This window comes from Nicotiana sylvestris, chromosome 5 (assembly GCF_000393655.2).
Source record: "Nicotiana sylvestris chromosome 5, ASM39365v2, whole genome shotgun sequence".
In the NCBI taxonomy this organism is placed as follows: Eukaryota; Viridiplantae; Streptophyta; class Magnoliopsida; order Solanales; family Solanaceae; genus Nicotiana; species Nicotiana sylvestris.
Genome location: NC_091061.1, coordinates 13,479,369 through 13,551,457, shown reverse-complemented (window position 1 = coordinate 13,551,457; position 72,089 = coordinate 13,479,369). Strand labels below are relative to the sequence as shown.

Here is a 72,089-nt window from a genome sequence, read left to right as displayed (position 1 = left end):
AAAAGAGGTGTTCTGTTTGGTCTGGCTGGCCTTGTCTTCACGAGAGGCGCCATCACGACCGGGTTCGGAAATTGGGTTGTGACACTTCTGCAAAAAATACAATTATGTCGAAAATACCAATTATGCTACAATTGAATGGGAATTGGGATATTAAAATTCAATATACCCAGTTTGTATTTATTTTGTCGATAAATTGTAGATTTGTATTATGTCAAAAATTCCCGATTATGCTACAATTTCTGTGATTCTCCTATATGCTCTTATTACTCCTTACGAAACTGCTATGTTAAATATGGAATCCAAAAAAACATGATGAAGGGATAGATCTTCCTAAGAAATTTTGTAGATAATTTGTAGAAACATTGAAATTCTGTATTTTCATATTAATTTTTCAATTGATATGTAGTTTTGTTGTAGATTAAATGTAGAAAACAAGCCATTGTGAGTCTTATTTGACTCATTCCTCACATTCAACCTATTCTACAAATTCACGCCTCTTTAAATATACTACAACCATACTTTCTTGAATTTAAAGGTATAGCAATATTTATAACTTAAAAACATCTTTTCTCTGCACAAGTTAGCTCCAAAACAGACGAAGTGGAATAACAAGCTCCCATCAAAACTTTTAACACAAAAACACAAAGCTCAAAAATAAATAAACAACAGTCTACAATTTTTCTACAATTTTTGCAATATAATGTATGTCATGTCTTCTTCTTCTTCTTCTTCGAGTTTCAATCTGAAATTTAGCCAAAATCAAGTCTAATCTTCACCAAAATCCCTCAAAATTGAGATATAAACTCCAAACCATATTCCCAATTATTTACAACAACACCCAATCCAAACAAATAATGATTTTGAAAACCCAAATTAGAATTCAAAACTTCAAAGCTTTTTACTGGCTCTCAATGGTGGAATTGCTGCTCTTTTTTCCTTTCATCTTATATTACTGAAATTTGGGATTGCGAGATAGAGAGAGACGTAGAGAGAATTCTCAATTCTTTGCAACAACATCCAATCCAAACAAACAATGTTTTTTGAAAACCCAAATTCGAATTCAAAGCCTTGGCTATGGAAGAAATAATTGGATTTTGATACATAAATCGTGGGTGTGGGAGGGGAACAAAGCCAGTTGGCACTCCACTTGAACTGAATCAATAACTGACATCTGAAGAGTATGGCAAACATATAGGCAGTGATAAGGACTGTATGGATGAACTCCTTATAGACCCATGGTGGTATCAAAGATTAGTAGGCAGACTCTTGTACCTAGCCATGACCATGTCAGACTTGGCATTTGTACTTCAAGCGTTAAGCCAATACATGCACTGTCCAAAAGTGTCTCACATGGAAGCAGCCCTTAGAGTAGTAAGGTACTTAAAAGAGGCTCCAAGGTTGGGACTGCTATTGCCTGCACATACCAATCAACTGAGTGCTTATTGTGACTCATACTGGGAGCTTGTTTGCAAATCAGGAGGTCTGTAACAGGCTATTTGGTCAAGTTTGGGGGTGCACTAATATCTTGGAAGTCAAAGAAACAGCAAACTGTATCTAGGAGTTCAACTGAAGCTGAATTCAGGAGTATGGCTTCATGCACAACTGAGATTACTTGGCTAATAGGATTGCTCAAAGAACTTGGAGTAGATGTGGAACTCCCAATAAAGCTGAGGTGTGATAGCAAGGCTGCAATCCAGATAGATAGGAGTCTATCCAATATTTCATGAGAGAACTAAACGTATAGACATCGATTGTCACTTTGTAAGGGAAAGAATCATGTAGGGAATACTGAGAACTGAACATGTTACAACCAAAGAGCAACTAGCAAATCTTCTCACAAAGAGCTTAGGAAAGGTTCAACATGACTAGCTGCTAAGCAGATTTGGAGTACAGAATCTACTCAAGCCAACAGCTTGAGGGGAAGTGTTAAGTATACTCAAGTCTATCTAACTATGGTTAAGTTTATTAGAATAGTTGAGAGTTGGTTAGTTAGTTAATATACACATGTGTATAAATAGAACATTGTAGCAACAAGTTAGCTTGTATAGTCATTTTCATTTTAATTACTCTCTCTCTCTCCCTACTGTTCTATCGAGTTCCTTTCTCTTCCTCTCCAGCTTAACCGCCATAACCATGGAAGTTAACGTTATGAGACATTACACTTATAAACTACTAAGTTGTCAAAAACTTAGTACTTCTCGTATTGATTGTTTGTCCACAAAAAAATTGTTAAAGTTGCTAGAGAAGGCTGACAGCTAACTCCATTAATGTCCTTATGCTCAGAATTTCTTTTGCTAATAGTGGTTAAGCCACCTTAAAAAGATAACCACTTTATACATTGTAACCTTCCACTTCCTTATCCGTATCGTAAATTAAACCGTCCTGTTTATATAATATTATAGCCTAATGGTCACCATTAGCCACCTAAAAAAAAAAAGAAGAAAAAAATAGTACCTTGCTTGCTTACAAATTAAGGCGAGAAATCCCCTCTATAAATTGCCTCTTCTATTGTTTTCTCAAACATCAAGCAATTAGCAGACACACATCAAACACTTAGCATTATTTCTATAAAATTCGTAATATGGCTTCCATGGGAGTAAACTACGCCCATCTTCACTTGCAGCAAAAATGCCTAAAAGAGAAGTCGAAGAGAATGGAAGAGGAAAAAGCTGGAAGTAGTAATAACGAGGGTGGCGCGGTGAAAAAATTAGTAGAGGATGGTAAACGTAGTAAGGGTAAGAAAATTTACCCTGGCGGCTTTGATTCTAATGAGAACTTAGGTGAAATTAAAGAGTAGTAATAATTTGGACTCTGCAAAATGTAGCAAGGGCATTTTAGAATGAGGGCATGTCAAATAATGTGCTAGAATTCACGTAGCTTGTGAACCTTTTTCATTTTTGTTCTTTTGGTTAGTCATATTTTTCTCTACTTTCTTGTAAAAAAGCTTCTCTTGTGCATGTAATATATTGTTTGAGACCTTGCATGGTGGGTTGTTTTACTGATTAAACAAAGTTCAAATCGTTGCAGTAACTTAAGTAAGTCTTATTTATATAAATTATTTAAGTTTCCATATAATGTTTGGTTTAGTTTGAATAGACTAATAGTGTAATTTATTCTATCGGGTCACTTTAAAAATAAATGAAGGTTAATAAATAAGATTAACAACGTGAGAGATAAAGCAAATAATGCCTTTTATTTAAAACTTTAACTTTTTAGAGGTAAAATACTTTGTTTATTTGCTTTAAGCAGGCATTAAAAGCCGTTAAATTAGCAATTTCAAAATCGATAAGTAGTGGTTAAAGAAGAAATCACCAATAATGAAAAAATCTGTCGAAACTAAAGCTCTTTACATCTATTGTCCGCTTTATCATACCACGCATCATGGATTTATTCCTTGGACTAACGCAACAACAAGCCCAAAAGGTACATGTATAGTGGTTACGGGTTCGAACATATATATGCCATGTCATTATTCTTTTTTTTTCCTATATGGCACGCTCTTCGGAAGCATGACATTTCTTGACTCGCACTCATCAGTCCATCATTCATTTTGCGGGTATTACGTGCCTACTAGCTTTTACTTGGTTCGTTCTTGATCTAACATCGAAGCAAGAGAGCCTAGCTCTGATACTATTTTGTTATAATCGTCTATGTCACATGTCTTCTCTGTTTTAACTGAATATATCGATGTATACATCATCTTAAGCATAAATTTATATTGCTTACAATAATAACACATAAATAATGCATCACGTCCCTCCTTTTCCAATATCGAACGCTTCAATAATTGTGCACCCTGCTTAGAAAGTGTGTCAACCGCTTATATGTATATGTATATTTCCATGATTTGTCGATATCACTCTGTCTTCCGATCATGTTACAGAATATATGTCCAAACAATCAAATGAAATAAATTCAAATCTTTCAACATTTAATGTTAAGAACTGTCAATAAGAACAGTACATCTTTGAAACCTGAGACATAAATACTATCCAACCACATTATTATTTTTAGATGGCAAATCGCAAGAAATTTGTCAAGTACTTTTTGCAAGAAATTCATGTACTTTTCGCGGCTCAAACAAATAGTTGTTGATAATTAAAAAAGGAAAACTGCAAATATATAGTTAAAATATAATTATTTGATAATAAAAATATAGATAACTTATATTAGTAGTATTTTTATTTTATTCTTATTTTTCATATTATTGTTTTGAGATGTGCTTAAATTTAGCAAAATGGTCATTGATAATTTATAGAACCGATATCGATAGTGCGTGTGTTAGTTTTGGCTGTGCACTTTGTAAATATAGCATTTTCTTAATTTTACAATGTTTAACAATCTAATTATAAATAGTTTGAAAAAGAGATACTTATTAGATTATTATTATTACTAGCTACAAACTCGATAGGTGGACTTTGAAAGAGTGCCCCATTCCATTGACAACCAAATTTCTCGTATTAAAAAATAAAAAATAAAAAAGAAAAAAAAAGTCAATCACGAGTGGTTTCCTAACATTTAGTAAGCTTTTTGTCTTTATCACTTGTGAGTTAGTATATACATTTTTCCTACCATAAACTGGCATTTTTTTTCAGTCGGTACCCACACTAAAGTCCGATTATATTCAAATTCGCGCAGCATAAGTCCTATTTAAAAGGAAACGCTCCCTAATAGAATTTTTTCATACTCAAAACTCGAACCCGAAACCTCTGATTAAGGGCATAGGAATACTATCCATCTCACCACAATCTATATTGGTTAATCTGGCCTTATTATCATAAGTAGAAAGAAATCACCCAAAAAGTCAGACAAAATAAGATCATTGGCTCTTAGAAGCTTAAAAGGCCAGTTTTAAATGAAGAGGCCATTTATTTAGTGTTACCAATATAATGTTGCTAGATATTACTTACATTATTAAACTACTTTTCAATTAAAACAACACAACTCCCAGCATTAAGAAAAGCTGAGTGCTACTATTAATGGGAAATGACTTAGGTTCTTTATCTTCCCTCATTTCATTTTTTGTTCTCAAATTAAGCAATAAATAGCCAGAATAGTTTTTTTTGAAAAAAAAAAAATTACAATCTTTTTTATAATAATAAGGACAAAATTGTACAAAAGGAATAGAAAAAGTCGGTACATGTTCAACACATATAATTAAATTTAAAAATGTGATATTATTTTCTTAAGGGAAATTACCAACTATGTCCATTTATAGGTAGCTCATTACAAAAATTGGTCAATTGATAAAATATTACTAATATTAGCCAATTAGCTATTTGTAGCAAAAAAAAATATCAAATTTTTGCTTTGTTTTGAGTGGGTATTATTAGAATAGATTGGGCACAACTTAAGAAGCTTGAATCTCAATTTTGCGATGATTTGGTGAAGTTTTGAGGTGGTTTGAATTGAAAATTCGGTAAAAACTGAACATGAAAAAAATGATATGTGTATCACATTGTGTATCATTTGTGTATCACATATGTAACATATTTGTATCTATTGTGTATCACATATATATATCCATGTATACCTGTATGAGAGATACATGTTTGATACATGTGTCGCAGAAGACTTTTTTGAACTCGATTTAATTACGAATTTTGATACAAAACCAGTCCAAATCACCTCCAATCTTCCTCAAATTTTGTATATTGACTTATCTATATATTTTCAATGAATTTCAACTATACCCATTGAAAAAGTTCCTTTTTTGTTTAGATTTTTGGAATATTGTATATATTTTTTGTATTTCATCACCTTATTTGCTACCTTATCCATAAAATTTCCTTTTCGTCTTGTATCTAGTATTGCTAATCACGCTTAAAAATATGGAATGTATTTTTTGCATGTGATTCTTTGAGAGAAAGAACCCTATTATTTGGTTTTTTAATTTTTGTTGGCTAGTTTTGGTAAGTCTATGATTAATGGCTAGAGGTTGGTAAGTTGAGATTTATTTGGGACATTTGTGTAAGTTTCCCTTTTCTTAATTATGTCTTCAATATGCCCTTTAATATGTGGGCCTGATTTTTTTTTTTTTCTAATTGTCAAGCACGTGAGTTTTTTTTTTTTTTTTGAGACAATTTCACTTGTAGCCGTTCGGCTAAAATTTTTGACAAACTCTAGCCCAAAAATCTATTATGCAGTTTGAAGCCAAAAATTAATTATCATAGCTAGTCAAAAACTTAAAGATCGGCACACCCTTTCCCTTTTTCAGCTCTTTTGCATGCAAATGAGTACACTACTAAAATTTCGATGGAAGAATTTATTGAAAAGAGATTAAAAAAAATCGACAACAAGCATTATATATTAGAGTTCAGTTCTTTTCATGAAGAAAAAGATCGCCACTAGAAAATTTTAACGACTTTTTCATTAACTTTTGGTTGATGAACTGGTTGGAGACTTTTGAATTTAATTTTCTGACAAGATGTTGTCAGGAAATTTTTTCTCATATTTTCGATAAAAAAAATTTCATCCATATGAATTGTCGTAGAATTATCATCGATTTCTTCGATTCTTAAGTAATAATGTCGCAAGGACCGTAACTGGCATGCTTAGCGACACTGGCATTTAGTGCTTTCCCATTGCTTATGCGGTGCTATCCAAACAATTATCATAACCCATCATAATTATCAGTCTTTAGTTTCTCACTTTGATAGTTTCTATAGTAAGATTGATATTACATGCACTTAATAGAATTTTATTTTTATTCAAGTTATGGTTATACAGGAAAAAAATTCGCTATACATATCGGATCGATTTACTATACATTACTCCATTGATAATGAAAATTTTTTAGTTGCCAAAAAAGAATAATCAATTTTCAGTTTTTGCTTGTTTTGCATCTTTCCTTTTAAGAATTGTGGAGTGTATTATATATATATATATATATATATATATATAATACAACTGAAATTTTTATTTATATAATACTATGTAAGTTCAAACATAGCATCCGTAGAGTATACTCCATTTGTTACAATTCCTAGACTAACAAATAATAAATAATTAAAAATCACAGTAAGATGCATCTCATCAATTACAAACGTGTAGTCATTCAATATACAAAAATGATTGTCACTATATACAAGATATACAAATAGACTGTCACTATACAAAAAAAATATAAAATAGACTATCATTATACAATTTATATACTAAATACACTATCATTATACAAAATAGATGTCACAATACAAAATATATACAAGAAAGACTATCACTACATAAAAAATGGTAGGGTACAACCGTACAAGGGAGAAAAGTAGTGGAAGGTACATAGAAAATAGGTTGTCACTATTCGTAAAATATACAAAATAGACTTTTATTGTACAATTTATATATAGTAGACTGTCACTATACAAAAAATATACAAAATAGACTGTCACTATACAAAAAATATACAAATAGACGGTCACTATACAAAAAATATATAAAATAAACTATCACTATACAAAAAATATACAAAATAGATGTAACTATACAAAATAGATGTAACTATACAAAATATATACAAAAAAGACTGTCACTATACAAAAATACATGATACACTTCAAATACACAGTGTGCACACATAAAATTGTATATAATTTATATACACTATGTTTACATATTAGAAAATACACATTATATACAATTTTGATACATTGTTCAGACATATTATACATTCACGATAAAAAATACATTTGGGGTACACAAATATATACACTTTAGATACACAAGCACACTCGAGATAGGCTCAATATACACCAAGGATACAACCTTCAGCAAAGGTCGAACCTACAACCTTCAGCTTAGGAAACAGGCGCTCTATCCACTAAGCTACAGGCGCTTATGTTGTCATACTCATTCCTTTCGGCTACTATATACAATACTTTTGGGCCAAAAGGTCATGTTTTGTAAGTAGGACAAAATATGGGCTATTAAAATTTTGAGGGGCTATAGAGGGTAGTTTTCCCTTAAATATTTGAACAAAATAAGTCATCTTAGCTTGAACGTTCTCCTTTTCGCCTACTTGGCGATATTATAATGACATATATTACCAATCAAAATAGATTTTCTACCCCTCTCCCCCCCCCCCCCGCTCCCTCCTTTCTTGAGAACACAACGAGATTCAATAGTCACAAATTCACATTTTCACAATAAGACCTGTTACATTAAGATTTAAAGCAAAGACAAGTATGAAAATTAAAAGAAAAAATAGTTAGTGTAAAAACTTCTGAAAATAGTCCAAGAAAAATCTGGCATTATTTATCTATCTATACCTATACTCTATATTATATTAAAAGCACGAAAGCCTTATCGAAATGTCGTTCGCCTTTTTTACCCCTCATAAATGCAATTTGTGTTGGATATAATTGTAATTGTAATCACTATTTTTTTTTTTTTGGGGAAAAAAATCAAAACTATTTATTCTCTTCAGTTATTTAGGTTCACCGTGCTTTAGGTTTTTCTTCGTTTAGAATTAGGATTTTTTAGTGTCGTAAGGCTTTTTCTTAGATTTAGTATTCTTTAGGTTTTGTTTAGGATTCTTTTACTCCTTTACGTTTAAGATTCTTTTTATACCAATGTTATTTTTGCTTAAAGATTCTTTAGGTTGGAGGTTTTCGTTTTTTTGTTGTTGTTAGAATTCACTTTAGGGTTTTTGGAATATGTATACCGTATACAGCAGTTTTTTTGGTGCATCAAATTATAGTAATGTATCAATCACTCCAATTTATTCTACAATTTTCAATTTGGTGTAGTACGTTCACACATCAGTATAATAAGCATTCTTCTATTATTTCTTTAGTTGTGTTCCCTTATTTCAGGATTAAACAATCATTGACGCAGGGAAGAGCGGTACCTATTTCTAAGGTAAATTTTTTTTCTCAAAAAATGAATTCTTTCTCAAAGATTAATTCCATGTGTCAATCTCAATGAAGGTTAGAGTTCAACATATTGTAAAATTTTGTATGCGAAAGTTATTACAACAATGATTCTCGTAGTCAAATTTTGGTTTTGAAAAAAAAAAAAGATTGGCTTGACAAAAATTTGAACCAACGTTTGAAGACTCTGGTCGTCACAAGTTGAATTTACAGTGGCTTTCACTAATTGAATGTCCTACCTTCAAATTGGAGAGCTCTTGTATTTTTTTTATTTTTTTATTTTTGATTTAGCATATAAATTAGTCTGAGATTGTCACTTTAACTCTTATCAAATTGATTTTTTTTTTTTAATGTGCAGATTAGAGATGATTCTCATCTTTATTTTTTTTGATGATTCTAAGGTGAATATTTCTATTTCAATAGCAGTCATTAAATTTTTTATTTTCTATGTCTTGCATATGACCACAAGATTCACGTATCTTGCATGTGTGCTTGAGTGTAGTTGTTATTCAATTCATTTGAATTAATCAAATATTTAAGCCCAGGCTACTTGATAAATTTGTTTTGTAGTATGTCTTATGTCTTTGTGAAATAAATATATAACTTAGTTCCCTTTGCAGGAGTGTCAACTTCATATAGTTCCATTGAAAATTGGTGTTTACAAAAATCACAAGGCTGTTGGTGACTCATGTATTAGTGTAAGTACCTATGTTCCTTGTATTATTTCTTGTCTTTGTATTGTTAAAGAGCAATTACGTTCTTAATCCCTTTGGTATACTTTTTCACAATCCGTGATGTTATTTTTAAAAGAAAATAGGAGTCAAAACATATAAAATAATTTTCTCTTTATGAATTATATATAGTATGTATTCTTTCAATATGTTTGTAATGTTTTTTAGATGATCAAAGAAGGATTATGAAGCGTATAGTTCTGTCATTGATATTTTTGACTTGAACTATATGTTTCTTTAAGAATTTTCCCTTTAGTATTTTTGAATTGAAAATAATTTGATCTTTCCTGAAAATGTGTTTCTTCTTTTTATTTATGTCAAAATTTAAAAATTGAAAACAATTTGATTCTCTTTTGAAAAAGAATTTTCCTCTTTTATTTATATTAGGAATTTCAGTATCTTTTTTGTTTTTTACTTTGTCCCAGATCATTTTTGCAATGATCTTAGATCTATTGAGATAAAATTATAAAACAATGTCAAAGATTCTATCTGATATTTATGATTTAAAGTTATTCTCTTGAAATAAATTAAGTGTTCCGTCAAATAATAATAAATGAGTAAATAATTTGAGTTGAGGCTATGAGGATTTGTGTGGAGCAATATTTTTTCTGTTATTGAGTAAAATCTACATTTATCATTGTTAGGAATTTATACTATTTCATTTTTTTATTTATAACTCAAGATACAATTTTTTGAATAATATTTATGTAATTTTTAATTTTTCTTACTCATCAAAACGTATTTAAATTATTAATATAGATTTTAAATATTACACAAATTTGACAAAGAAAATAATAGATTGTTCGAATAGGAAAAAAGATCGAAAATAATTTGTATCTTCTATTATTTGCACGTGTACCTATATCAATAAATATATAATTTTTAATAATTATGTAAATATTATTAAATGATGTGGTTGAGTTATTGAAAATATATTAAAAAATATAAGTTCCTAAAAATAATGAATATTAATCTCACTAAGCTAGCTCAATAAAATTACCGATAGAGCTAGCTTAGTGAGATTAACATTTATTATTTTTAGGAACTTATAATTTTTAATATTTATTCAATAAGTCAAACACAATATTTTTATAATATTTACGTAATTTTTAAAAATTAAATATAAATATTTATTGATATAGGTACACGCGCAAAGCGCGTACCCTAAGACTAGTATATATATAAAGTTGGGAAAATAGGAGATGAGTTGGCACTTCTCTTTGGCCAAGGATCCTATTTATCTAATTTTTCCTTTTTTGATTTTTTTTCTCCTTTTTATCTAATTTTATGCTCTTTTTATGCTTTCAAGTTGTATCCATTTCTATTTATTCTTTAATTAAATCCTCTTAATTATACCTCCCACTCTTTCATTTTTTCCCCTTCAATTTATGTCATATTACAAAGACTCCAAAAATTTCCTCATTAATTGTCCAAATAATTGCTCATGTTATTAAATTACTTTACGGTTACAAACGTTTTATATTCCGGCCTTGGCATGAAATTCTTATATTTTCCTTCTTTTGGGTTCTGTTGCAAATCTCTTCCTCTTTCAATCTGATTTCTTTTTTGGCTATCAATTCATATGTTCTACAAGAAGCAGCTGCTACTGTCAACTTACTTCCCTAGAAAAATTGCATTGATGAGGTCAAGAAGAAAAGCAAAGAATTTTAGCAATTGTTCAAATAATTCATGTGATATATACCTATCTTTCATCAAGAAAGGTATTTTTGTCAAAATTGTCTCATAGGTTTTTAGAAAAATAGATATTTGTTTCAGCATTTTCCTTCTTTATACGGGGATGAATATTTAGAGAATTTCTTTGTATACTCTAATATTCTTCTATCTTTTTCTTCCAGTTGAATTTCTGGTCAATTAATTTGTTGTTTAAGATTCATATTGTAGGCTCTATTGAAAATGTTGTGGATGATTAAGTTTACCAACGAATAGCACTCTATTGCAGACAAAGGATTATACTACAGACAATGAAGAGACTGTTGCATTCAACAAACCTCAGATCATTCAGCTTGAAGGAATTAGGAATGTAACAAAAGCATACAAATTATATTTAATGGCTTTTGATGCCGGTGAACAATAAGCATTTTAGCAATGGGCTAAGATATTGTATATATTGGTATATGTCTTAAATGTCTTAAAAATAAGAATATTTAAGAGAAGGTGCCAACAGAATAGACGAAGATTGAAATAAAATGTATTTCACAACTCTCATTGGCCTTTGAAGTAATTAACATCTTTAGGCTTTTGCTATCTATAAGTTGAAATAAGATTGAGTAGTGATTTTGTCCTTATAGAGTGGTAGCTTGCATGAGATTCTGATGTTCGTTTTATATATGTTTACAAGTTGTCGCATCGTGTTTTTCCTAATGTTATTGAATTGAGACTTTGATATGCATTACCATTCTTATAAAAAAAATATTTTTCTATATATTTTCTCTTTGCCTCCATCTCTTTTCTTCCATCCAATATTACACTATATGTTTTTTCTTTGTCTGATTTTTTTTTTTGTGGTCAACTTCTTTGTCTGAATTTACTTTTCTTCTATAGTCATAACTCTTTAAAAACGTTCATTCATAACAAGTCTATCTAAACACTCTAAATTCTTTCTTAAAATGTTAGTTGTTTTCATTTTGTTTCATAATACTCGAAGATTTATTTTTCTCTTTTAGTTTTAGTCTTTTAGAAAATTAAATAAAAGAAGAAAGCAAATAATATAGGAGAAAAGAAGAATGATTCCGAAGAGAAAAAGTATGGCAGTGACTTCCTTGAATAAATAAAGAATGACGGCCTACCACACCATTGTCTTAAAGCTTGACTTGCATAGTGAAGGTTGTGCCAAATTTTTTTAGAATTCTTATAAATACTCCCTGAACTTTCTTAACATATAAAAATTAAATAAGCTTTATTAGTAGACAAAAAGAAGAAAAAAGGAGAAAAAAAAGAGGAAAAATTAGATAAATAGGATCCTTAAGCAAAGAGAGGTGCCAAATGATGTCTCTCTCTCTCTCTCTCTCTCTCTCTCTCTCTCTCTCTCTCTCTCTATATATATATATATATATATATATATATATATATATATATATATATATATATATGCAGATAAATAAACCAAATTATGAATCTATCCAAATATATGTTATTTTACAAGTGTTTTTCTCATTAAAAAGAGAAATAATATATGATTCATTATTAGTTAGTCTGCTGATATTTCTATAAATCTATTGAAGCTTTTCAATACCGCACGAAGTGCGGGTAAATTCACTAGTTATTATATAATTTTAGTTACCTTCTTTAATCACATGACTTATTTTATTGAAGATAAAAAAGAAAAGAGTGTAAAGACCCAAAAATAAACCGAAGACACCTTTTGGAAGGCATTTTCTTTCTTTGATGTTTTATTGCTCATGTTTACGCTATTTAAAATAACAAGATAAAAAAGGAAGGGCTAGAAAGGCGTTACAACTTAGAAATATAAAAACATCACATATAAAATATAATTGAGTTTATTCTAGAAATAACATTTTCTTCAGATTAGAACAACTTAAGATTTGATCTTCTCCCTTCACTACTGCTGCATCTCGACATGAGGCACAAGGCCGATTGAGTGAACTCTTTTGCCTTTCTTATGTTGCTATCCTTCTCAATTTCTTGAACAAGTTCACCTTTCCTACTTCTTGATTTTTCTTCTACCACTTTTCCCTTTTGATTCTTTTGAAGCACTTGCAAATAAACATAACTTGCTCCTAGTGAAGACATACTTACTAATATTGATTTCTGGATCTTTTATGTAGAGATCTATATACAATATTGTAACCTTTACCAGGAAGAAACTACTGATTGCCATTCCTTTTTAAGTACATAGAGGTGGATCAAAACGATAAAACAGACCGACATCTGTAGATTCGTTGTCAGCCTCACTTTAAGTTTAACTTTCTTTTATTTTTTCAAGTGACAAATGTAACACAGGTCCAAATTCAGTTCTAAGCTTTGTCTAAAATTAATGAACCGGGAATCTATCATTAAATCTTTTTATCACAACTTAATCAATTCAATGGATTTGAATAGGACTTCGGCATTAGTTTGCAACTACTTCTTCTTCCACATAATCTAATTCTTACCATTTAAGATATATAATACTAATAATAGTAAGATGATCATGAGCAAAGTAGCTTGTTCAATATTATATTGAACTCTTTATCTACTAGTTGTACCAAATATTTGTAGAGTAAAATTTTGGTTTTATGAGGAAGAAAATAAAATTGACATGCGAGGCACGTGCAATGCACGTGATAATGAATTTCTGTAAGCTGTAGATTTATTGTCAACCTCATGTTGAGTTGATTCTTTTTCTTTGTTCTCGTGACAAATATAAAATAAGTCTAAATTCAGTTCTAAAAACGTATTATTTTTAGTAAAATACTTATTATAATTGACATGTGAGGCACATGCAATGCACGTGACAAGGAAATCTTATAATGTGTCTATGAGAAATATAACATGTTCAATATTAAATTTTGGTATGTAGAGATATGTAGAGAAATTGCAAATTATTTTTTCTTTTTAAGCACATAGATTTTTAAGACACTTTAAACTGACATCTATAGATTTCTTGTCAGTCTCCCATTGAGTTAATACATTTCTGAGCCTTGATAAAATCAATGAATCAGGAATCCATCGTCAAATATTTTCATCACAAGGTAAGCAATTCAACGGATTTGGGTAAACTTCAGCATTAATTTGTAATTATTACTTTTTCGATATAATTCTTATCATTTATAAAATAAATATATATAAATGATAAGCTGATCGTAAGAAAAGTAAATTGTTCAACGTTGACTCTAGATATGCTATGTAGATATTTATAAAGTAAAATTATAGTTCAGTAAGAAAGAAACTACATATTTATTTTTCTTTTTAAGAACATATAACTAGATCAAAGATTAAGACGTTTTCAAAAACTATTATCTACCAACTATTTCTTTGACATATTGTGGATGGTACTATGTATAGGTTTATTACTACTTTAGATGGAGTCTCACTTTGATGTTGGGAGATATTCAGATTCATGATTTAAAGTTAATGGGTTCCTACAACGATCTTAATTTAATATACAATATTTTATGGGTTCACAATATGATATTTATAAATATCTATATTATATTAAAAGAAGGGCAGTATGCATTGTGGTTAAGCCAAGTGGCAAGCTTAAATGAAATCACTTGGCAATTTTAAGACAACATTAACAATTAGAAATTATATATGGAAATATAATTAATGAAATTAGTTGAATGAGTCTTATACATAATCTAAATAGATCTTAGACAAATCTAATATCTCTCTCTCTCTCTCTCTCTCTCTCTCTCTCTCTCTCTCTCTCTATATATATATATATATATATATATATATATATAAGCAAAGTGTGCTAATAAAATATTATAATTATTAATATAATAATAATAATAAATAGATATTATAATAAAGCATAATAAAAAACAAAAAAAGTTATACGATGAATATTTATTTTTCTTTAATTTCATATAGGTTTAATTAATAACATAATGTATTAAGAAGTAGGATGACAGTTGTAACTATATTAATGTGATATTAATATATTAAAAGATAAATCATAATTCAAAATAATTAATATTCTTGAATACTGATCATGCTTGCGCGGGTTTTAACATTTATATTTATATTATGTTGAAAGGAGGATAGTCAGTATTGTGATTAAGTCAAGTGGTGATTTTAGAAAAAAATCATTTGGCACTTTTAGATTAAAAACCTAATAAGAATTAGGAAAAATCTAATGAAATCTATATAAAAATTTTGAATTAATAAGGGAAAGATAAAATATTTTTTTCAAAAAAAAACTAATCAATGAGATTTCTAAATGAATTTGAGCAAAATTACATAAATGAAGGTGACCATCTTATCTAAGATAGGTATTTTTAATAAATGAATAATTTGAGTTTTATTTTTCGTATGTTATGGAACTAAGAATCTTGGAAGGAAACTTTCCCAGTTAGTGGCACTAATTGAATCGAGAATATTAGTAATTTTATGATGAAATAGTAAACTAACGCATCTGCTTATATTTTGGATGAATCAAAATTATAATTTAATTTAAATATTACAGTGAGTGACAATTTAAATTTAAAAATTTCATTTGCTAATGGCAATGTAAATATGTAATATAATGTGACGACCCGGCCAGTCGTCTCATGAGTTACCGCTCCATTTCTCCCATTTCAGCTTCTTTACGCTTCGTTATCCGTGTTTTATGTGATCGAGTTTATTAGTTCGAGTTCGGAGAGGATTTGGTAAGAAATGAGACATTTAGTCTCTTTTAAGAAGGCTTAAGTTGGAAAAGTCAACCAGATGTTGACTTATGTGTTAGAAGGCTCGGAAGTGAGTTCCGAGGGTTCGGTTAGCTTCGGGAGGTGATTTATGACTTAGGAGCGCGATCGGAATGGGTTTTGGAGTTGTAGAGAAGATTTAGGCTTGAATTGGCGAAATTGATATTTTGGCAAATTCCGGTTGATAGGCGAGATTTTGATATAGGGGTCGGAATGGAATTCCGAGAGTTGCAGTAGCTTCATTGTGTCATTTGGGATGTGCGTGCAAAATTTCAGGTCATTCGGACGAAATTTGATAGACCTTTTGATCGAAAGCATAATTTAAGAGTTCTTGGAGTTCTTAGGCCTGAATCCTATGTTAAATTGGTGATTTGATGTTGTTGTGAGCGTTCCAAAGTTTTGATCAAGTTTGAATGATGTCATGAGATGTGTTGGTACAATTGGTTTGAAGTTCCGGGAGTTCCGGGAGTTCCGGGTAGGTTCCGTGATATTTTAGTGCAAAAATCATAGCTGTAGCAGGTCTACAGGGGTTGCAGGCCCCAGAACTCACCCATGCGGTCCGCACAAAAATAGGTGCGCCCGCGTTGAGTGCTGTGCATACCGCACAAAGTGGTGTGCGGCCGTGGTAGGTGTCATGCGGACCGCACAAAATAGTGTGCGGCCGCGGTGGGGAACGATCCGCTTGTCCTACTTCGGGAGCTCATATCTTTTAATCTATAAGGAATTTTGAGGTAATTCAAAAACAAAAGTTGTAGCCCTTCGTGTCTAGTTTCCAGAAGGGTAAAGATATCGCAATTTGGACAGTTGTAGCAAAGGTTATGGCCAAAATACTAAAGCTTGTCACTGCAGAGGGAGGCCTGTGCGGCCGCACGTTGCCTTTGCGCGGACCGCACTGGCTTGCACGGATCGCGTGAGTTTTGGTGTGGCCCGCGGTAGCTGATACCTGAGGGGTACCTATAAATACGAGGTTTTGGGTTTTATTTAATATTTTGACCTAGAGAGCTTGGATTTTGGCGATTTTTCGAAGGTTTTTCAAGAAATTCATCGGGGTAAGTGATTTTAACTCAGATTTGGCTAGAATACATGAATCTATCACTGAATTCATCATTTAATTCGTGATTTGAGATAGAATTTGGGAAGAAAATTGTGAAACCTTTCAAAAATGTAAAATGATGATTTGAAGGACCAAATGGTATCGGAATTGGATAATTTTGGTATGGTTAGACTCGTGAGGGTACGAGGATTCTGAAAATGTAAATTTTACCCGATTCCGAGATGTGGGCCCGGGGCTCGGGTTTTGCTAAATTCGAGATTTTGATATTTTTTCGAATGTTTTCGCTTGGGCTATGTTCCCTTAGCATATTGTGACCTATTCGTTCTGATTTTGGATAGATTCGACGCGCGTGAAGGCCAATTTGAGAGGCAAGGGCATAGCGAGCTAGAGTTTTGGCCAGTTTGAGGTGAGTAATGATTTTAAATGATGTCATGAGGGTTTGAAACTCCGAATTTGCACAACGTAGTGCTATACTAAGTTGAGATACACGCTGTGTGACGAGCGTGAGGTTCAATGCTATGGGGATTGGGACTTGGTCCATCCCGAATGATATTTTACTACATTTTTTATTGAGACATATACTTTATTGTTGTGAATTGGGCTTGTTGCCATGCTTGGGGCCTTGTGCCGAACTGTAGAACTCTTAGGGGATTTTTGACTGATTTTCCTCACTTACTTTGTTAAAGAATTTATATCCTCAGTCATGTTTCCAATTATTTAAGAATGATATGAACCAAACTTTTGAAATGTTAACCATAAATAGGAAGAGATATGAGGGCCGAGATCCCGACCGTACATTATGCCCGAGAGACTGTGATTTTTAAATGACTAAGAGGGGTCGAGGACCCAATATTGAGGATATTTTACATGATATGGATCGGGCTGCGCGCCGCAACATATATATATATACATTATGGATCGGGCTGCACGCCGCAGCAACTATTTATATGGATCGGACTGCACGCCGCATCAATTATAAAGCGCTTGGGCTGAAGGAGCCCCTCCGGAGTCTGCACACCCTCAGTGAGCGCAATCGACTATTATTATTATGGATCGGGCTGTACGCCACAACGATATATGGATCGGGCTGCACGCTGCAGCGGTATATATATTTATTGACTCGGTATCGTGAGAAGTATATGAATTGAGAACTGAGGATATGAACGAATAAATGAACTAAAATGCTTGAGGAACTGATTTATACTAATTATATCTGTTTTACCTGGTTAAAAGAATTTCACATGATTTCCTTATTCACTGATGTTTAAATGATTTTACTGTTTTGATATAAAACTGCTTAGTGCCTTTACGTGATTTCATACTGTCAGCCATTATTTATTGTTATTACTCACTGGGTCGGAGTACTCACATTACTCCCTGCACCACGTGTGCAGGTACAGGTATTTCTGAGGCATAGAGCGAGCTTTCCTACCGTTCTGTTTTCATTGGAGTTATCGAGGTAGCTGCATGGCGTTCGCAGACCCGATTTCTCCTTCTATCTTCACTTATTTTTCCGCATTTTAGGCATATTTTTGTATTAGATGGTTGAAACCTTGTATTAGAGGCTCAGACTTGTGACACCGGATCAGTGGACTATTTTACAGAGATTTTTCATGATTATGGTTTCTGCACATTTCATATGTTAAATTCATACTTCTATTTATATTAAATTGGTATTAAATATCGAAAATTGGTATTGAATTATAAAGAAAGAGATTGTGAGATGTTAGTTGGTCGGGTTTGCCTAGCATTGTGTTGGGCGCCAGCACGGCCGGGGTTGGGGTCATGACAAATAAAAATAACAATTATTAAGAATATCAATAGTTTTATGATAAATAGTAAAGTGACATATCTCTTTTATATTTAGGAAAAAATTATAATTAATTTAGTTTAAAATGTAAAATTATTTCGATTATATGTAAAATTCAAAATGAAAAAGTTAATTATAATATTAGAGTAGAGAAAGTTGTACCATGATGGGAATAGAGATAATATCAGAATATTTACCCGTTAAATTAATTTTAAAAATAAAATTAACTGAGCAAATAATATACAAGATATTATTGAAAAAATTGAAAAATTAAAAAATCATGAACAGTAGAATAATATTTTAATAGTAATTTTTAAGAAGTAAGAAATATTTATGCTATATTAAAGGGGTAGTGGACAATGATTTTAAGCAAAGTGACGTGTTAATAAAATATAATAATAATAATAATATAATACTAAATGATAGATAGTATAATAAAAAATAAGAAATACAAAGTTATAAGAAGACTATATGATTATTTTGCTTTAATTCAATATAGATTTAATTAATGAAATATTGTATTAAGAATTAAGATGCAATTTGAATTCTATTAACTAAATTACATTAAAAATGCAAATTATAATTTAAAATAATTAATTTTTTGTAATATTGACCGCGCATTGTGCGGGTACTAATACTTGTTTAATGAATTTCTTAGCACATATAAACAGAAGTTACTGGGTTCCGGTGAACCCAGTCTTTGTGCTCTAGATCCGCCCCTGTGTTGGGAGGTGTCGTTATCAAATGAGGTCAACACATGTCCTTATTTACCAACCAGGCATTAATAATGTGAAAATATGTGATAGTCAATTTTCGGACTGGTAATTAAAAAATAGCTAATGTTTGCAAAGTCATTGAAAAATAACTATTTTTACTGGTAATACGGAAAGTTCTAGCATAATATACTGGAGATTAGAGCACATGTATATGAACTTCCATCATATTATGCTTGAACTCCAGCACACAGAAAATTCCAGCATAATATACTGGAGATTGGAGCACGTGTGTATGAAGTTCCAGCATATTATGCTAGAACTCCAGTATATCATGCTGGAATATTTTTTGGATTTTGAATAGTGTTTTCGTCAGATTTATCTTTACATGAAAAGTGATTAAATTTCAATTACTTTTAAAACTATAACTATTTTTCAATTACCACTTGTAAATCTGATTATCTTTAAATTTCACCCATTAATAATTAGTCCTAATAAAAAATTCAAAAATATATAATTAGCATTTGGGATTGCCACGATGGCACAAATTTTTTACCAAGCCTTATTTTTTACCACCTTCACCTCCATCAAATGGGGAAAGGGAGTAACTACTTGTTGAACCATAAGAGAGAATGGGACTAAGACGAATGTACCGTACGATTGACCACTTTGTAAAGGCATCTAATAGCCTATATGACCAAGTTTATTTTTGGCCAAAAGTATTTTTTTTTTTTTTGCCAAAAGTACTTTTGACCAAAAACTGAGGCGTTTGACCAAGCTTATGGAAGGAAAAAAAGTGCTTTTAAGGAGAAGCAGAAGCAGTTTTGGAGAAGCAGAAAAAAAGTAACTTCTCTCCAAAAGCACTTTTTTGAGAAGCACTTTTGAGAAAAATACACTTAGAAACAGTTTTTTGAAGCTTGACCAAACACTAATTGCTGCTCAGAAGTGCTTTTCAAACTAATTAGCCAAATACAAATTGTTTCTCACCAAAAGTACTTTTGAGAAAAACACTTTTGAAAAAAAACACTTCTCAAAATAAGCTGATTTTTGCAGCTTGGCCAAACGGGCTATAATACTGTCTTCGTCTCAATTTATGTGAGTTTTTCTTAAGAATTAACCTAAATAGCCGTTCACCCTATCATTTAAATTAAAAATAGCCGGTAAATATATAATATATGTATATTTTATATATTATATGTGTATAATTATGTATAATCAATATATAATCTATGTATATGACCAGAAAAAGTAAACAATTAATATGACGGGCTATTTGTGTAAAGTCATATGTCTTTTAAATATTTAGAATTGTCAATTCTCGTAATTTATAGTACTTTTTACGTAATTTCCAAATATACAAATTTTATTCAAAAAGCTTAAAGATTTCTATATCCGAATTAACCCTTAAAGCTAAAGATTTGACGAAATCCGACCTCTACCACATTAATTGGGACAGAGCGAGTAACTGAAAATGACGAAAAGGATATGATGGGAAGATCAAGATTAGAAAAATTACACAATGAAACTAATTAAAGAAATTCTTAATTTTTTTTTTCTCAGTTTACAGCCAAAAAATTTCATCATCATAAAATTCTTCGCAAAAAGAGAATTATAAATGCTAGAAATTCCTAAATTTCTAAAATTTATACCCTTTCATTTGGTGCTTGATTTTTGAACCATAGGATGAATCTTCTTCTTCTTCTTCTCATTATTGTTGCCTTCGTTTCCTTTTGCTTTTTCGTTCTCCATTTTTGTCTGATTCTCCTTTAAACGCTTTTGCTGCACATAAAGATGGCCATAGTTTAATCCCATTGAAGACATAGCTACAAAATACACAAAAAAAAAAATGTACTCTCAATTGGTTTAATCTTCAAATCTGTCAAACCCAAGTTCAGAATTTATAGCCAAATAATTGAATATCCTATTCTTCTTTTTTCTTTTATTTTTTCCTAATTTAAAAATGGATCTCTGTGAACTAGATAAACCATAGGCTGTATAGCACATAGATAAGATTTTTTCCTTTTGTAGAGGTAGGGGTCGAGGGGCGGAATTAGCCTTGCGGTTGCGGGTTCGACAGAATTCACTAGTTTTGGTCCAAATTCTGCATTTACTTTAAAAAATATATTGCTTATATACAAATTATTAATTTAGAGTTCAGTAACTTAAAAAGACTAAAATTTCGAACACATAAACTTCAAATCTTGGCTCCGCTTATACGGGTGAGGGTAGGTTACATTACAAGATAATATATATTTTGAATATGAAATGTATAATTTAAACACAATTGGATTAGGTGTCTGCATTCTGTTAAGGCTGTGAGATCCATGAGTTGACTTATTTGGATCTGTGGGTCAGAAGCTAACAGAAATCTACAGTAAGAAATCCACAGAATCAACAGATTGATTAAGAATTCATTATAATCCTCTTGACTATAAAGGAATGCAGTGGATTAGTTTTTAAAGTTGATAGGTTGAACAAAATCAAGAAAGCTCTCGAAAATTATTTGCTGGCACTAGCTAGATACGTGTATCAAAGTAGTAAGTGCATGCAGAAGCTAATCCAGGATCTTAAATCCTATATATGAGTTCAATTTTAATGTTTTAATATTAAACCCATTATATTTTTAAAGTTATGGTTTCACATCTACTATTTTTGTAATTCTAATGAATATTTGTATACAAATTTTTACTCTATATCAAAAGTTATGGGTTTAGTTGAACTCGTAAGTAATACAGTTGCATGACATGTGCTTTTTATATGAGTTTAAGTATACTATCATTGTAGTTTAACTTGTGATAGCTTAGTAGGCCGTATATCATTTTTATTAGGTTATTAATTATTATTTCCTTCGTTCACTTTTAACTAACAAGTATTCTAAAAATAAATTTTTATTTTTACTTATCATTTTTTGCATATCAAGAGAAAAATAATTTATTTTTTCTGTTTTGCCTTATCATTAATTACTTATTCCAAATTATTTTTCAAACCCATTAAAACTATACACCAATTAATATGGGTATCATGGTAAATTATGCACTTAATTTATTATTTTTTAAGGGGTGTGCAAAATCAATAGTGGACAAGTAAAAGTAAAGAGGGAAAATAATATTTATTATCAAGATTTACTTGAAATTAACTTATAAATAATTTTATTATATAAATATATTTTTTGCTGTGAATACATAAAAGTTAAACTCTTATTATATCAAAGTAATTACGTAGTGGTGCTACTTGATTTATGGTTGATTAATATGTACTCTAACCTTGGTTTGTGCATAAACTGATTCGAGTAAATTCTTCCGTGACAAACTGACAATACCATCAAAGCCTTATCATTATTTTGGAGCCAAGCCCTTTTAGGTAGAAGTCACGAGAATGATTAACTACTTATAGTTTAATATCATTACTTTGAATAACAACAAAAAAAAGTGCTTGAAACTATGCGAAAATAGGTGTTAGAACCCTGTATTATATACATTCTGACCTCCTTGCAACAATATTCATATATAATAGTCATTTACTATAAAAATCAAATTTTACTCGAAATTAATTTTTATATTATGTTATAATATGTGTCTTCTATAACAGCACTTCAATATAGCAACCAAAACGTATCGAAACAAATGAGGTTGTTATAGGGAGGTTGGATTGTACTATATTTTCGAATATTTGGCAATTTGACTCTATATAGAAAAAGTTTTGTAACAAACAAAGCCGTGAAAACTTTCTTTTCAAAAAACTTTTCCAGGAAACGTTTATTTCTTTTAGAAGAAAAGTTCTTTGAGAAACTCTTGAAGAAACTTTATAGATCAATCATAAAAATTTATTAGAAACAATAAATGACCAAATAGTTTTTCTTTAAGAAACTTTTTGAAAATTTCGGATGCAAACTTTTAAAAGTTGTCCAAACAAGTTTCGGTGTTGCGTTTGTTTGTGGTTTAGTGAATTCTTTTTTTCTGAATAGGATGAGTCCAATTCATTTTAAAAGTTGTACAAACAAGTAATAATTTTACATTTTTTTCAGCAATAGGATTCGTCCAAATAACCAAACTTTACTGCTGCTAAAAACAAACATATACATTAAGAAGAACTAATAACCCAAACCATGGAAAGTATGAAAAGTAAAATATCTCAAGTGTTGACGCTCAATGTGAACTGTTGCTCCAAATAATTGCAAAGGATGCATAAACTACAAGTGAAGAAAAGCAGGTAATGAGTTATATGGGCCCTAAATTGACATGGACTTGTATTTGCATGGCACACTAAAAATTGTACGGGCGCCTTATTTGGTCGCCCCCATTTAACTTATACACATTTTTTTAAAATTTTTTAATTTGTACTCATTTTTAAAATAACTTCAGCCCCCTTTCTCCTCCTTCGTTTTCTTCATCTTTCTTCTGTTGCTGTTGGTGCAGATTATTTCTTCTTCGCTTTGTCTCAATTAATATTCTTTTACGTAAGCATAGTTATGGATTTAACTTAACTGTTTGTTCAGATTTTTCATGAAGTGGAACGAGTCATCTATTGAGCTCAAAAACGGCAACCTGTGATGAAGTAGAATGGAGTAACATATTTGAAGGGAAGATATACGTACACAAACACAACTATGACAAGTAGGCCAAGTAATTTGTAGTAACTTTTTACCTAAACAAAGAACCACCATAATTAAGGATAAATGACAGATTAACTACTCTCATTTTGACTACAAAAAGTACAAAGAGTTATCCATATGAAATCACCAGTGATTATAGTTGTCTTTGCTAAGTACAAGAAAAGCAGTCAAGTGATTAAAAAAATTTCGACTCCAGAAGAGGAGAGCCAAGTAAAATATTAATACAAACAAAAACCTCAGCTCTAGAGCTGAAGTTCGATAGTTACAAAACAAAAACTTCAGCTCTAGAGCTGAATCTTACAGTTACAAACAAAAACTTCAGCTCTAGAGCTGAAGTTTGACAGACTGTCAAAACAAAAATTTCAGCTCTAGAGCTGATGCTTACAAACAAAAAGCCAGTTACAAACAAAAACTTTAGCTCTAGAGCTGAAGTTTGACAGTTACAAAACAAAAACTTCAGCTCTAGAAAAGCTTACAAACAAAAACTTCAGCTCTAGAGCTGAAGTTCGCCAGTTACAAACAAAAACTTCAGCTCTAGAGCTGAAGTTCAACAGTTACAAAACAAAAACTTTAGCTCTAGAGCTGAACTTCAAGCCCGACTACTAGAATGCTGAAGTTTTGCGTGATTGTCTTTGCTACTTCAGCCCCGTATGCTGAAGTTATGCGAAAAACCGGGTATGCTTGCAAATTTTTTTTGCAAAGCGGGCACAAGTTAAAACATGACACAAAAAAAGGGTATAGATGCAAATGCCCCCATGGCACAAGCATACAAAGAGCCCAGTAAATAGTTTCAACACCTTTCTAAGCGTGTTACATGTCACACCTCCTTTTTACCTACCCCCAAAAGGGTATAAGGGAGTTTTTCCAATTAAAGGACAATCGAAACGGGATTATTTTTATTTAAAGATTCAGAGTCGCCACTTGGGAGATTTATGGTGTCCCAAGTCACCGGTTCAAATCCCAAATCGAGGAAAGAATGACTCTAAATTACAGTCCGCGAACCAGAAATCTGGGTAAGGAATTCTGTTAACCCGGGAGAAGGTGTTAGGCATTCCCGAGTTCCGTGGTTCTAGCACGGTCTCTCAACTGTAATATTTGGCTTAATTATCTGATTTTAAAAATATTTTAAATCTATGTGCAAATTTTAACTTTTAACTGTTTTTATTCACTTTTAGGAATATTGCAACGCTGCCAAAATACGTCTTGAACCACGTCACATAAATGCACCCGCGGTCTTCGACATATTTCGACATTGTTGAGATTTGGATTTGGGTCACATAAATGCGCACCCGAGTTTAGGAAGGTAATATTATTAAAACAATGCGCCTAAAGCAACTACGAGTTTTTAACTTTGCGAGGGCCATGTGAATTTGCTAAATGGCACGCCTCGAGTTCTAAGTATTTTAAAAGAAAGGATTAAATGAGGGCCGCGCATTTGAGATTTTATTTGGCGCTGCGTACCTCGATTCTATTTTAAAAGGATATTCAAACTAAAGCTCGGAGGCCATAGACAATGTCTTATCTAGTATAGCTCGCCTCCCAATTATTTAAAGGAATTCGATTCTTTACTACTAAATTAACCAAAGGTTTTATTCAGGTTAACGAGAAACTTACACGATGGAGAATTAATTATTAGAAAGGGGGGTATTCGGCTCAGCATAAACTAGTAACCCAACAAAAAGAGGTGGCCCAAGTCTCATTAGGAAGGGCCTGTCCTATTTTGGGCCCACTAGTGAGCCCCAAGCTCCTGAAAATATGCTATGCTGGGGAGAGGCTCGGTATCGAGTCTCCAAAGCACAAATGAGCACCTGAAGTGCCACAAATTCAGAAAGCCATCGCTGAGACCAATACATAACACGACTCGAGTTCGAGTCTTTGACAACGCAAGCCCTTTGGAGCATCATGGACTAATTAAAACCAAACGAAACCTTTTTTGAACCATTCTTGTTGACTATACCTTCGGATGCAAATTAAAGAAAACATGAAAAAACTTACAACTACGGAGAACCATGAAAGCTAAGAAATTATGCACCTTCCCTAAATGCCCCACATTTGAACATGCTAATCAACTTTCTACCATTTCAGCTTTTACACACACCTATTTTACTCCACGATGTGCATATTAATCATAATCCACTCATATTCAACGTACACATATCAATAACTTTCCCTCTATAACCATTTCCTTTGTTTTGAATCCTCATTCTAAATGATTTTAACACACAAAATGAAACCAGCGAAGTAACAGGGATGTTTAACTTAACACATCTTAATGCCAACAATGCTCAAAAAGAAAACTCTCAGAAATTATGCATTCACCAAATTTCTATCAGTAGCATATCACCAACAGTCCCAAGATTTAACTACAACATACAAATTTAGCTAATCGTACTAAGTGGCTAAACTACAATGAATTAACTGATTCAGCATATAAGCACCACGAAGAAAACTGAAACTAAACTAAACAGAGTCAGCTGCCATGTTCCAAAACTTTCACTTTCATCTCCATTATGACACATACATCCAGTAGAATTTCAAGAGAATGTACCTGACAACAACAAAGAGAATAAGAAGAAGGAGGAATCAGCAGCAGTAAACCAGTGTTAGTTGCAGCGTTAGCCCAGAAATAATCAAAAGGGGAACCATCTTTGAGGCAGGTTAAAATCAACAAAAATCCCAAACAATGTTCAGCAACCAAAAGACAACCAAAATCGAACCAAAAGCTCTTGAAAACCAACCAAAATCAAATCATTTTCATGCTCAGACAAACCAACAACTTTCAGTACTCAGAAATCAAAGTAAATCGAGAAAGTTTCAATGGAATAGTGGTTATTCGAACCACTCAGCCTTCTATTGTTATCTAGAAATTGAAGGAATCAAAAATACTCAAAGTCTACGAAACAGTAATTTTTTTGCAGTTTTTGCATTTTTCTGGATTTTCACCTCTTGATCTCTGCCTTGCAAGGCAAGAAAGAAATACCTTTATAGGCAAGCAAATAGGGCAAACCTGAGAGTTTAGTTTTGCACTTCTAGTCCCCCCTTAATTTTTACTTTTGCCAATTAATCCCTCATTTTCTGACTTGATACCCAAGCTAAAGTTTAAAATTCCATAGAAGACCCCTATTAGAAGCTTCTAAATCAGTTACCCAAGAGATTCCCTAGCTAGATTACCTATACTACCCTTTGGGGACCTTGAAATTACCCATCAGCCTCAGTTGGGTCATGGGTTAACCGGCCCAATGGTTACACAAACATGGGCCCAAAAAATCCATTCAAGCTCTAGGAATGGATTCTGAAATGATTCAAATCCCAAATGTCATGATGCCCCTAACCCAAATCAAATTAAGGCAAATGGCAAAGAAACAAATGAACAATTTTCTCACAATTTAAAACCCGAGCTAAAATACTAATTAACGCAAAATTGAACTAAATTAAACCCTCAGTCTAGTTAGATTAAACTAAATGATTAACTAACGAGGACAAACACAGAATTCATCAAGCAAGACCAAATGACATCAAGGGTAAAACCTGGAAAAGATCAAACTATATAAAAAAAACAGGTTTTATCTTGGCCAGAATTTTGCTTGTCTTTCAACTGAATTATTCGGAGAAATTTATCAAGAGCAGGCGACTAATATTATTTTGTAGAAATATTGGCAGCCTGATACTTCAATACTGGAGCCGGTAACCATGCAAGCCATAGAATCCAGGATTAGAACACTTTGAACTTTTGGGGCTTTAAACCCTATCCCTAGATTCAAGATTCGATGGAGCCGGGAAGGATTCGAAGGGTATGGGTTAAGGATTTGGAGAGAGGAGGTCATGGGGGCTTCAAGGTGTTAATTTGGGGTTGTTTGGTAGTGGTGCCGCCACCTTGAGGCGGTGGAAATGGAGGCGGCGGCGTTAGAGTTTGCAGGTTAGAGTCTTTGTGAAAGAGACGATGAGAGGGTAGGGGGTGCATTTGGACACTTTTATACGTGGGAGACCCGGCTTCCCAACCGTTAGATGAGGAAGACCTCGACGGTCCTGATCTCCCCTAAATGAAACGAGGTCGTTTTGATGGTGATGGGAGAAGGTGGATCGGGTCAAGGTGGTTTTGGGCCGGGTATTAGGGCAATTTGGACGGGTTTCAGGGATTTGGGCTTGGAGATGATTCAATTAATTTGGCCCAAGTTCCTTTTCTTCATTTCCATTAATTCTTTTTAGTGCCTTTTCCTTTTCTTTCTCTTTTTCTTTTTATTTTTTCTCAAATTAAACAAAATCTAAAATAATTCCTAGGACCTAATTAACCTAAAAATAATAATTAAACCTAATGATAATTATCACAATTAATAAATTAAAGAAGAACTAACTCAAAAATCACAAATTAAAATTAAAAGGTGCAAAATGACTACTTTTGTGATTTTCCCTTTTTAAAATAACCTAATTACTCAATTAATCCTAAAATGCTAAATTAAATCCTAAAAGCAAATGCACATATATTTTTGTATTTTTCATTAATTAAAATGCCCAGACAAAAATGCAAACAATTAACAGAAAATATCACAAAAATTCATAAAATTGCAAACACTGGAAGAAATTATTTTGTTTTGAATTTCTGGGAGTAATTCACATAGGGCAAAAATCACGTGCTCACAACACAAATGTCGCTGCCAGATTCAATGTTGCTTTTTCGTAAAAATAGCACGAGCTAGCCAGTTTTCGGACTGGTCATTAAAAAATAGTCAACGTTTGTAAAGCTGTTAAAAAATAGCCTCTATTTTACTGCAACACGGAAAGTTCTAGCATAATATACTGGAAATCGGTACACCTGTGTATGAACTTCCATCATATTATGCTGGAATCCAACACGCGAAAAGTTCTAGTATAATATACTAGACCGGTATATTATACTGGAACTCCAGTATATTAACCTGGAGTATTGTTTCGGATTTTGAACATTGTTTTCGTTCAAATTTATCTTTACATGAAAAAGTGGCTAAATTTTGATTACTTTTGAAACTGTAGTTATTTTTGAATGACCACTTGTAAATCTAGCTATTTTTGAATTTCTCCCAAATTTTTCTAGTTAGCATACACTAGGGGTGACAAACAGGCCGGTTGGATTGAATTTGGGCGGGTCAAGATGTGTTGAGTCATTAAATGAGTCATTGCCCAACCCAGCCCAAAATATACTTGGGTTAAGATGGGCTGGGTCAAGATGGGCTAAACAATGGGTCAAAGCTCAACCGCCCAACTTGACCCATGTTTTAGAACTATGCTCCATCTTATATAAACAAAGCCTTCTACCTTTTTATACACCTACGTATGTTCTCTACTTTCTTAGCTTCCTCATAATTTATTTATTCCATGCACGACGATAAATTGCTATATATTTAATTTTAAATTTTTAGCTGAGAAACACATGGATTAATCTTATACTCAACTATTTATGAGCTTTTACAACTTTTTAAAACTAAATAACTATTTAAAAGTGTAAAAGAAAGAAGAAGAAAAAACAAAGAAATAGTGGTTGAAAAAAAAAAAGACAATGTTTCAAAAACCTTTTGAAGAAAATTTTTGTGCAAGATAAAAGTTTGGCTATTTTTCCCCCTGATGTTGGAATTGTTCCATAAACAATTCATTTAGAAAAGAGCCTTCTGGCCACACAAAATTTTCAGAAAACTTTGTCGATTTCTTTTAGGAAAAACAACCCAGACAATTTCTCTACGAACTTTGATTTATATATATTTATGTAGTTATTATTTTTTCTTTATAATATAACACAAGAAAGCCATACTCCCCACTTACAACTTGTTTGGATGGTTGTTACCCATTGTATCGTATCGTATTGTTACTTTAAATACAATGTTTATTTTGATTGTTACTTAAATTTTATTGTATCGTATCGTTAAATCTGTCGTTACATAACGACGAAATGTGTCACTTTATGTAGCGACTAATTTGGTGTGGTCGCGTCGTTACCTTGTCTTTTTCTCTCAATCTCACCCTTTATTATTATTAAATTATTTTATTTTATCATTTACCCTACATATTTATATAGTAATTTTATACTATATCATAATTTTTCTTTATAATATTGCAAGTTTATTCTTCATATTGGTGCATGATATCATGAAACGATGGCAAACAACACAGTCTATCCAAACATTGTATTTTTCAAACAATACAGTACAATACAATACATTATGAAACGATGCGTAACAACCATCCAAACAAGCTGTTAAGAAGTACTCACTCCTATCCAAAAAAAATATTATTAGTATTTTGAGAATCAAAATATATTTTTTTTAAATAAGAAATTAGTATTTAAAATTTGTAAGTTAGAAAAATATCTTTTATGTTATTTCTAAATAAGTAAATTTCAGCACAACTCAGTTACAAAATTATTCATATTTATATCAAAACTTAAAAACCTTGATTCTTGTTGTTAAACTTAGATACATGACTAATGATGGGGCAACTAAGTAAATTTTTAGAAAAACTTTCAGTTGAGGTTGAGATCCCTTTGTTTTGGATGAGCTTCATGGGTTGTATTTGGTTTACTTCATGGGCCAGAATGGACTATAAAAATGATGAGCTAACTTGGACTCAACCGAAATAGGCCTATGAGCTAAAATATTTGCAGCCCAACTCATTTATCTCTAGGCGGGTTAGGCGGGGTGGATGGGTTTGGCTTCAAATTGCCACTCATTATACATGTATTATACATCATCAATTATTTTTAATTTAATTTAGATAGGCGACTATTTGTGTTAATTCTTCCTGCTATATAATTATAAACTATGATAATATTGTTACACATACCCGTTTTCTAAAAAATAAAGCAAGCTAAAAAAAGAAGAAGTGAAAAGTTAATTAAACATAGTCACATAATGGAAACTTTAAAACTATTAGGCACCAAGAAGTATTTTAGGTTGAATGTACTCTCATTATTTTTAATCACAAGTTTACTCTTTAACCAGAAATTTTGCAATTTAATCCTGGTAAAATGTGCTTTCTTTTTTAATAAAATTTTACATAATGTAAATTTCTTGTACCAAATAGTTATAAAAAAGAAATTCATAACTAAAGCTACCGAGAGGAAAAGAAAACTAAATTCAATGGCGGTGTTTCGGGTTCCAATCTGAAAAATGAAGTCAATGGCGCTATCTCGGGTTCGAATATGAAGTCACAAAAAGCGCTTTATCAAATGTGGAATGTTGAGCGCAAATCCGAGTTTAGAAGTTGTTTGGCTAAACTTATAAGTTGGTCAAACTGACTTATAAGCATTTTTTAATTTATATATGCGTTTGGTTAGGGGTGACAATTTGAGCTCAAACCCATCCAACCCGCCTAGAGAATAATGGATTTGAATATAAATATTTTAGCTCATGGGTCTATTTGGATTGAGCCCAAGTTAACCCACTATTTTTTATAACCTATTCTGACCCATGAAGTAGCCCAAATACAACCCATGAAGCTCACCCAAAACAAAAGAATCTCAATCCAACTTATCTAGAAATTTACTTAGTTGTCCCAATTTTTTATTTTTATTTTTTTGTATTTTTAATTTTCTATTTTTTCGTTTTTCTGCACACACCCCCCTATAAACCTAACCCCTCCCCCCCCCCCCCAAAAAAAAAAACCCTCAATTTTTTCTTTTTACATTTTTTTTGGAATTTCAATTTTTTGTTTTCCCTTTTTTTTTTTTCGTTTTTCTACACTACCCATCCATCCCAACAACCCACCAAGCCCCCTCAAATTTTATTTCTTTTACTTTTAGAAACAATCAATGACCAAATACTTTTTTTTTTTAAGAAACTTTTTGAAAATTTCGGATACATACTTTTAAAAGTTGTCCAAACAAGTTTCGGTGTTGCGTTTGTTTGTGTTTTTGCAAGAAAGTGTTTGTTTAGTGAATTCTTTTTTTCCGAGAAAAAGAAAATCAACAAACAAACACAGTTAACAAAATTGATAGAAAGTACAAGTTGAGATTTGATCAGGAAAAAAAAAATCATACCAACGACAATTACATTGCGAGGGATATTATTTATTATGGATTGGACATCTAACTATTGGTCTTTTTGGTAAAATGAACATTTTTATCTACAATAAAAATTAGAGCCGTCAATATGGGCTTAGTCCGCTGGACCGGTCCAATACGACCCGTAAGTTAATAAGAATGGGCTAAGATTTTTGGAGCACATTTAAAAACGAGACTTTAAAACCCGGCTCATGTGGTGCATGAGGCTTGACCGAGGATGGGCTCGGCCGGCCCGTGGGCTTAATAATATATTTAATTAAAAATATAAAAAATATATAAGGAACTAAATATAACAAGAAGAGTAGTTAGGCTGACCATTTTAAGGCTTATCAAAATATTGGGCCGGTCCAACCCAGCCCGTCAATTACTAAAGCCTGTGTGGGCTGGGTTAGGCCTGGCTGGTCAGCTCGTACTGAGAGCTCTAAATAGGATGAGTAAAAATAAGAAATTTTTACTTCCTATAGCAAAGGTTGATACCTTACTTATTTTAAATAAATACCCTTTAAAAAATTATTATTTCATAACTACATTTTGATTTTTATAGCCAAATATCTATTTATGGTCACCTCCTATCCTTAAGCCATAAAAAATGCTTTGTATTATTTCTCTCTCTCATTCTTTCATATTTTTCCCCACCCTCTCTTTCTCAACGACAAGTCTTTCTCCATGAATACAACCACAATTCTCTGCTGATTAATCTCCATTGTCTCACAAAATTTTCAACAGAAATAACTTCAAGTCCAATCCCATCGCCGGGGAGAAGAGTAATGTTGTAGCTTTTGCTGGGTGAGGCCGCGGAACAGCGGATAGTACCCCATTTAGCGGTGTGTTTGGGCAGCGTTTTTGAATGAAATTGGAGTTGGTTGAGAGGTGTTGCAGTGAATTGTAATAAAGCCGCCATTGTTGAGACTCTAAAGCAGAAAGCTTTCTAAGTGAGGATTTTGGGTGGAAGTTGAATCGGTCCAGTTATTTAGAGAAATTTTATCGCGGCCCTCTCGATGAGACGACATTAGGATTGTTCTTGAACAAAGACGACAGAGTTTGGGGCTGAGCAACTTAAAGATTTTGTTAATATATTTTCAATGTATCTCGATGTATTCTATGTATTTCATTGTATTCATTTTCTTCTTTTTTTCATTGTATTTCAATGTATCTCGTTGTATTCCATGTATTTTATTGTATTCACTGTCTCGCTATATTCCATCAATGTATTCATATATTTTTTTTAATTAATATAATTTATGTATTTTATGTATTCAGATTTATAATTGTGTTTGTTGAGTTATATTAGGAGTCTATTGTGTTAATTGATTCACTTTCCGTTTAAAAGCAGCTGAATAGACCATGAATTGCGCTATTTACATTATTGTATTCACAAATACATATCGTGAATACAGTCGAATATAGTTGAATACAATAATCTGTCTAGCTGTAATCCCCTGTTTCACGCCGTGAATACAGTTGAATACAGTCGAATACAATAATCTGTTTAATTGTAATCCCCTATTTCACGTCGAGAAATGTCACTGTATTCATGAATACAATAGCTTAAATACATCGAATACACTCTAAAAACCTGAAAACATTATTATAGGAAGTAATATAGTAAATAATAGCTACAACTAGTTAATAACCACTAAAACATAGTGGATTCTGAAAGTTTCTCTAAAAATAACCAAACTTTAGTCCTGCTAAAAACAAATATATATAATAAGAACTAACAATCCAAACCAGGGAAAGTATGAAAAGTAAAATATTTCAAGCGATCACGCTCAATGTGAAGTATTGCTCCAAATAATCGCAAAGGATGCATAAACTACAAGTAAAAAAAAAAGGGGGGAAGGTAATGAGTAATATGGGCCATAAAATGACATGGACTTGTATTTGCCATGGCCCAGGCAAACAGAGAGCCCAGTAAATAGTTTCAATACAATCTAAGCGTGTTATTATACAAATAGTCGGCCAAATTTAATGTTACTTTTCTAGTTGGTATACACAGATTATACGCAGTTATACAAATATTATACATCCATAATTATTTTTAATTTAATTTATGTGGGCGGCTATTTGTGTTAATTTTTCTTTCTATTTAATTAAAAACTATATCAATGTTGTTACACATACCCGTTTTCTAAAAAATAAAGTAAGCTAAAAAAAGAAGTGAAAAATTAATTAAACATGGTCACATAATGGAAACTTTAAAACTATTAGGCTTCAAGAAGTATTTTAGGTTGAATGCGATCTCATTATTTTTAATCACAAATTTACTCTTTAACCAAAAATTTTGCAATTTAATCCTGGTAAAGTGTGCTTTCTTTTTTAATAAAATTTTACGTAATTTAAATTTATTGTACCAAATAGTTATTAAAAAAAAAAATTCATAACTAAGGTAACCGAGAGGAAAAGAAAATAAATTCAATGACGGTATTTCAGGTTCCAACCTGAAAAATGAAGTCAATGGCGGTGTCTCGGGTTCGAACTTGACTATGAAGTCACAAAAAGAGCTTTATCAAATGTGGAATTTTGATTGCAAATCCGAGTTTAGAGGGTGTTTGGCTAAGCTTATAAGCTGATCAAACTGGCTTATAAGCATCTTTTAACTTACATATGCGTTTGGTAAACATTCAAAATGCTTATAAGCCAAATATTTATAAGCTAAAATAAGGCATAAGTCATAAGTTGGTCACCCTCAACTTATGACTTTTCAGCTAATAAGCACTTTTAGTTTGACCAAGATTTTTACTAGTTTATCCCTACTAATACTCCCTCCATTTCAATTTGAATGAGGTAGTTTTGATTCGACATGAAATTTAAGAGAAAAGAGGGAGATTTTTTAAACTTGTAGTCTTAAAAGTGTAAGAGGTAAAAAGTTTGTGGGGGCATAACATTTGTTTGATTATAAAAGTTTTTCATTAAGAGTAATATAAGTAAAATAAAAGGTTTAAAGTTGAATTATTTTCAATTATAGAAATATATCATTCGTTTTAGAACGAACTAATAAGAAAAATGTGGCATCTAAATTTAAGCGGAGAAAATATTTTTCAACTCGCGAAAATATTTTTTCCAAAACAAATTTCTACTTTTCTCTTACTATTATATTCGTTGTTCATTATTTTCTTTACAAAAAAACTTCTAAAATTTGAATCTTTTATAAAGTTTTTAGGGCATTTGATTATTTTAATAAAAGAACAACTTATTAATACTTTTTTTACCAATCACATCAACTGCTTATTATCAGTTTCAACACTTCTATCCAAACACTTTAAAACTTATCTAAAATATTAATTTCAGCACTTAAAAATACTTTTTAACACCTCAAGCTTATTAATTATTTACAATCAGCTAAATAATTTTTGGGATTAGCAGAGTAATTTTCTCATTCTTATTTATTTTATTGATGATATACAGCCTGAGTGGTAGTATATGTTAGTTTGCTTACCTAACGGGTTAAATTATGTATCATCACGACTTAGCAGGATTTTGAATCGGGACAAGTTAATATCAGAACTCTAGGTTCATACGTTTTACTAACCATACGCAGGTGTCCAATAGAGTCTTTCCAAATGCTCTTAATAGGACTGCAATGCAAGAACGGACATCGAGCCAAAAAACTAAAAAAATGCATATTATTAGCATCTTCAAGATTATGCTAATTTGTACCTGAATTTCATACTCAAGTTCAAACTCGAGACATTAATTAAAAACTAAAAAGAAAATATAAAATATTAATATGTTGAAGATTATGAGTATACAATAGAATCTAGCCAAAAAAACTTGTGATTTCGCCAGTAAAATTGGGTACCATTATGAGAAGAAAGTATCAAATATGATTAATCACGACTTTTTATCATTATGTTGTGACTTCAATTTACAAAAATAGCCTGGTGCACAAAGCATTTCACGTTTATGTAAAATTCGGAAAGATTCACACTCCAAAGGGATATGATGTAAGTAGCCTACTCTCAGAGGCGAATCTAGAAATTCGGGACGATGAGTGCACCATTACTTTCAAGATTAACATTTAGTTTGATAATATAAAATTTTACAATCACAACAACTTAGCGAGCATTAGTTTCATTATCACAAAAACAAATATTATCAATTTATAATTGTACTCGACGAGTTTTCATACTTTGAAAACGATCAATAATAGCATCATTACTTACAGTTGCAAATACCTTAAGCTCTATATTGTAAACTAAACAACCATTTAAAAACTCTTCACTAATGCTATTACGTAGATCACTTTTTATGAGCTTCATTGAGGAAAATGCCCTTTCCACGCTTGCAGTAGCAACAGGTAGAATCAAAGTCAACTTCACAAGTAAATAAATATAACACCAAGTTTGATCCAATTTCGTCTCTGCCATCACTATAGCAAGCTCCTCCGTTCCCTTCAAGTTGATAAATTTGCTATGAGGCATTCGAGCATAGACATTGAAACTATCAAGCTGAAAGCTGAGATCTCGAAGCTTGTTGTCATCAAACTCACTTGGATAATACTCGACCAACTTCATTATTTTGTCTTTGTCAAAATTAGCAAATGAATCAATCGGATTCAAACAAGCCATACCAAGGAGCAAGTCACTACATCAAAACGACTATTTAGCTCATGAAGTTGCAAATCAATAACTGCATAAGATACTTCCACACTAAAGTGATGTGAATATGAAACTCCCGACCTCTTTCGTTTCGATCTTGGATAGTCTTTATCCATTTTGGGGATCATAATATCATGTTTACCACAGAATGAGTAAACTTCATTCATCAAGAACGCGAATTCACTTTCTCTCATAGTCTGCAATCTTATCTTTGCAAGGTCAAGCAACCTCATAGCATTGACTATGGCGTGATCTTTCTTTTGTAAAGCTTTGTTCAATTCATTTGTAAAAATCAACATCTTGAACATCAAGTGCAATAAAAACACAAATTCAAATTCTTGAATATTACCCAAAAGATTTTTTGCTGCAAATCTATCTAGAGAAATAAGACTATCTTGTTGCATATCTTTAAGCACATTAACAATCGACGAAAATATAATCAAGAAATTTTTCAAGGTCTTAAAATGCGAACCCCAACGAGTATCACCCCGTCGTTGGAGCCACGTTCTTGATTCAATCCTTGCCTGGTAAGTATTTCTCCAGATTTAAGTAATTCTTCTAACTTCTCTATTTGGTGTTGTCGAAGTATTTCCCTGCGTTTAAAAGATGCTCCAATAGTATTCAATGTGTTAGTGACATCATCAAAAAAATTATTCACATTCGGATGCTTTTTAGAAAGAGCTACAAATGTCAATTGCAACTGATAGGCAAAATAATGAACACAATAGGCAGATGGAACATCTTTTAAAATCAAAGACTTTAGGCTATTTATTCTTCCTTGCATATTACTAGCTCCATTGTAACCTTTGTCACGACCCAAAATATACTAAGGGTCATGATGGCGCTGGACACTGCTGTCAAGCAAGCCAACCAAAATACTTGTTTAAGTACTCGTTTTAAAACTTTTGAAAACTATGATTTTTTCCTCAATTTTTACTAGTAAAACACAATCCTTACAATGTAAATAAAAGAATGTTTGGATATAAATACAAGATACCCAATAATCATCCCAGAATCCGATGTCACCAGTGCATGAGCATTTACTAAGAAGGAAATAAAATAAAGTAACTGTCCGGAATACAAAGTGGACAGAAATAAAAATACAGTACAATACTCTGAATGGGACTCTGATGGCTGCTGATCGTCTCGAGAAGTGCGGCTCACCTAAGTCTCTGTATCAACCATGCTTGTACGCCCACTAGGCCACTAAAGATGCATGTGCTTGTGCAACAAAAATGTACAGCAAGTGTAGTATGAGTACGAAAACAACGTGTACCCAATGAGTATCCCGTCTAATCTCGATGAAGTAGAGACGAGAGGTCGACTTCGACACTTACTAGCGGTCCAATAATAATAATTGTAAAAATGGGAGGAGATCATGAATTTTATAAAGCGATTATAAACTCATAAAGCCGGATAATAGGTAAACAACTTCTCAAATAATAATGGATTCCAAAAATTTACTTTTCATCATCTTTTATAAATTTATCTCCGGCCAGGAAAGGCAAATATCAATATTTATAAATCTCAGGCAAACAATACAAGCATGCGCATATCATGCCGAGGTCGTATGATCCGATCCAACATAAATGTAAAATATGCATTGCCGAGGGTCGAACAGCGCGAACCATAGATGCATCTATTACCCCGCTCGCGAATCATACATGCGACGCGGGCACACATAGATACACACATTCAAATAGCCAATCAAGAATTTATCAGGGAACATTTATCCAAATAAAAGCCAATTCTCTTTTAACTATTTAAGAAAATGAAGTTTAATCCTTTTAGAAATTCATTTACCAATTCGATAGGATTTAAGCAATTTAACTGTCAATAAAATTACAAATATTCCAAGTATAGCATGCTTTTGGATCCTGGACTACTCGGACTTACACATAATAGTAGCTACGCACAGACTCTCGTCACCAGGTACGTACGTAGCCCCCACAAATAGGAGCACATAACCAATTATTTTACCTATGGGGATAATTCCCTCTTACAAGGTTAGAAAGGAGACTCACCTCACTCCGAAGTTCCATAACCGGCATTCCACGCCCTTTCGAGGATTCAAATTGATGCACAACGCTCCAAAACTAGCCAATAATTATGCAAATCCATTAATATGTGACCAACTACTCATAATAATCCAATTTATAACAATTCCTAACCCCAATCGAAAAGTTGGCAAAAACATCCTCGAGCCCACGTGTTCGGATTCCGAATTTTTTTGAAGATAAAGTTTGCCCATAACCTCACGAACTCAAATATATAATAGAGAAAAAGACAGTCTTCAAGTTGAACTAGCTCTAGGGTTGCTGAAACCTCTTTGCCTTCGACGGAGTACATGTTTCTGAAGTTCCATTCTTTCCTAGCGGGGCAAAACCTCTGCCTTAAGGAAAAGTGTATAACCCCAAGGCTACGAACCAAAGGAGATTTACTCGCAATTTCATTCCCAAAATTGTGGTCAAAATCCAAGAATACTAAGTTTCTAAGTTTTTTCTCAAACCCCAAGTTTTCCACTAATACCCATATTCAAATCCATATCAAAATCATGTATTTAACTTGTAATGAGGAGGAACAACTTACCTTGAGATACTTGAAGAACATTCCCCCTTGAAGCTCTCCAAAATCTCCCACACCAAATGAAAAATGGGAGAAAAATGACCATCTCCCGATTTTTAAAAGAACACACTGCCTCCAGCCTTTCCGCACTTGCGGTCAACTGACCGCTTCTGCGGTTCCGCTGGTGCGGCCCCACTACCGCATCTACGGTCTTTCCCAGGCCCCCTATTTCTGCTTCTGTGCTCCTCCTTCCGCAAGTGCGATCCCACTTCTGCGGCGACTTGATCGCATCTGCGGTGCCAACCTTCTCCCTTCTTAACCGCATCTGTGCTCCTTTAGCCACTTTTGCGGCAAAACCCCGCAGGTGCGGTTACACCAGATACCAGCTGTTGAAGCCCTTCTTCAAACTCCAAATTTGATCCGTTAACCATCCGGAATTCATATAAGGCCCTCGGGACCTTAACCAACTATACCAATATGTCCCAAAACATGATACAAACTCGCTCGAGGCCTCAAATCACATCAAACAATGTCGAAATCTTGAATCGCACTCCAATTCAAGCTTAATGAACTTTAAAATTTCAAACTTTTACTTTTAGTGTTTGAACCTATCAAATCACGTCCGATTGACCTCAAATTTTGTGCACAAGTCATATTTGACATTATGGACCTACTCCAACTTCCGGAATCGAAATCCGACCTCGATATCAAAAAGTTCACTTCCGGTCAAACTTCTCAAAAACCTTCAAATTTCTATCTTTAGCCAAATGACTCTAAAGTGACTCACGGACCTCCGAATTCACTTCCGATTACACTCCCAACACTAGAATCACCATGCGGAGCTATTCCCAGACTCGGAATCCTAAACAGACATCGATAACACTGAAATGCACTTCAACCCAAACTTATGAAATTCTTTTGAAAATGCTAGCTTCCACAATAGGTGTCGAAACGTTCCCGGGTCTTCCGAAACCCGATCCGAACATACGCCTAAGTTCGAAATCATCATACAAACCTATTGGAACCTTCGAATCCCGATTCCGAGGTCGTTTACTCAAAAATCCAATCTTAGTCAATTCTTTCAACTTAAAGCTTCTGAAATGGGAATTCTCTTTCCAAATCGACTCTGAACTTCCCGAAATTCAATTTCGACCATGCGTACAAGTCATAATACCTGAAGTGATGTTGCTCATGGCCTCAACTGCTGAATGATGCGCTAGATCTCAAAACGACCGGTCGGGTCGTTATATTCTCTCCCACTTAAACATACGTTCGTCCTTGAACGTGCTAAGAATTGCAGCGAAGTTGTCTGAAATCACTGTTTAACTCCTTGTACACCTACCCGTGCTACCACAACTCAGTCGAGCATATTAGCTCGATCAATCTTAAGATATTCTCTTTCCTTCAAACAAATAAGCTTAGAGCCCAATTCCAACATTCAGAATTCTCTGTCAGGACTGTTTCCAACATACGATCACCATATCAATCACTATATGATGTACCCAAACATGACTGCACAATTTTGCTGAATTCACACCTTGCACCACTTTACTCGTAGGACCACAATAATACTATCTGATCAAATTAGTCGAAATTCCACGAATTTGATGCTCTTATTGTACCTCATGACATACATAGATCTTGCTCTAACTCTTACAATACCGCCACGATGGAAGAGACGTGTAGAGATTCATAACCAACTACCGAATAAACAAACCATTGAGTCTATACTTCTGACAATAACCATCATCTCATTCTGAACCAAATAATGGTCTTAGCTCCTTAATATACTTCATATAATCAGATTGCACTGATCCTAAATCCAATGATCTTGTCTCACCCAGTACGAACTGCTCTGGCAATAAGCCACCCAGACATGACCAAAAGTCTCATATGATGCTACAATGCGCCAATAGGCTACCAATTCGAACGCGATACAAAAGGAAAATGAACTCTAAAAAGGAAATCCAATTACCCCGCTCGCGAATCATACATGCGACGTGGGCACACAGCTAATATGAGCTTTCCTCAGAAAAATAGGAAACAAAACACATAAAACAGATACGGTGAATTGTACTCAACATCACACTGTTGCGGCACGCAACCCGATCCAAACAACATGCTCATGACGGCGTGCCACTCGATCCACACATAAAATTCACATAAGGATATACACACCAAGCCAGATTGCTCATTACAACAAAATACCGAATATCGGTCACAAGAACGCTAAGTGTATAATACCATCCCTGGGAAGACATATAGCGTCACAAGCTACAAAACTCAAGAACAACTGAGGTGCGATATACGATCTGAATCTCAATAGCCATTCTGCTCATATAACATCATCTCTATGCGAACATAAAAAATTTACCAAGCCGTCTCACAACTCACACATCACAATATATCATTACGTCAAATAGCTGACGATGAAATAACACCCCGACTACCCTTCCATAAGGAGCGCATTGCTAAAATGAACACATCTGGCCTGATATAGAGCCCATATTCACATTACATCCATCCATAGACCTTAAGCTGATTCTGACCGTACTGAACCAGGCTAATAACCTTTCAAAGGTCCATAATAACTCCCCTTTTCCTCATAACACATAGGAACAACCATCATGACTGGAGTAATCCTCCACAGTCCACAACCCAATAAACCGAGTGCCCTCCAGGCATAAATTCTCAATTTAATGACATCACTTCAGTCTTCATACTTGGTTTAACTCTTCAATTAATCAAGTGGCTACCTGCCACACTTATACAACCTTCTCGTGGAGCACGTTCCCACAACCTTCCGTAACAGATAACAGGTCTGTACATCCAAACCACCGGCCACACTAACGCTGAAAAGTGATCAAGAATCCTTAACCAGGATGTAAAGCCTTTTTCACAAAACACCGATCTCAGGTGATGCTGAAGACACTACCAACTTACTTTAAACATCCAAACTCATTTCCTGCTCATCCGAGTTCGTGACATCCTTGTCAACACCGAACTGCAACCTTGATCCCCACTTCAAATTCCATACCACTCACTACACCCACACATGCCAATATATGATAGAACACGATTTTTGTCATAACTCTGGAACCACTAATAGATTAACACTTCATCATATAAAACATTTCACTTAGCTCACTTTAGGAGAACCATAGAAACACACAGGTGAATTCTCATAACCGTAGAATATACAAACCTTTAAGTAGTGGTCTAAGCCACCATAGCCCCTTCCGGGATCCGCCTACATATCACAGGTCATAACAGCAGAATATTTCTGAATAACATAAATTACGGTGGCCGACAAGCCTCACATGTACCTCTACAAATCACTTGCATAACTTGATCACGCTGAAGGAACTGATCACTACCACCAGTATGCCAATTCAACTATGGCTAATCAATCTGTCTTCTTCCAATTTATCCTTGATTGCCTTAGAAATAACAATAGCTCCATTCAACACATAACACACCCCATCCACACTCATCCCGAGTGACTTTGAATCATGAGACCACGCTGTCTCCAATCCCACGAACCATTTCATACCTCCCTTGTGCGCACATTCACATTCTCAACTAGTTTGCCCATTCTGATAATCCCTCTACGAATCCGAAGTCTTTTCTCATTTTCCTCCCAAATACTACACTGCAAGTCAAAAAATCATAGAATATTCTGAGCCTCTTCTCATAAGCTGCTACAAAAGCTTGATTCTTAACCATACCTATAGGCTCGAAATCATTAGGCACCACACTTTAACTTTTGAATTCGCTAGGACCGTTGTTGAGAGTCACCCGCTCTAACTTGGCCCCGAATATAATCAACTCCATGAATCTTCTAGCACATGAATACCCTATCGATGAAGCACCCGGCAGAATCACTTCCCTTGAAACCCGCATCCCTACAAGGCATAAATCCAGAATCCTTCCCCGCGTCTGAACATAAGCCAATAAAGCCAACCATAGCACACTTTTAACAATTTCTTTGCTCAAATCACCTCTTATGTTACTCTCCCTTAGCTGAAATAACCTACCAATATGCTAATAACCAGAAATCTCACAAATAGACGACCATGCAATCCAACCGTAGGCGGTGGGACTCTCCCACTTAGCTTGAAGCCACTATTACATAACTCTGGAATTCACCGGGATTCTTTATCTCTTATTGATATAACCTTGCGCAATCAACCGCCAAAATTCTCGGAATCGTTCTGTAAAACCCCCTTTTTATACTCTGAATCATCAATCACATTCGCACAACCAATCTTTTTGCTGTATAACCAATAGAATTCTTCGCAGAAGCTTCGCCAACCATGAGGCCGTTAATCTGCTCACTGGAGATAACCCACATGTGGAATTTACGTGTCGACATCTTCCAACGCTGCTGCACAAGGTACAATCACTACGACATCAATAACCCATCATGAGTCTGAGCTCACTCTCTAGTTGCACAAGTTCCTTCACCCCTCATGGACATCAATTAAATGTGCGGCAATATCCTTTCAATTCAAAGGTATGTTGCATCCTTCTTCATTTCAAGCAGTTCCTTTCCGTTATATCAAATCTCCCGCCGCATAATAGCCCATACCTCAAATTAAATCCGTAGACCCCAATCACCCATCACTAAAATTCCCAAGTCATTCCAAACTCTCCTTAAGGTGCGTAGTCATTCTACCACAAAGCCCATATGCAACTCCGCCACTCTCCCACTTTGGCGGGACTCACCCCTTTAATCGACTACTCGACCTTTACTTCTTATACCTGGTCTTCTAGAAATTTTAACCACCGCCCGACACTTTACACATGTCCTTCCTCATCCTTTGTCGCTCAGTTGTTGTCTTAGATAAAATCTACCTTCGTAGCATTTGAACCCACAAATCGCTACTAACCTTAAACCTTTCCGAAGATCACCTTTCTCGAGCCATCAACATTAGAAACACTGATTCAATCCTGAACCACCGCACCTCGCGATATCTAACAGTCATTTCTCCAATATTATTTCACAATATCTTACCCCAAAGGTGAATTGCAGAAAACCATAACACCGACAAACTTAACACATACAATCGAGGACGACGACACTACATCGCAGATGAAAATTCCACCATGCTCGAAAATACCAAATTTTATTACTCCATCACCCCAAATCTGGAGATTCATAGGCCAATTACTTTTCCTCCGCTGGAATGAAATATCAGATCTCTGAATCGTGCACTGAGTAGACTTCCTTTCAAATCATTCACCGCCCCAACACATAGGCAAGTATCCTACCATCAAGTCAATACTTTGCGATAACCAATCGTGAGCATCATAGCAACCTGTGCATAGCCTCCAAGTTCTTAGAAGCACAACTACCGAGCCGAAACGATAGGAAAATCCTTCCGCAAGGCGACGACAATAGCCCAACCAACTATACTGGGAGAAACATCCCGCACCACATCTGTAGTACCATTACAATTCTTCAATTCTCGATTTATAACAAGCGGTTCGCGCCGCGTAAGATTGAGTAGGAAAGAAACAAAGGCATAAACCCCAATGGATCAAATCATACGATGAGGAATTAAGAAGGGAGGTGCTCCTAACAATCATGTAGCCTCTCGAAGATAAGTACAAACGTCTCTGTACCGATCCGCGAGACTCTACTAGACTTGCTCATGACTCGGGAGACCTAAGGGAACCTAGTGCTCTGATACCATGTTGTCACGACCCAAAATCCACAAATGGTCATGATGGTGTCGGATACTGCTGTTAGGCAAGCCAACCAAAATACCTGTTTAAGTACTCATTTTAAAAATTTTGAAAACTATGATTTTTCCTTCAATTTTTACTAGTAAAAGACAATCCTTACAATGTAAATAAAAGAATGTTTGGAAGTAAATACAAGATACCCAATAATCATCCCATGTGTCACCAATGCATGAGCATTTACTAAAAAGGAAATAATATACAGTAACTGTCCGGAATACAAAGTGGACAGAAATGAAAATATAGTACAATACTCTGAAGGGGACTCTGCTAGCTGTGGGTCGTCTCGAGAAGTGCAGCTCACCTAAGTCTACGTATCAACCATGCTACTATGCCCACTAGGCCACTAAAGATGCATGTGCTTGTGCAACAAAAATACACAGCAAGTGTAGTATTAGTACGAAAACAACGTGTACCCAATGAGTATCTTGTCTAATCTCGAAGAAGTAGAGACGAGAGGTCGACTTCAACCCTTACTATTGGTCCAATAATGATAATTGTAAAAATGGGAGGAGATCATGAATTTTATAAAGCGATTATAAACTCATAAAGCCAGATAATAGGTAAATAACTTCTCAAAAATAATGGATTCCAAAGATTTACTTTTCATCATCTTTTATCAATTTATCTCCGGCCAGGAAAGGCAAATATCAACATTTATCAATCTCATGCAAACAATACAAGCATGCGCATATCATGCCGAGGTCGTACGGCCCGATCCAATATAAATATAAAATGTGCACTACCGAGGGTCGAACGGCGCGAACCATAGATGCATCTATTACCCCGCTCGCGAATCATACATATGGCGCAGTCAATATAAATAAACAAACACCCCACTCGCGAATCATACATGCGACGCGGGCACACATAGATACACATATTCAAACAACCAATCAAGAATTTATTAGGGAACATTTATCCAAATAAAAGCCAATTCTCTTTTAACGATTTAAGAAAATGAAGTTTAATACTTTTAGAAATTTACCAATTCGATAGGATTTAAGCAATTCAATTGTCAATAAAATTACAAATATTCCAAGTATAACATGTTTTTGGGTCCTACACTACCCGGACTTATACATAATAGTAGCTACGCACGGACTCTCATTACCTCGTGCGTACGTAGCCCCCAAAAATAGGAGCACATAACCAATTATTTTACCTATGGGGACAATTCCCTCTTACAAGGTTAGAAAGGAGACTCACCTCGCTCCGAAGTTCCATAACCGGCATTCCACGCCCTTTCGAGGACTCAAGTTGATGCACAACGCTCCAAAACTAGCCAATAAATATGCAAATCCATTAATATGTGACCAACTACTCATAATAATCCAATTTATAATAATTCCTAATCCCGATCGAAAAGTTGGCAAAAACGCCCCCGGCCCACGTACCCGGATTCCGAAATTTTTCGAAGATAAAGTTTGCCCATAACCTCACGAACTCAAATATATAATTTACTCGCAATTTCATTCCAATAATCGTGGTTAAGATCCAAGAATACTAAGTTTCTAGATTTTCCCTCAAACCTCAAGTTTTTCACTAATTTCCATATTCAAATCCATGTCTAAATCATGTATTTAACTTGTAATGAGCGGGAACAACTTACCTTGAGATACTTGAAGAACATTCCCCCTTGAAGCTCTCCAAAATCGCCCACACCAAATGAAAAATGGGAGAAAAATGACCATCTCCCAATTTTTAAAAGAACACACTGCCTCGAGGATCCATCCTTTCCGCACCTGTGGTCAACTGACCACTTCTGCGGTTCCGCAGGTGCGGACCCACTACCGCATCTGCGGTCCTTCCCAGGCCCCCTATTTCCGCTTCCGCGCTCCTCCTTCCGCAGTTGCGGTCCCGCTTCCGCGGCGACTTGATCGCATCTGCAATCCCAGCCTTCTCCCTTATCAACTACATCTGCGCTCATTTGGCTGCTTCTGCAGCTCCGCACCTGTGGCCAAAACCCTGTAGGTGCGGTTACACCAGATACCAGCTGCTGAAGCCCTTCTTCAAGATCCAAATTTGATCCGTTAACCATCCGGAATCCACACGAGGCCCTCGGAACCTTAACCAACTATACCAACATGTCCCAAAACATGATACGAACTCGCTCGAGGCCTCAAATCACATCAAACAATGTTGAAATCATGAATCACACTCCAATTCAAGCTTAATGAACTTTAAAATTTCAAACTTCTACTTTCGGTGTTTGAACCTATCAAATCACATCCGATTGACCTCAAATTCTGCGCACAAGTCATATTTGACATTACAGACCTATTCCAACTTCCGGAATCGAAATCCGACCCCGATATCAAAAAGTCCACTTCCGGTTAAACTTCTCAAAAACCTTCAAATTTCTATCTTTAGCCAAATGATTCCAAAATGACCCACGGACCACCGAATTTACTTCTGATCGCGCTCCCAATACCAGAATCACCATGCAGAGCTATTCCCAGACTCAGAATCCCAAACGGACATCGATAACACTGAAATGCACTTCAACCCAAACTTATGAAATTCTTCCAAAAATGCTAACTTCCACAATAGGTGCCAAAACATTCCCGGGTCTTCCGAAACCCGATTCGGACATACGCCCAAGTCTGAAATCATCATACGAACCTATTGGAACCTTCGAATCCTGATTCTGAGGCCGTTTACTCAAAATCCAATCTTAGTCAATTCTTTCAACTTAAAGCTTCCGAAAAGGGAATTCTCTTTCCAAATTGATTCTGAACTTCTCGAAATTCAATTCCGACCACGCGTACAAGTCATAATACCTGAAGTGAAGCTGCTTATGGCCTCAAACCATTGAACGACATGCTAGAGCTTAAAACGACCGGTCAAGTCGTTACAACCTTGCACACGTAGCTTGGATGGGCTTAACGAGTGATCCAAAAGCAAATCATAAATTATTTTCTGTAATGATAGTGCAGATGTATCATTCACATGGAAAATACCCAAAAAGCATTCAATCACCTCCCCTCTTTTGTTAACATATCGTATAACAAGGGTCATTTGCTATTTATGTGAGATGTCCTTTGATTCATCAACGAATATCCCAAAAAAGTCATCATCCAAATCTTGGATAATAGCCTTAATTATTTCTTTAGCACAAGCATCCACAATATCTTTTTGAATTGCTAGACAAATCATCATATTATTTTTTGGAGCTTTATGTAATATTACCTTTCCCACATCGAAATTTTTATCCCCATGAAATTCCAAAAGTTCAAGAAAAAGACCTTTGTATTCGGAATCTTCACTTTCATTATGACCACGAAATGACAATCCATTTCTCAAGAGAAATCTTACCACATCAACTGAGGCATTTAAGCGTATCCGATGATCACTTTTTTCTTTCTCACTTTGCTTGTGAAAAGAAGATTGAATCGATTGTTCTTGATTTATCAATCTTGCATCCTATTAAAATTTGTGATGGATACTACTTACTTCCCCGACATGCGTTCTAAGTATTTCCGTACCCTTGTTCCAACCCTTAAAACCATCTTTTGTAAATGCATCTCCCGCATTACCGCGACTTTCAAGTTCATTCTTAAACAAATAACAACACAGACAGAATGAAGCATCACCTTTTATGCTATATTCCAACCATTGAGAATATGGACCCTTAAACCAATCGGGATTAAATTGACGCATTTTGTTCCCAAATTTAGTTTTAGGGAAAGCATGACCACTCGGTTGACAAACCCCTTTTTGAATATAATGTCTCCTCACTTCATCTCGGATATTAGGGGCATATTGAAGAATCAGTATTCTTTCTTTGAGATCAGGATTAGAAGATCCTAGCTCAAGAACACTATCAACATTTGAAGGAAGGGATAAGTTTGTCCCTCTTTGAATTTCAGGAGCTATATTCGAACTAACAGAAGGCTGACTACAACCATTGGAACTTGATTGGCCAATGTTTGACCTGATCACAAATTTATCCATTTTGATGTTCCTACAAATTCAAATATCTTTTATCATCAAAATACAAATTCATAATAAAACTAAGGGAATCACACACTTTTAAATTCATAATAAACGAGAGGAATCACACCCTTCTGTATTAAAAAAAAAAAGGGAATCACACCCTTTCAAGTTCAATTAAAATAAAATGAAAACTTACCAGTTCTTCTGTAACTTTTGATAATTTTATCTTTGAGATCAAATGGAAGTGCTTGCCCACCGCCCAGTTCTTCACTTGACAGAATCTTGAAATTTTTATATTAAAAGAACCTTTGTTGAAATAAAACCACAAAAAAGAAACTTTGCTTCACTGAAGAGTCCTTCGTCTGTGAGTGATAATATGATACTTTTGCAATTTGCAGTGGACTTTAAACTTTAGAGTTATTTTTATCTTTATTTATGAATAAACTCTTAGGAGCACTTTGTGTATTATGCATATTTTAGTAGCTTCAATTAAGTAAATTTTATACACTTTCGTTCAATATCAATCAAAAAGGATTAGCTCAAGAAAAGTTATAAAAAATCTAAATCATAAAAAATCTCCTTCATTCAGTAGTTACAGAAGAAAAAAATCCCAAAATCAGAATAAACCTACAAGAAAACTTATTAACTAATTTAGAAAAAAATTAGACCTTATCTTAGAGGAATTGAAAAATAGCATTACACAAGCAGTGACACATTAAATGGAGACAAGATGTCAAGATTAGCCTTTAGCTTTTAGAACAAGAGACAAGAACAAATCAAAATAGGAACTAGAGTTTTTTTTTTTTTTTTTTTAATTAATGTGTGACCTTTTGGATAAATTGAGAATAGGGATTAAGGAATAATTTTGATATTTGGGAATTGGGGAAACGTGTGGATCTGTCATAAGAGAAAAAAAAATTTAAAAAATATAAAATCACCAAAATTGCCAAGTAGGGATTAGATCCCTTGCCCTTATGCAATTAGGCTTCTTAAGGAATAAGAAGGCAAAACCAATGCACCACTTCATCCTTTTGACCATGGTGCCATCAGATATATATATAACTACTTTTTTTTTGCAAATTATGTACATCATATACATATTTTAGGCGAGGAACCATGGGTTCACTTGAATTATATTTTTTTTACAGTAGATCCACCTCTGCCTACTATGATGCATCAATGACTGATTTCATAATTACAACTCATAACCTATAAGTCATTTGGGGACAACTTATCTGTTGCTCCAAGGCTGGACTTTAATTTACAAATTAAAAAAAAAAAAAAAACGACGCAATAACCAACAAAATAATACTTCAAGAAAGCATTTACAACCTTTTACATAAATTCAAAAACAACGAAAATCAAAGCTGCTTTACTTTTCTTCAAGCAGAAAATACACCATTAATGGCAGCAACACCAACTTCAGTCTGAGGTACAAAAACCTTCTTCTCATAAATCCTATCTTCTCCAATACTCATCTTTATTCTAGAATTAGACCCTTTAACCTTCTGAGCCAAAACTGAAAATGAAGAAAAGAAATCAATATGTTCAACTTCCCCATTATTAATTCTTGAATTCTTGACTCTCCTTTCATATTCTTCTGCAACCAACATAGCAATATCAGCCATAATAAACTTAATATGGTAGTATTCAAAAATCAAAATTTGAGTTACTTAATTTTGTAATTGAAAATTTTCAAGCTGTTTTTTGCATTTTGGTGGATAACCAATATATATAGAGTGTGTATTTAGTATAAAGTTTAATGGATAAGGATGAAGGTGAATGACACAGAATACAATGTCTGAGGAGTATTATTTTATTATGGTGGTTTTGTTTTGTAGGGCTATATTTTGGACGTGTTTTCATTTTGTGGTTTCAATCTGAAACTTTCAGATATGGAAATCCACCAACGTGACGAATATTCTCTTTTTTTAATTTATCTTTTAGGGTCGGCAAGAAATGATTTTAAAATAATTAATACGGATTCGGTTTGTTTGTGTCGATAGCATAATTATTGTTGTTGTTATATTTTTTTATTAGGTTGAACATATAAACATAGGTAGAAATAGCAAAAAAGGAAATAAGTAAGGATCAAGTTAAAAAGATAATTAAGTTGGAATCGATTATATAAATTATCACGGCGTTGTTGGGTCAACCAGCCCAAAGATACTTTTAACATAGAGTGATATTGTCCGCTTTCGGCCAAGCCCGCAAAATTTTTCCCAAAAGACCTCACACTATTAAGATTAAAGATCCCTACACTTTATGTATAGGCTTTCAATCTTTTTAACTACCAATGTGGAATTTTGTTCACACAATCTCCCCTTAAACTACCACTACCACAATTCATGGATCGGCTTTGTTCGCACACCCAATCCCGCAATTAGCTTCTTCTTGTGTGCGCACCGGCCCGTACCGTCACTTTGCCATCTCCATACTCGTCCCGACGAACCTGGGCTCTAATACCAGTTGTTGGGCTAAACCAGCCCAAAGATACTCTTAATATGGTGTGATATTGTCCGCTTTGGGCCAAGTCCGCACTATTTTTTCCAAAATGTCTCACACCATTAACAGATCCCTACACCTTATATGTAGGCTTCCAATCTTTTCGTAAAAATAGCACGGTATAGCCAGTTTTCGGACTGGTCATTCAAAAATAGCCAGCGTTTACGAAATTAATGAAATATAGCTACTATTTTGCTGCAACAAAGACCGGTCCAGCATAATATACTGGAGTTCGGTGCACCTGTGTATGAACTCCAGTATATTATGCTGGACCGGTATACTTTGCTGACTCCAGTATAATATACTGGAGACTGGAGCACCGGTGCTCTAAACTCCAGTATATTAATACTGGACAATTATACTTGCTGGTACTCCAGTATATTATGCTGGAGTTCTAGTGTACTTATGCTGGAACTCCATCATATTATGCTGGAGTTCCAGCATACTTATCCTGGAACTCCAGTATAATATGCTGGAGTTCAAGCATACTTATGCTGGAACTCCAGTATAATATACTGACGTATTTTCTGGGTTTTGAACTGTGTTTTCGCTCAGATTTATCTTTACATGAAAAGTGACTAAATTTCGATTACTTTTGAAATTGGGCTATTTTTAAACGACCAATTGTAAATCTGACTATTTTTGAAGTTCTCCTAATCTTTTCAGCTACCAATGTGAGACTTTGTTCGCACACCCAACATGCGCTGTATAATTAAGTTAGAATCGATTACAGTCAGACCTCTCTATAATAACATTCCTATATAACAACACTTCACTATAAAAGTCAAGTTTTTTCGAAATAATTTTTTATGTTATGTTATAATATATGTTCTCTATAACATTACTTTACTATAATATCCAAAAATATTCCGAACAAACGAATTTGTTATAAGAGAGGTTTCACTGTATATAATTTATTATGGCGCTGTTAGCTTTTAGACTCTCGAGTTAGTACACAATCACGAGTAACTTGAATTCCCATTTTTGTATTCAATTAACTGTTACCAGCCTTCCATAAATTGAGCACAAAGAGATATAGAGGAAACCCTACCAGGAGTGCTAAATATAAAATTCATTACAAGCCCAAAACATAAACAATGTTTGAAAAGAAAAATATTGATAAATTTTTTTTGCAGCACTCCTTTTTTTTCTTCTAAATTTCAGAATATGCTTCCAAATCTTAAGTGGATACATCACAGTCTTCCTATGAGTATCATTGGACAATGAGATAAAGGAAAATGCTGTTGTAAAAAAGCCCTTTTTCATCTTAAATTAAAAAGTTCTATCAAACAATTTGTTAATTATATCAGAAAATATGAGTAAATAACGCACTTTATTTATCATTTAGGCATGATTAGCAGAGTCGAAGCCATGATTTGAACCTTACACTACAAAAAAACTGGAATTAGCTACGAACATTGTCGCTAATCTGTCGCTAAATCGTCCGTAGCTAGCATGATTTCTTGATAATCCGTCGCTAAATGAGATTAGCGATGGATTGTATTATTTAGCTACAGAATTTGTCCGTCGCTAAATCCAGATTTTTTAGTAGTGTTATGTGTTCGGAATTGTAATTATTTTTAAGTTAGTGGGTTCTAAATTAACAAGTTGTACAATATCTACGAATTTCTTAAGACGAATACATTACTTAAATAAAAGTTACTAGGTTCGACAAAAACCCACATCCCGTACTCTACCTCCGCCCCCATGATTAGTTGGTTTCGAGAAGGATTAGACGAACTAGTGTTATTGACCACAAAGTGGTCCGATTCTTGATTGGATTGGATTGGATTTCTCCGTTGGGCGAACTCTTGTTTTTCTTTTTTTACACTTTCTCAGGAGCTCCCCACTTTTGCTCAGTTGGTGACTCAAATCCGCAACTTTAGTGTAGGACATAAAAGGGTGCTTACCACTTGAACAGTCTTCTAATTATCCTTGGGCAGACTCTATACGAAATATTATATTTGTTGTTAGATTAACTATAATAGTGTTGGCAAAATGAGTTCATATTTGTTAACCTGCCTAATTCGCCCATATTTTAGTGGATTGAATGAGTGATATTTAAGTTGGGTAAATTTTGGATTTCAACCTATATTCAACCCGTACAAATATAGGTATTTATAGGTAAAATATGGGTTAGCCTAATGGGTTATCTTCCAACTTTTATTCACTCATACGTGATATCATTTTTTGAAACCGAAAATGCTACAAAGATAATCCTAACTCTTCTTCCTTCTTTTGTTTCTTCTCAATGTAGTTGACTATGTTAGTAATTTTTTCCTTTTTTTTTTCTTTTAAACATTGTAACTATTGTTAATGTTTTTTCAAAAAATATCTTGTTCTTTCTAGGTGCATACTTAAATACCAAAAATAATTTAAGAAGCAAAAATACATTTATTGTTATAAAATAAAAGCAATGCAGTAAAATGTAAACAAGAAGAGATAGAGAGAATGAAGAAGTGTTTTCTTCTTTCACTTTGGTGTAATTTTTCATTGCAATTACATGGCCTTTTATAGGCATAAAAAGTAAAGATGATGGACATAAAATAGGAAATTTAATCTTTAAGTTATTCACAACATGAGCATCCAATGTAGCATCCAATGTAGTATCCAAGATAGTATCCAAAGTAGTATCCAATGTACAAACTATTCATAACACTCCCCTTGGATGTCCATGTAAGATAATGTGCCTCATTAAAAACTTACAAAAAAAATATTAGGATGTACATAGTTATTTATAATATGCATTGCTTGCTGCCTCATTAAAAACCTTACCAGGAAAACCCAGTGGGACAAAACCTTGGTTAAGGAAAAGAGTGCAGCGTGTAGTTACTCCCCCTGATGAAAAATCACTTAATGTCTCGAAGACGACGCATTCCAATCTTATATATCAGCTTTTCAAATATTGAGGTTGGTAATGCCTTAGTGAACAGATCAGCCAAATTATCACTTGAACGAACTTGTTGTACATCTATTTCACCATTCTTCTGAAGATCATGAGTGAAAAAGAATTTCGGTGAAATGTGTTTTGTTCTATCTCCTTTGATATATCCTCCTTTCAATTGAGCTATGCATGCAGCATTGTCTTCATACAATATTGTTGGAATATTCTCTTTCGAAGAAAGACCACATGTTTGCTGAATGTGTTGAGTTATAGATCTTAACCAAACGCATTCTCGACTTGCTTCGTGAATGGCTATTATCTCTGCATGATTTGAAGAAGTAGCAACCATAGTTTGTTTTGTCGAACGCCATGATATGGCTGTACCTCCACTTGTAAATAAATAGCCTGTCTGAAGATCGACCTTTGTGTGGATCAGACAAATATCCTGCATCTGCATAACCAATCAATGATGGCTTGGATTCATTTGAATAAAATAAACTCATATCAATGGTCCCTTGGAGGTATCTGAATATATGTTTAATACCATTCCAGTGTCTTTGTGTTGGCGAAGTACTAAATCTTGCCAATAAGCTTACTGAGAAAGCTATATCTGGTCGGGAATTATTGGCAAGATACATTAATGCCCCAATTGCACTAAGATATGGTACTTCGGCACCAAGAAGCTCTTCATCATTTTCATGAGGTCGGAATGGATCTTTCTTTATATCAAGTGATCTCACAACCATCGGGGTACTCAATGGATGTGCTTTATCCATATAGAATCGCTTTAAAATCTTTTCGGTGTATGTCGATTGATGGACAAATATTCCATCTTTCATATACTCAATTTGTAGACCAAGACAAAATTTTGTCTTTCCAAGATCTTTCATTTCAAATTCTTTCTTCAAACAGTCTACTATTTTTGGAAGCTCCCCAGGAGTTCCAATGATATTTAAACCATCAACATACACGGCGATTATAACAAATTCAGATCCAGACCATTTTATAAAGACACATGGACAAATTGGATCATTCTTGTACCCTTCTTTCAACAGGTATTCACTCAGGCTATTGTACCACATACGTCATGATTGTTTCAATCCGTATAAAGATTTCTGAAGCTTTATTGAACAAGTTTCTCGAAAATTTTTATATGCTTCTGGCACTTTAAATCCCTCAGGTACTTTCATAAAAATTTCGTTGTCTAATGATCCATACAAATAGGCTGTAACAACATCCATTAGATGCATATCAAGTTTTTCTTGCACTGCCATATTTATGAGATACCTGAAGGTGATAGCATCCACTACAGGAGAATATGTCTCCATATAATCAATTCCAGGCCTTTGGGAAAACCCTTGTGCCACAAGTCGTGCTTTATATCTAACGACTTCATTTTTATCATTTCGTTTTCGCACAAAAACCCATTTATACCCTACTGGCTTTATGCCTTCAGGTGTTCGAACTATGGCTCCGAAGACTTCACGTTTCCCAAGTGAAGTTAACTCTGCGTGCATAGCGTCTTTCCATTTTGGCCAATCATTTCTCTGTCTACATTCATTGACAGAATTTGGTTCAAGATCCTCATCTTGTTGCATTATTTCAACAACAACATTATAAGCAAAAGTGTTATCGATAACAATATTGTTTCGGTTCCATCTTTTCCCGGTTGAGACGTAACTTATTGATATCTCTTCATTTTTATTATTTTTAGGTACTTGGACCTCCCCTAAGGTCTTATCATTTGTTACGTCTTGGGGCTCTTCTTGAGCCACTACCTCTGTGTTATGTTCACTTTGATCACTTGCTCCTTTTCTTCTTCGAGGATTTTTATCTTTAGAACCGATTGGTCTACCACGTTTCAAGCATGGCTTAGACTCATTTGCTTTAATTAATTGTTCTGTCGGGATATCAACTCGAATTGGAGCATTAGCAGCTGGAATATGTGACTTAGTCACCCTTGGTAGGTTAGTGAATGCATCTGGCAATTGATTTGCAATATTTTGTAAATGAATAATCTTTTGAACCTCTTGTTCACATTGATTTGTTCGAGGATCTAAATGAGACAGTGATAATGCATTCCAATCTATCTTCTTTTTCAACTGCTTATTTTCTCCCCCTAATGTTAGATATACTGATTCATTAAAATGGCAATCAGAAAATCTTGCCGTAAATAAATCTCCAGTCATCGACTCTAGATATTTTATAATAGAAGGAGATTCATATCCAACATATATCCCCAACCTTCTTTGAGGACCCATCTTTGTGCATTGTGGTGGAGCAATTGGAACATATCGCACAACCAAAGATCCTAAGATGGGAAATATTTGGCTCCTGACCAAAAGCCAATTACAATGGGGAGACTTTATGATAACTTGTGGGCCTTATCCGCACAAGTTCTGTTGCGGGCAAAATAGCATGACCCCATACTGAAATGGGAAGTTTTGTTCTCATAAGCATTGGTCTAACAATTAATTGGAGGCGTTTGATCAATGATTCTGCTAAACTATTTTGTGTATGAACATGAGCAACCGGATGCTCAATTGTTATCCCAGTTGAAATACAATAATCATTAAAGGTTTGGGATGTAAGCTCACCGGCATTATCAAGACGAATTGTCTTAATTGCATAATCTGGAAATTGTGCTCTTAGCTTTATTATTTGAGCCAACAATCTCGCAAATGCCATATTGCGAGTTGATAGTAAGCACACATGTGACCATCTTGTAGATGCATCTACCAAAACCATATAATATTTGAATGGTCCACATGGAGGGTGAATGGGCCCACATATATCACCCTGTATACGTTCCAGAAATGCAGGGGATTCCATCCTAACTTTAATAGTTGATGGTCTAATAATTAATTTTCCTTGAGAACACGCAGCACAAGAGAATTCCTTAAATTGAAGAATCTTCTGATTCTTCATTGCATGTCCATGTGAATTCTCAATTATTTTACGCATCATATTAGAACCAGGATGGCCCAACCGGTCATGCCAAATAATAAAATTATCTTGATTAGTAAACTTCTCGTTTACTACGGCATGTGTTTCAATCCTGCTAATACTTGTGTAGTATAAGCCGGAGGAAAGAGCAGGTAACATTTCAAGCACATATTTCTTACCGGACATTATTGTAGTAATATAAAGATATTCAATCTTTTCATCATTTGTAGTCTCAATATGATAGCCATTTTGGCGAATATCTTTGAAACTTAATAAGTTTCTTTGAGATTTACTACAATATAGTGCTTCATCAATAGCCAAATTTGTTCCTCCTGGTAGTAATAAATTGGCTCTTCCAGAACCTTCAATTAATCTTGTACTACCGGATATTGTATTAACATTCGCTTCTTTCATTACCAAATAAGAGAAATATCTCTTATCTTTTAAAATAGTGTGTGTTGTAGCACTATCCAGAAGACATATATCATCTTTATTAATCTTGAGTCCAACTGAAGACTGGGAAATTTTCATATTCTTCATAAAAAAGACAAATAATACATCATAATAAATATGAAAGACAAGCAGGAAAAAAACATTAAGAAATACATTAGAAATGTAGAAACTAGCAACACATGATGCATTAGGAAAATACACTCAAGAAAAATAAACTAGTTGCAAACATAAACATAACAACTTTTATAGCTTCATTCCCCAGTAAGATGATTAGTTCTTCAGTCAATATCCTCAAAGAAGTCCCCAACTTCTAAATGAGTAATATTTGTTAGGCCTTCAAAATCATCATCTTTATATGCAAGATGTGCCTTAGAATCATATTTATTTGAGGGACCTGCTTCATCATCATTATTTTGAAAGGTCAAGTGTGCCTCCACATTATTTTCTTTTTTCTTGAGGGAGGCTTGATAAAGTTTGACAAAATGTTCTGGCGTACGACAAATGCGTGCCCAATGACCTCTCATACCACATCGGTGACACATACTAGCTTTACCTTTTGAATGATTAATTTGAGAACCCTTATTGCTCTCCAATTTATTTTCACCATAATGGCGATAATTGTTTCGCCCCCTGCCACGTCCACGTTTACGACCATGTCCACGACCACGGTAATTATTTTGTTTTCTTTCAAACTTATCATATGTTGCTACAACATTCACTTCCGGAAATGAAGCTGACCCAGTGGGACGGGCTTCATGATTTTTCATTAATAGAGTATTATTCTGCTCAGCCACAAGTAGGCATGTGATTAACTCAGAATATTTCTTAAAACCTTTTTCACGGTATTGTTGTTGTAGCACCACATTTGAAGCGTGAAAAGTAGAAAATATTTTTTCCAATAAGTCCTCATCTGTGATAGTGTCTCCACATAATTTTAATAGAGAACTTACTTTAAAGATAGCAGAATTATACTCACTTACGGTTTTAAAGTCTTGCAACCTTAAATGTATCCACTCATACCGAGCTTTTGGTAATACCGTAAGTTTTAGGTGGTCATATCGATCCTTCAAATTAATCCATAATTCAAGTGGATCTTTTACGGTTAAATATTCAGTTTTTAACCCTTCATGTAGATGATGACGAAGGAAAATCATGGCCTTCGCTTTATCCTGATTTGATGCTTCATTTCCTTGTATAATAGTATTTCCAAGACCTTTAGCGTCAAGGTGAATTTCAGCATCAAGAACCCATGATAAATAGTTCCTCCCGGTGATGTCAAGTGCCACAAATTCAAGTTTTGATAAATTTGACATAGTGAAAACTATCATAAAAGATGAATAAGTTAGAGAAATAATTATAATAATAAACAATTAATGAAAACAAAACGATTAAGGTAAAAGAAATGAAAATAGAGCTATATCATGTTAACAATCTACTATTTCATTTTATTCTTGCCATAAAGTAGAAATTACATACTTGTTTCATTTCACTTTATATTATTGATATATATGTGTTAATAGAACTGAACGTGACTAACATTATTTATATGTTCCAATAAATATAAAGTAATTAAACTATAAAATTATTGCTTGTCAATTTATTTCTCACAGTTCTTCAAAATGCCTTAAAGATATGTTTTGATCTAGGGAGTCCATGAATATTATAAGTATGACATTAGTGCATAGCTAGTTTGATGACTTTGAGGTCCTCTAAGAGTTGAGCACGGAAGGAAATAGTTATTTTATCACTGCAATGTACTTAAACTATTTAAGATGCCCAAGCGCACAAGTAATCTGCAAACAATGAGCATATGATATGTACTGCCATAAATAAAATGATTATAATGATACATACCTTAATAAAATATGGCTCAACTTAGCGGGAGTTAAGAATAAAATTAGAGCTTCGTGCTGATAACGTGTTATAAAATAAAAGCAATGTAGTAAAATATAAACAAGAAGAGATAGAGAGAATGAAGAAGTGTTTTCTTCTTTCATTTTAGTGTAATTTTTCATTGCAATTACATGGCCTTTTATAGGCATAAAAAGTAAAGATGATGGACATAAAATAGGAAATTTAATCTTTAAGTTATTTACAACATGGGCATCCAATGTAACATCCAATGTAGTATCCAATGTAGTATCCAAAGTAGTATGCAATGTACAAACTATTCATAACATTTATATAATTTTCCATTGGTCTTGAAAAGTACGTGTTAAGAAATAGAATGCTTTTCTCTCTCACTTGTACTACATCACTTTCGATAAAAGGTACTCAAGAGTACATTAAGAATTTGTGTATTATTATTGTTATTCGTATTAGGAAAAATGTCCGAATTTATCCTTCCACTATAGTATATAGTTTATATTTGTCCCCCGTTATATTTTTCGTCCAAATCAACCCCTACCGCTAACAAACTATTTAGAATTGCCCTTAATTCTAACATCCCTCCACTGTGGCACCTGATCCCTCTATTAATTTGTTCATATATTTTTTACTCTTTTTTTCCCTCTCTTTCTTCTTCTTCTCACGCATCCTCCAGCAACCAAAATTCTCAAAGGAAAGCCATTTCTATCCTTACTTTCACAAAACCCAGATCTAATTGCAGGGAAGGAAACCTCAATTCAAAAAAATTTCAAACCCAAACTCTAAATTTGGACTTAAATTTTTTTCTCTAACTGGTAATCAAATAACTTGCCGGAAAATATGAAGTTACGGGCAAAAGGGATCCTTCATAGTGGGGATTGGGGGTGGTTGCTCGGCGGTGATAACAGGTTTATGGGTAGGGAGGAAATCTCTTGAGAGGAGAAGGGTTCTTTTGGGTTGTTGCCTTCCATGAGTGAAAAATTCCTTCTATTGGTGTGTAGACAATAAATTACGTCGAGAAAATAAAATCAAGACTGAAAAATATCGCAACAATCGTAGTATTTTATTTCAAATATTTGAGTATACAATCTCTATGATTCCTCTGATTCTACTTTTCTAGTATAAATTCAAGGGTCTTTGAGCTTGATCTTGAATTTGAATTTGATTTATCCGTCGCAAACACTTTGATTGTTTCCACGAATTGTATCACGAACAAGTAGCCTTGATCTTGAACGCCTTGTATTTGATTTGACTTCGTTCTTGATCTTGAATACTTGAATTGTTCTTCGTTCTTGAGTTTGAACTTGATTGTTTGAAGCTTGAAACTTGTGAAGGAATTTGCATCGTTTGATCCATGAACTCTTTCTTGCTTCTTGTTATAACTTCTTGTGTCTTTTCTGGGTTATGAAGACCCCTATTTATAGTTGTGGAAGGGAGCAGTTGTGATAAAAACAAATTCTTTACCAATCAAATTGAAATGTGACATGACCGCATTTGATTGGCCAGAACATGTCACTTGCACACGTGACGCGATTTTATTGGCTTTTTAGTGTGACTTGACATGTCTTGTCATTTTGACACGTTGCATGGTCTTATTGGCTCTTCCGCTTGACTTGGCGCGCCACATCATTTGACATGTGACACCAAACTGGGCCTCTAGGAAGATGACATCTTGGGCTTAATGAAGTGGGCTCATCATTTAGCCCAATTAAATGGGCTAGCCTAATGGATTAAGATTTATTTATTTAACCTATATATATTGGACTTATATAATTAATTCAATTATATTAACCCATAATATTTATTTGGACCAACATATATTGAATTTTAAAATATAATCCAAATTATTTTATGAATTTAATTTTAATAAATTTTGCATGTCTACAAATGCCCCCTATTTCAAGACTTGTCAGGGCATGAGATCATCAAATGTTCGAGACTAGGCTTGAAGTATTAACTTAACTAGACTAATGATAATCGAAGGAAACTTGATCTGCCCTTGACTTTAAAATAACTCCACACATTGCAAGTATTAGGAGACCAAGGGAGATGATAATAATAATTATCATTATTCATTGTAATGTCATTCTTTCGACTTCCTTGTTGAACAATTTCACAGTAGGGGTCCACCACCAAATTTGACAAAACATTCCCTCAAGAAAAATGAGATTCCTTATTTTGATTGGTTGGAACAAGATGACTTGCAGTAAGGATTTATTCACAATTGGACATATGGAGCTTACTAAGTATACATGTTGCTGAATTGACTTAAATTCTTTGCCGGCACAAACAGAGGAGACATGCACTAGTTATTTAAACTATACAAACCAATTCCCTTTCGAATATGGACTCGTTAATTAACCGATCCTTTCAGGAGACGGCCAGTGCAATCGTCCCATATCGGAATGTCTCTGAATAGCCGCCTTACAAGATCTATATAAACCCATGTGTTTGTATTCATTGAACATCAATTCGCATAATCTGGAAGCCATTTGAGTCTAGTTTTGTGGACCCGGAAGTATTAACGCGAAAGTAATTTTTTTTTGTGCTTTCTTCTTTGTTTTGAGTTGTCGTCTCTTTCTTTCCTTTTAGAAGTAACTTCGTCAAATTACGAATTACTTTATAAGTTCGAGATGAAGACCTTTAAAAGTTTGTGATGAAGATCTTTAAAATTTGCGGTGAAGACCTTTAAAAGTTCGCGCAATAATCCTTAAAAGCTCGTGGTCAAGAACTTTAAAAGTTCGCGGTGAAGCCTTTTTAAAAGCTCGCGGTGGAGACCTTGAAAAGCTCGCAGTGAAGATCTTTAAAAGTTCGCGACGAATACCTTTAAAATTTGCGGGGAAGACTTATAAAAGTTCGTGCGAAGATCCTTAAAAGCTCGTGGTCAAGACCTTTAAAAGTTCGCGATGAAGACCTTTAAAAGTTCGCAGTGAAGATTTTTAGAAGTTTGCGACGAATACCTTTAAAATTTGCGGGGAAGACCTTTAAAAGTTCGCGGTGAAGCAGTGAAGATCTTTAAAAGTTCGCGACGAATACCTTTAAAATTTGCGGGGAAGATCCATAAAAGCTCGTGCGAAGATCCTTAAAAGCTCGTGGTCAAAACCTTTAAAAGTTCGCGGTGAAGACCTTTAAAAGTTCGCGATGAAAACCTTTAAAAGTTTGCAATGAAAACTCTTAAAAATTCGTGGCGAAGATCCATAAAAGTTTGTGGTAGAAATCTTTAAAAGTTGGCAATGGGGACCCTTAAAGTTTTCCACGAGCACCTTTAAAAGTTCGAAGCATACGCCTTAAAAGTGCAGAACGAAAACCTTAAAAATCCGACTGCCTTTAAAAGTTTGAGACGAATACCTTTAAAAGTTCGCAACGAAAACCTTTAAAAATTCCGATGCCTTAAAAAGTTCGAGACGAACATCTTTAAAAGTTCGCCACAAAAACCTTTAAAAATTCGGATGCCTTTAAAAGTTCGAGACGAACACCTTTAAAAGTTCGCCACGAAAACCTTTAAAAAGTTCGGATGTTTTTAAAAGTTTGAGACGAACACCTTTAAAAGTTCGCAACGAAAACCGTTAAAAATTCGGATGCCTTTAAAAGTTTGAGACGAACACCTTTAAAAGTTTGCAACGAAAACTGTTAAAAACTCGGATGCCTTTAAAAGTTCGAGACGAACACCTTTAAAAATTCGCAACGAAAACCATTAAAAGAAGTCCGACACAGACATCCCTTTTTTTTTATTTAAGGCAGAGGGCGGACTTGGAGACCAACAAACTTGAAGGTTTGGCAAACCTGAAGGCACAAAGAATCCCTGTACTTCAATGCAAATACTTAACATCTCCTAAAATCGGCCCATTGAAGATATCACTTTACCAAGGAGGGTTGCCCCCTTTAAATCAAATGAAATCAAAGTTCAACAGGAGGATGCATTTCAGCTTGATCTTAATTCCATCATACTTCATTCGAACAATAATTGGGGCAATATGTATCTTTTGAACTTATGTGACTAGACTTAGAATGAAACTCTAAGCTGCCTATGTACCTCGGTGAAGAGGATCAAGTCATACCGTAGTTCAGACTAGGTGATTTTTTTCATGTCCTAACTTTTTCCTAGGCCGCCTCTTTCGAAGTTTTCAACCTAGCAGACTCTTTTTTTTGTGTAGGGATCGTACACAGTTTAAACTCATGCGGGCCAGGAGTGTAGCAACATGCAGTTTAGGCTTATGCGTCAATGAGCGTAGCAACATGCAGTTTAGGCTCGTGCGTCAAGGAGCGTTGCAACTTCAAGGATAATACTTCTTTAAAAACTTGCCATTGATAAGGCCGATTCTCATGCCATCTGCATCAACCAACTTGTAAGCCCCACTTGAGTAAGCTTCTTGTACGACATATGGTCCATTCCATTTTGAAGTGAACTTCCCTACATGTTTATGGGAAGTAATTATGGGTCTTCGTACGACAAAGATTTGATCTCCTACTTGAAAGGATCTCGGGTGAACTCTTTTATTGAAGGCACGAGATAATCAAGCTTGATAACATTCAAGACTCTATTGAGCTTCCAACCTCTTCTCATCAAGAGCCTCCAACTCTGCTAATCAAAATCGAGCATTTTCTTCATCAGTGATCCCTTCTTGAATAGCTAGTCGTAACGAAGGTATTTGACTCTCAAGTAGCAAGACGACTTCGACTCCATAAATGAGTGAATAAGGAGTCGCCTGTGTTGGCGTGTAGTGAGTCATCCTATATGCCCATAGAGCTTCTTCCATACGGTCATTCCAATCTCGTTTGGATTTGGAGAAGACTTTCTTTAACAAGTTGCATAGAGTCTTGTTGAATGCCTCAGCTAGACCATTGGCTACAACATTGTACATTGAAGAGTTATGTTGCTTGAAGCCAAAGAAATCACAAATCTTGTTCATCAGCCTATTATTGAATGGCTTTCCATTATCTTTTATTATGTAGTGAGGAATGCCAAAGCGATAAATAATGTTTACTCGGATGAAACTTGCAACATTTTCCTTCTTTACTTCCTTAAGAGCAACATTTTCGGCCCATTTTGAGAAGTAGTCAGTTGCAGCCAAGATGTATAGGTGCCCACCAGAGGACTTTGGCAGTGGTCCAACAACATCCAATCCCCAAGCGTCAAACGGCCAGGATGCAACAGTCAGGTGCAACACTTCAGGAGGTTGATAAATAAAATTTGCATGGAATTGACAAGCCTTGCATCTTCGAGCATAGTCCAAGCAATCTTTTACCATCGTTGGCCAAAATATCCCATCCTTTTTATATGAAAGTGGAGCTTTGGTCCAGACTGGTGTGACCCACATAAGCACTTCTTGCAAAGCTTGGAGTGCTTCATCTTCCCCTAAGTATCGTAAGAGTACTCCCTCAAATGATCTTTTGTATAGGGTATCTTTGTAGAAAAGGAAGCGAGGTGCACGACGACGGATTTCAGTTCTTCTCCGCGGATTTTCTGGAAGTATCCCATAGCACAAGTAGTCGATAATAGGTTGTCTCCATTCTTCTTTCTCGACTTCAGAAACAACGACAAGATGCGTGAGTTCATTTTCTTCACCTTCATCCTCATTTGGCAGCGGTACTACCCATTATTGGAAGACAATAACTTGCGCTTGATCAGGCAGGGTTAAAGATGAAGCTAGGGCAGCTAAAGCATCCGCCTTCTTATTTTCTTTCCTTGGCACATGCTGAATAGTCACATCACCGAGACAACCCACTAACGTTTTAGCGTAATCATGATATGGGCGTAGTTCAGGCTTTTTGACCTTGTAACTACCTAAAAGTTGATTGACCACTAAGTGAGAGTCACCAAAGACTTGCAATTGCAACCGCTTCATTTCGACAGCCATTTCGAGCCCAAATATTAGTGCTTGATACCCAACAACGTTGTTAGAGCAGAGTTGCGTCACCGTAAAAGAGTAGGTCAGAACTTCACCTTGAGAAGTGACAAATACTACACCAACACGAGCTCCTCCGCGATGTGCATCACCATCAAAGTACATCTTACATGGAGGCTAAACTTCGATGACCATAGCGTTCTCATCAGGTAGTTCGTCAGTTAGCTCCCAATCATCAGGTATAGGGTGATCTGCCAAGAAGTTCGCTAACACTTGTCCTTTTATAGCCTTTTGAGTGATGTACACAATTTCGAATTGTTGAAACTGGAGGTACCGCCTTGCTAGTCGATCGCTAAGGACATGTTTTGACATCACAAACTTGATGGGATTTGCTCTAGAAACCAAACAAACGACATGAGCTTGAAAGTAGTGCTTCAACTTTTGGATTGAGAAGACTAGCGCCAAACATAACTTTTCAACTGGTGAATAATTCAACACATTTGGTGTCATCATCCTGCTCAAGTAGTAAAGGGAATTTTCTTTCCCTTCACTATTTTCTTGGGCCAATAGTGCTCCAACAAACCTTTCTTGTGCTGAAATATATAGTATCAGCGGCTTTTAATACTGAAATATATTTTCTTCACCTTCATCCTCATTTGACAGCGGTACTACCCATTTTTGGCAGACAATAACTTGCGCTTGATCAGGCAGGGTTAAAGATGAAGCTAGGGCAGCTAAAGCATCTGCCTTCTTATTTTCTTTCCTTGGCACATGCTGAATAGTCACATCACCGAGACAACCCACTAACTTTTTAGCGTAATCATGATATGGGCGTAGTTCAGGCTTTTTGACCTCGTAACTACCTAAAAGTTGATTGACCACTAAGTGAGAGTCACCAAAGACTTGCAATTGCAACCGCTTCATTTCGACAGCCATTTCGAGCCCAAATATTAGTGCTTGATACCCAACAACGTTGTTAGAGCAGAGTTGCGTCACCGTAAAAGAGTAGGTCAGAACTTCACCTTGAGAAGTGACAAATACTACACCAACACGAGCTCCTCCGCGATGTGCATCACCATCAAAGTACATCTTACATGGAGGCTAAACTTCGATGACCATAGCGTTCACATCAGGTAGTTCGTCAGTTAGCTCCCAATCATCAGGTATAGGGTGATCTGCCAAGAAGTTCGCTAACACTTGTCCTTTTATAGCCTTTTGAGTGATGTACACAATTTCGAATTGTTGAAACTGGAGGTACCGCCTTGCTAGTCGATCGCTAAGGACATGTTTTGACATCACAAACTTGATGGGATTTGCTCTAGAAACCAAACAAACGACATGAGCTTGAAAGTAGTGCTTCAACTTTTGGATTGAGAAGACTAGCGCCAAACATAACTTTTCAACTGGTGAATAATTCAACACATTTGGTGTCATCATCCTGCTCAAGTAGTAAAGGGAATTTTCTTTCCCTTCACTATTTTCTTGGGCCAATAGTGCTCCAACAAACCTTTCTTGTGCTGAAATATATAGTATCAGCGGCTTTTAATACTGAAATATATTTTCTTCACCTTCATCCTCATTTGGCAGCGGTACTACCCATTTTTGGCAGACAATAACTTGCGCTTGATCAGGCAGGGTTAAAGATGAAGCTAGGGCAGCTAAAGCATCTGCCTTCTTATTTTCTTTCCTTGGCACATGCTGAATAGTCACATCACCGAGACAACCCACTAACTTTTTAGCGTAATCATGATATGGGCGTAGTTCAGGCTTTTTGACCTCGTAACTACCTAAAAGTTGATTGACCACTAAGTGAGAGTCACCAAAGACTTGCAATTGCAACCGCTTCATTTCGACAGCCATTTCGAGCCCAAATATTAGTGCTTGATACCCAACAACGTTGTTAGAGCAGAGTTGCGTCACCGTAAAAGAGTAGGTCAGAACTTCACCTTGAGAAGTGACAAATACTACACCAACACGAGCTCCTCCGCGATGTGCATCACCATCAAAGTACATCTTACATGGAGGCTAAACTTCGATGACCATAGCGTTCTCATCAGGTAGTTCGTCAGTTAGCTCCCAATCATCAGGTATAGGGTGATCTGCCAAGAAGTTCGCTAACACTTGTCCTTTTATAGCCTTTTGAGTGATGTACACAATTTCGAATTGTTGAAACTGGAGGTACCGCCTTGCTAGTCGATCGCTAAGGACATGTTTTGACATCACAAACTTGATGGGATTTGCTCTAGAAACCAAACAAACGACATGAGCTTGAAAGTAGTGCTTCAACTTTTGGATTGAGAAGACTAGCGCCAAACATAACTTTTCAACTGGTGAATAATTCAACACATTTGGTGTCATCATCCTGCTCAAGTAGTAAAGGGAATTTTCTTTCCCTTCACTATTTTCTTGGGCCAATAGTGCTCCAACAAACCTTTCTTGTGCTGAAATATATAGTATCAGCGGCTTTTAATACTGAAATATATTTTCTTCACCTTCATCCTCATTTGGCAGCGGTACTACCCATTTTTGGCAGACAATAACTTGCGCTTGATCAGGCAGGGTTAAAGATGAAGCTAGGGCAGCTAAAGCATCCGCCTTCTTATTTTCTTTCCTTGGCACATGCTGAATAGTCACATCACCGAGACAACCCACTAACGTTTTAGCGTAATCATGATATGGGCGTAGTTCAGGCTTTTTGACCTTGTAACTACCTAAAAGTTGATTGACCACTAAGTGAGAGTCACCAAAGACTTGCAATTGCAACCGCTTCATTTCGACAGCCATTTCGAGCCCAAATATTAGTGCTTGATACCCAACAACGTTGTTAGAGCAGAGTTGCGTCACCGTAAAAGAGTAGGTCAGAACTTCACCTTGAGAAGTGACAAATACTACACCAACACGAGCTCCTCCGCGATGTGCATCACCATCAAAGTACATCTTACATGGAGGCTAAACTTCGATGACCATAGCGTTCTCATCAGGTAGTTCGTCAGTTAGCTCCCAATCATCAGGTATAGGGTGATCTGCCAAGAAGTTCGCTAACACTTGTCCTTTTATAGCCTTTTGAGTGATGTACACAATTTCGAATTGTTGAAACTGGAGGTACCGCCTTGCTAGTCGATCGCTAAGGACATGTTTTGACATCACAAACTTGATGGGATTTGCTCTAGAAACCAAACAAACGACATGAGCTTGAAAGTAGTGCTTCAACTTTTGGATTGAGAAGACTAGCGCCAAACATAACTTTTCAACTGGTGAATAATTCAACACATTTGGTGTCATCATCCTGCTCAAGTAGTAAAGGGAATTTTCTTTCCCTTCACTATTTTCTTGGGCCAATAGTGCTCCAACAAACCTTTCTTGTGCTGAAATATATAGTATCAGCGGCTTTTAATACTGAAATATATTTTCTTCACCTTCATCCTCATTTGGCAGCGGTACTACCCATTTTTGGCAGACAATAACTTGCGCTTGATCAGGCAGGGTTAAAGATGAAGCTAGGGCAGCTAAAGCATCTGCCTTCTTATTTTCTTTCCTTGGCACATGCTGAATAGTCACATCACCGAGACAACCCACTAACTTTTTAGCGTAATCATGATATGGGCGTAGTTCAGGCTTTTTGACCTCGTAACTACCTAAAAGTTGATTGACCACTAAGTGAGAGTCACCAAAGACTTGCAATTGCAACCGCTTCATTTCGACAGCCATTTCGAGCCCAAATATTAGTGCTTGATACCCAACAACGTTGTTAGAGCAGAGTTGCGTCACCGTAAAAGAGTAGGTCAGAACTTCACCTTGAGAAGTGACAAATACTACACCAACACGAGCTCCTCCGCGATGTGCATCACCATCAAAGTACATCTTACATGGAGGCTAAACTTCGATGACCATAGCGTTCTCATCAGGTAGTTCGTCAGTTAGCTCCCAATCATCAGGTATAGGGTGATCTGCCAAGAAGTTCGCTAACACTTGTCCTTTTATAGCCTTTTGAGTGATGTACACAATTTCGAATTGTTGAAACTGGAGGTACCGCCTTGCTAGTCGATCGCTAAGGACATGTTTTGACATCACAAACTTGATGGGATTTGCTCTAGAAACCAAACAAACGACATGAGCTTGAAAGTAGTGCTTCAACTTTTGGATTGAGAAGACTAGCGCCAAACATAACTTTTCAACTGGTGAATAATTCAACACATTTGGTGTCATCATCCTGCTCAAGTAGTAAAGGGAATTTTCTTTCCCTTCACTATTTTCTTGGGCCAATAGTGCTCCAACAAACCTTTCTTGTGCTGAAATATATAGTATCAGCGGCTTTTAATACTGAAATTGCCAGAACATGAGGCTTCATCAAGTAGGATTTAATGCTCTCAAAGGAATTGCTACACACTTGGTCCCATTTGAAAGGGACACCTTTCTTCATAAGGTGACTGAATGGTTGACACCTCCCAGCTAGGTTTGAGATGAATCTCCTAAGGTACGCTAACTTTCCCTACAGACTTTTTAATTCGTGAATGTCCCGAGGCTCAGGCATTTTCAAGATTGCATCGACTTTGGCTTGATCAACTTCAATCCCTCGATGTCAAACAATGAAACCAAGGAACTTTTCGGAAGTAACTGCAAAGGCGCATTTCAATGGGTTCATTCTAAGTTGGTACCTCAGAGCAACTCAAACACCATTCTTATGTCTTTCAAGTGGTCGCCCTTCTCTCTTGATTTTACCACCAAGTTATCAACATAACATTCGACATTCTTGTGGAGAAGATCATCAAAAATATTCTGCATAGCCCTTTGGTAAGTAGCACCAGCTTTTTTCAAGCCAAAAGGCATTACCTTGTAGCAATAAATACCATTGGGGGTACGGAATGCAGAAAGCTCTTCATCTTTAGGTGCCATGCGAATTTGGTTATAGCCTGATGAACCGTCCATAAATGACACTGCCTCGTACCTAGTAGTAGCATCGATCATCAGTTCTGGAATGGGAAGCGGTAAGTCATCTTTCGGACATGCATTGTTAAGATCCCTAAAGTTAATGCACACTCGAATCTGGCCATTTTTCTTCCTTACAGGGACAATACTTGAAACCTATGTTAGGTATTTAACTTCACAAATAAAGCCAGCTTCGATGAGTTTGTTAACTTCAGTTTCAATTAAGGGAACCAAGTCTGGCCTACAACGCCTTTGAGCTTGTTTAATAGGGCGAGCACCATTTTTGACTGCAAAGTGATGGACTGCTACTTTCAGGTCCAATCCAGGCATCTCTTTGTAACTCCAAGCGAAGACATCCCTGAACTCATTGAGTAACTCAATGTAAGTGCTCTCTTCATCAACTTCTAGTAAAGCACTTAGATAGGTAGGTCTTAGTTCCTCATCGGTGCCAAGGTTAACTTCTTTTAAGGCATCAACTGTCGTCTTCACTCTTTCTTCAAGTTCGTGTGGAGCGTATTTCACATCTTCATCTTCTTGAGGGTCCCCATCATTGAAGGATATGTGATAACGTGGTGAAACATCCTCCAATTCTGCATTATCCTCCATTGAAGATGGAACACCATTCTCGCCTTGTATAGTAACATGCTACGAAAAACTCACACTTTCTTCATCTTTGTCATGCTCCTTAGTGTAGACCACAATATATGGCTTTATATTCAGTACTTATTTACATGAAACCATAAGTTTTGTTTGTCACCTCATTCTGGAAGGAACCAAACTTTGGAAATCCTTAGAGATCTTCTGGATTTTGGGCGAAGCGGGTGTTCTTATGCTTTGAAAATTTCTCTAGAACTTGTTCCCTTTCTTTAATGGACCCAATCTTTCAAACACGGAGGTCCTCACAGGCGATTTTCCAAGTCGATCAAAGACAGAAGGCTTGTTAGAAGTGGCTGATTCATCTTCTACAGTGATATAATTGTTGTTTGTCCTTCTTATTAAGATGCGCACTAGTGACAGTTACTTGTATCCCAAACCTTCGCATGGTTTCCTTGTTGCAGCTTCTGATGGTAGCTTCCCTAACTTTGACAGCTCATTGGGATTGTATCCAGCTTTTGCAAATAGCTTGTAAGCGTTAGGGTCAAAACCTTCATCTGTTCGCTTTTTAGGGAGTGCCACATTCTGCAAACAATTTTGGGCTACAAACCTTGCAAGCAGCTTCGAGGACAACTTTACTACCTTAATTCGTTTTACCGGAAGAGTTAACTCCTTTAGCATGTTAGTTTGGAGATTAGATGATTTGCCCTCGTCTTTCTTCCTTTTAGGGACATATTGGAGCGCAAGACTTCTTGCCATAAGATGCAATACCCCCTCTATAAGATTTATTCGCGTTGGGTTGTACCTTCTCGGTAACATCTTTGACTCTAGCAGTAGTCATTTCGGCTCTTTTAGTTGTGGGCTCGCTAATTTTGCTTTTTATGACATCATTAACTTTTAGCTCCTTTACAATGTGATTCTTCAAGTAGACCTTTTGCATCGAGGAAGTGTGACTCTACCTCGGTGAATGGCTCATCATCAGCAACTATCTTTTTCTCGACTTCACCCTCGTAGTATTTTAAACATTGATGG

General features: G+C 34.8%; 1 protein-coding gene across 1 annotated transcript; it reads right to left on the bottom strand.

Annotated features, from left to right (window-relative positions):
• Positions 1 to 21,199: 21,199 nt before the first annotated feature.
• On the bottom strand, positions 21,200 to 49,055 carry LOC138868283 (uncharacterized). Its single transcript, XM_070145826.1, has 7 exons — positions 48,555 to 49,055; positions 48,291 to 48,473; positions 37,258 to 37,485; positions 36,928 to 37,084; positions 36,758 to 36,816; positions 36,317 to 36,695; positions 21,200 to 21,369 (listed from the first exon to the last, which is right to left on the bottom strand). Exons 1-7 carry the CDS (start codon positions 49,053 to 49,055, stop codon positions 21,200 to 21,202), a joined length of 1,677 nt encoding a protein of 558 aa, XP_070001927.1.
• Between the last annotated feature and the right edge of the window lie 23,034 nt (positions 49,056 to 72,089).

Bases quoted from the DNA above. Each gene is read 5' to 3' on its own strand.
- LOC138868283 (XM_070145826.1), bottom strand. From the start codon at position 49,055: ATGGATAAATTTGTGATCAGGTCAAACATTGGCCAATCAAGTTCCAAT. The intron at 36,696-36,757 runs GTATGGCTTGTT...AAAATAATGAAG, and splicing joins ATGTAGTGACTTGCTCCTTG to TTGGTCGAGTATTATCCAAG. The intron at 21,370-36,316 runs GTATGAAAACTC...TGTATTTTGTAG, and splicing joins TATTATTGATCGTTTTCAAA to CTATGTCTTCAATGGGATTA.